The 72089-nt window shown below is 42.9% G+C and overlaps 1 protein-coding gene and 1 pseudogene across 1 annotated transcript; one reads left to right on the forward strand and one right to left on the reverse strand.

The window, feature by feature from the left end:
* Positions 1-16472: 16472 nt before the first annotated feature.
* On the reverse strand, positions 16473-58789 carry LOC118367361 (four and a half LIM domains protein 3-like). Its single transcript, XM_035750744.2, has 6 exons — positions 58494-58789; positions 25342-25526; positions 24037-24211; positions 18650-18819; positions 18223-18409; positions 16473-17879 (listed from the first exon to the last, which is right to left on the reverse strand). The coding sequence occupies exons 1-6, from the start codon at positions 58570-58572 to the stop codon at positions 17722-17724; spliced, it is 954 nt and encodes a 317-aa protein (XP_035606637.1). The 5' UTR covers positions 58573-58789; the 3' UTR covers positions 16473-17721.
* Positions 58790-67592: 8803 nt separating this feature from the next.
* LOC118367362 (probable U3 small nucleolar RNA-associated protein 11) lies at positions 67593-70833 on the forward strand (annotated as a pseudogene).
* Positions 70834-72089: the final 1256 nt, after the last annotated feature.

Raw genomic sequence — 72089 nt, forward strand, 5'->3', positions numbered from 1 at the left:
TGTGTTATTGACTTGTTAATTGTTTACTCCATGTGTAACTCTGTGTTGTCTGTTCACACTGCTATGCTTTATCTTGGCCAGGTCGCAGTTGCACATGAGAACTTGTTCTCAACTAGCCTACCTGGTTAAATAAAGGTGAAATAAATAAAATAAAAAAAATATGAATATTTGGTTGGCTCATAGGTCTTTTTGTGCAATCATGAGTGAGAGTGTCATTCCAGTTGATTAAAATGATATATGACTATGGCCAAACAGTGATGGTGTCTTGTGTAAGACTTCCATATGAACGGTTGACTAAATCAGTCAGTGGTTCTCAATTCTCTTGTCAGGGACCCCCAGCTGTTCAGAGGTAGTTCACTTGACTCAACTTGTCAATTAACACAATATTAACACCCCTATGGGATTTTAACAGTATTATATGGCTGACCAGAATAAGAAACCCTGTACTGTTCTTCAAAATGATCTAGAAATAACCTTTCAGATTGAGAAAGGTTCCTTATAGAACCATTCTCCATAAAGGTTCTATTAAGAACCATACAAAAGAGGTTATAACCTTAGCGGAACCATTTTGTCATGCTATACAGAACCTTTTTTTAATGGTTCTTTATAGAACCTTAGGAAAGGGGTCTTTATAGCACCATACATGTTCCCTTCAGAACCTAATGAGCATGGTTCTTTATTGAACCTTCAAAAAAGGGTTCTATATAGCACCAAAAAGGGTTCCACTATGGTTACAAGCCAAAGAACCCCTATCTGGTACTAATTAGACACATATGTTTTTATTGTGTAGAGCATTGACTTGGAAAATCATGCATACATAGATACATAGTCCCAGATCTGTTTGTGTGGTGTTGTCAACTCGCGTGACAATCACCATAGACGTTGCCAAGACAGTATAAACAGCTCTGAGACCAGGCCATTGCATACTTAGAAGTCTGCATAATGTATGAAATGCAGTGGGATGGGACGGTAACAAAGCAACACGTGTGAACAGTTACTGAAACAGTATTCAAACGTTCTGATGCCATTATCTAAAAGCTCCTATACTTGGTCTGTGAGTAATTGAAACACATTGATTATGGAATCTGAGTATTTGTAATTGTTCCGCCTTCCTCTCATATGTTAAACATTTGCATTCTTCAAGGATGATTTTACTTAATTATTTATTTTACGTTGTGCTTTTTCCTTCGATTCTATAGTTCCCATATGCTTTCAGATCATGTGAGGTTTACTGGACCTTTGGCAGTCACTCACTCCCATAAACATAGAGTTTATTAGTGTGATAGTATTAGGGTGAATAGATGACTCTATCTGTGGGTTTGGCTGTCTGGACCCAAGGCTGTATCCATCCCTGCCTCTGGAAAAACAAGGCCTAGTCTTCCCCACAGAGAGAACTCATTATGGGATAGTCTGTCTGCCTGCATGTCCGTCCGTCTGTCTGAATGTCTGTCTATCCATCTGTCTGTCTGTCTGTCTGTCAATGAATATGACCGTGTTGTTTAGAGGACAATGCTACCACTCGGAATGTAGCCATTTACTGACACAACAAAGTGCCTCTGTCTGGATCCAAGGCTGCATCCATCCATCCCTGCCTCTGGGAAAATAATGCCTGGTCTTCCCCACAGAGAAAACTCATTATGGGGCAGTACGGAAGCTTCCCACACCACAGCCGAGGATCTGCAAGGAAGCCCAACTCCTTGACCTCAGACGGGAGTGAATGGAGAAGACGGGAGCTATCAACATCAGGCACGGCCGGGAATGTCAGTTTGGGGCTAGGGAAGCTTGTGTTTTTCTCCAAACAATTATACACTGACTTACTGTAGCTCCATTTTAATGTATCTGATAGCTCTATTTAAATGTATCTGGTAGCCCTATTTAAATGCATCTGGTAGCTCTATTTAAATGTGTCTGGTAGCTCTATTTAAATGTATCTGGTAGCTATATTTTAATGTTTCTGGTAGCACTATTTAAATGTATCTGGTAGCACTATTTAAATGTATCTGGTAACTCCATTTTAATGTATCTGGTAGCACTATTTTAATGTATCTGGTAGCTCTATTTTAATGTTTCTGATAGCTCCAATTGAATTTCTTTGGTGCTGCGTGTAGAGGTTTAATGAACCATGGAACCCCTATATTAGTACAGGTACCACCATGTTACAAAGCAGATTGTTAATGTTGCTCCATTTGCCGCTCCATCTGTGTATCAATGCTGGTACAGTACACAGACATGTTTGGTGTAGTTACGGACTCTACACTGTGCAACTAAGCCTATCTCTTGTTCCAGTGTACAGAAGCTTTGACTTGTCCTCCTATTGCTGAGGTAACAATTATGATTTCATAAACGGTACATAGTCTGGCAGTACATAGACATGTTTGCTGTAGTTACTGACTCACTATAAAACTTGTCCTCATATCTTTGGTAACAACCACAATTTATTTGGTCACAAACATGCTGTTACTGGTCAGTGGTCGGTGAGGCATGGCTATACAGTTACTGGGAAGAAAGACCTATCGTCTGACACGTTGGGGTCGAGTCACGTCTGCTAAAGACACCCAGGCTAACCCAAAACCTTGAGACAGGCCAGGGGAGAGCCTCTTTGAATGATGAGTAAAACCCTCGGAATGCGTTCCCTGTTTTTACACCCGTAACCATCTCACTCCCGTACAGAGCACGCCTGGCGCCACATTTCACTGAGGCAACACTCCTAAGCTAGCATGATCCTAGATCTGTTTGTGCTGCCTTGCCAACTTCTATGGTCATTGGCATGACATTGACCATAGGAGTGGGCAAGACAGCACAAACAGATCTAGGATCAGGCTCCTCAAAGGTAATCTTTTTATGCTGTTTTGACTTTTTTTCATCTAAACTCTGGTGACAACACCCCGCTGTGTCTCCCAGTCTCCTTTTGTCTCCCAGTAAGCACACAGTACAATTAAGTCACCATTGTGTAGAGGGCGACAACCATATAATCTTGCCTTTCCGCCAGATTGTACTAGCCAATTTCTAAACTGCTTGTTATTGTCTGACATTCACTCATTGAGGACAACACCAGTTCCAGTTCCTCTGTTTTGACAGATCGTTGCTTTGTCACTTTCACTCAACCTTGCATTTAATATTTTTTCTGACCGTTCAACCTTGCATTTGTGATGTAGTACAGTAGTAATGTTGTTCACCTTAACCCAAATATCCCTCTCTCTCTCCTCTCAAATCAATTAAAGAGCTTTATTGGCATGGGAAATATATGTTAACATTTCCAAAGCAAGTGAAATAGATAATAAACTAAAGTTAAATAAACAATAAAAATGAACAGTAAACATTACACTCACACAAGTTGAAAAAGAATAAAGACATTACAAATGTCATAATATGTGCAAATAGTTCAAGCACAAAAGGGAAAATAAATAAACATAAATATGGGTTGCCCTTTTCTTGTGACAACAGTTCACAAATCTTGCTGCTGTGATGGCAGTGATGGCAGCGCCGGACAGGTGGGAGACTCCGGCAGCGCCGGCGTGAAGGGCGACTCCGGCAGCTCCTGACTGACGGGCGGCTTCGGCAGCTCCTGACTGACGGGCGGCTTCGGCAGCTCCTGACTGACGGGCGGCTCCGGCAGCTCCTCACTGACGGGCGGCTTCGGCAGCTCCTGACTGACGGGCGGCTCCGGCAGCTCCTGATTGACCGGCGGCTCCGGCAGCTCCTGACTGACGGGCGGCTCTGGCAGCTCCTGACTGACGGGCGACTCTGGCAGCGCTGGACAGGAGGGAGACTCTGGAAGCGCTGGACAGGAGGGAGACTCTGGAGGGAGAAGACGGAGAGACAGCCTGGTGCGTGGGGCTGCCACAGGAGGCCTGGTGCGTGGAGGAGGCACCGGATGGACCGGACAGTGGAGGCGCACTAGAGGTCTCGAGCACCGAGCCTGCACAACCTGTCCTGGCTGGATACTCCCCATAGCCCAGCAAGTGCGGCGGGGTGGAACAGACCGCACTGGGCTGTGCTGGCGAAGCGGAGTCTGAACATAGCCAAAGCTTTCCTTAAGTTTGTGTCACTCACAGTGGTCAGGTATTCTGCCACGGTGTACTCTCTGTTTATGGCCAAATGGCATTCTAGTTCAGTTTTATTGTTAATTGTTCATTGTTAATTCTTTCCAATGTGTCAAATAATTGTCTTTTTGTTTTCTCATGATTTGGTTGGGTCTAATTGTGTTGCTGTCCTGGGGCTCTGTGGGGTCTGTTGAGTCCCCAGTACCAGCTTGCTTAGGGGACTCTTCTCTAGGTTAATCTCCCTGTAGGTGATGGCTTTGTTATGGAAGGTTTGGGAATCGCTTCATTTTAGGCGGTTGAAAAATGTAATGGCTCATTTCTGGATTTTGATCATTAGCGAATATCGGCCTAATTCTGCTCTGCATGCATTATTTGTTTTTTTTAATAAATACTGTCTCAGCCTCCAGTATTTATGCTGCAGTAGTTTATGTGTTGGGGGGCTAGGGTCAGTTTGTTATATCTGGAGTACTTCTCCTGTCCTATTCGGTGTCCTGTGTGAATCTAAGTGTGCGTTCTCTAATTCTCTCCTTCTCTCTTTCTTTCTTTCTCTCTCTCGGAGGACCTGAGCCCTAGGACCATGCCCCAGGACTACCTGACATGATGACTCCTTATTATTCGATTATGCTGGTCATTTATGAACATTTGAACATCTTGGCCATGTTCTGTTATAATCTCCACCCGGCACAGCCAAAAGAGGACTGGCCACCCCACATAGCCTGGTTCCTCTCTAGGTTTCTTCCTAGGTTTTGGCCTTTCTAGGGAGTTTTTCCTAGCCACTGTGCTTCTACACCTGCATTGCTTGCTGTTTGGGGTTTTAGGCTGGGTTTCTGTACAGCACTTTGAGATATCAGCTGATGTACGAAGGGCTATATAAATAAATTTGATTTGATTTGATATTGTACACAGAGAATATTTTTGCAGAATTCTGCATGCAGAGTCTCAATTTTGTGTTTGTCCCATTTTGTGAATTATTGTTTGGTGAGTCATAAAGTTCTTTAACTGATTCAAGTATTTTTAGCCAGGTCCTAATTGGTATGTTGAATGTTATGTTCCTTGTGATGGCATAGAAGGCCCTTCTTGCCTTGTCCCTCAGCTCGTTCACAGCTTTGTGGAAGTTACCTGTGGTGCTGATGTTTAGGCCGAGATATGTATAGTTTTGTGTGTGCTCTAGGGCAACGGTGTCTAGATGGAATTTATATTTGTGGTCCTGGCAAATGGACCTTATTTGGAGATTTACTGTCAGAGCCCAGGTCTGACAGAATCTGTGCAGAATATCTACGGTTGAAGTCGGAAGTTTACATACACCTTAGCAATTCATTTAAACTCAGTTGTCACAATTCCTGACATTTAATCCTAGTAATAAATCCCTGTCGTAGGTCAGTTAGGATCACCACTTTATTTTAAGAATGTGAAATGTCAGAATAATAGTAGGGAGACTGATCAGCTTTTATTTCTTTCATCACATTACCAGTGGTTCAGAAGTTTACATACACTCAATTAGTATTTGGTAGCATTGCCTTGAAGTTGTTTAACTTGGGTCAAATGTTTCAGGTAGCCTTCCACAAGCTTCCCACAATAATTTGGATGAATTTTGGCCCATTCCTCCTGACAGAGCTAGTGTAACTGAGTCAGGTTTGTAAGCCTCCTTTCTTGCACATGCTTTATCAGTTCTGCCCACAAATGTTCTATAGGATTGAGGTCAGGGCTTTGTGATGACCACTCCAATACCTTGACTTTGTTGTCCTTAAGCCATTTTAAGCCATTTTGCCACAACTTTGCTTGGGGTCATTGTCCATTGTTGGAAGGCCCATTTGCAACCAAGTTTTAACTTCCTGACTAATGTCTTGAGATGTTGCATCAATATATCCAGTGCACCAGTCCCTCCTGCAACAAAGCACCCCAATGATATGATGCTGCCACCCCCATGCTTCACGGTTGGGATGGTGTTCTTCGGCTTGTAAGCCTCCCCCTTTTTCCTCCAAACATAACGATGGTTATTATGGCCAAACAGTTCTATTTTTGTTTCATCAGACCAGAGGACATTTCTCCAAAAAGTACGATATTTGTCCCCATGTGCAGTTGCAAACCGTAGTCTGGCTTTTTTATGGCGGTTTTGGAGCAGTGGCTTCTTCCTTGCTGAGCGGATATAGATACTTTTGTACCTGTTTCCTCCAGCGTCTTCACAAGGTCCTTTGCTGTTGTTCTCGTATTGATTTGCACTTTTTGCACCAAAGTACGTTCATCTCTAGGAGACAGAACGCGTCTCCTTCCTGAGCGGTATGACGGCTGCATGGTCCCATGGTGTTTATACTTGTGTACTTGTAAGGGTTGCGGGACTGGTGTCAGTGAAGTCAGGTGCAGGAGAGCAAAAATAGGTAATAGCTGGAGCAGTTTAATTTCAAAACCAACGGCAATAAAAAAAATAACCTACATGTGTACAAAACTCGACGAGCTCCAGTAACATAATGCACAAACACTTACAAACAAACAATTCCACACAAGGACATGGGGGGTACAGAGGATTAAATACACAATGCTTAATGAGGGAAATGGAAACCAAGTGTGTAGGAAAACAAGACAAAACAAATGGAAAATGAAAAGTGGATCGACGATGGCTAGAAGACCAGTGATGCCGACGCCAAACACCGCCCGAACAAGGAGGGGAAACGACTTCTGTGGAAGTCGTTACAGTACTATTGTTTGTACATATGAATGTGGTACCTTCACTTGTCTGGAAATTGCTCCCAGGGATGAACCAGACTTGTGGAGGTCTACAATTGTTTTCTGATGTCTTGGCTGATTTCTTTTGATTTTCCCATGAAGTCAAGCAAAGAGGCACTGAGTTAGAAGGTAGGCCTTGATATACATCCACAGGTACACCTCCAATTGACTCAAATTATGTCAATTAGCCTATCAGAATCTTATAAAGCCATGACATAATTTTCTGGAATTTTCCAAGCTGTTTAAAGGCACAGTCCATTTAGTGTATGTAAACATCTGACCCACTGGAATTGTGATTCTAAGTGAAATAATCTGTAAAAAAATTGGGAAAAATTACTTGTGTCATGCACAAAGTAAATGTCCTAACCGACTTGCCAAAACTATAGTTAGTTAACAAGATATTTGCACAGCGAATGTTGAGTTCCACATAATTTATTAACAGTGAAACTAATAATGAAACGTGCCGACAATGGCGTGCTGACATACAACTACTCAAAATAAAATATCCCACAAACACAGGTGGGAACAAACACTACTTAAATATGATCCCCATATTTATGCCTCTAATTGGGAATCATACAAATCACCAACATAGAAACATGAAAACTAGAACACCCACATAGAAATAATAAACCCCCAGTCACGCCCTGACCTACTCCACCATAGAACATAAGGACTCTCTATGGTCAGGACATGACAGTGGAGTTGTTGAAAAATGAGTTTTAATGACTCCAACCTAAGTGTATGTAAACTTCCAACTTCAACTGTAGGTGCTGCTGTAGGCCGTCTTTGGTTGGGGACTGAAGCACCAGATCATCAGCAAACAGTAGACATTTAACTTCAGATTCTAGCAGGATGAGGCTGGGTGCTGCAGACTGTTCTAGTGACCTTGCCAATTTGTTGATATATATGTTGAAGAGGGTGGGGCTTATGCTGCATCCTTGTCTCACCCCATGGCCCTGTGGGAAGAAATGTTTGTTTTTTGCCCATTTTAACCACACACTTCTTGTTTGTCTACATGGATTTTTATCATGTTGAATGTTTTCCCCCCAACACCACTTTTCATCAATTTGTATAGCAGACCCTCATGCCAAAAATGATCACTAACAAACCCTGACTTATCATAAAGAGACAGCTTTGAGGTTTTCTTCAAGTCATCTTTTGGCAATCAAACAAAGTTTCTCTCATATGTGCTCAGCTTTTCGCTTTAATATTCCACATCTCAGTTGAACCAATACAGGTTATAATGCTTTTATTGCAAAGTTATTCTTGCATTGGTATTAACACGGCAGGTAGTCTAGTGGTTAGAGCATTGGGCCAGTAACCAAAAGGTTGCTGGATCGACTCCCTGAGCTGACAAGGTAAAAAATATATTGTTCTGCCCCTGAACAAGGCAGTTAACCCACTGTTCCCTGGTAGGCTGTCATTGTAAATAAGAATTTGTTCTTAACCGGCTTGCCTAGTTAAATTAAAACATAATAAAAAGTTGTTAACACTGATGTTATCTTGTTTACTGGTATCGAAACAAGTAGTTGATGACATCATGACATTTACTACAAACTTGTGTGAGCATTTGCTGACTCAAATGCTTGGGTGAAATGGCCCATCCCATTTGTTCTCATAGCTCTGTCTGTTTCTGGATCAGGAATGGCAGGTGGCCTCAGTGCTGCCGGGGGACACAAGTGTGTCAGATCAGATGGTGATGGTGTCATCTCATCACATTCCATGGCCCTTCCCCTAGGCCCAGCATCAGGAGGAGCCATGGCATAGTTTATGGCCTCAATTTTTATGGTTTGTTTCAGGGCACATTACAGACACATTTAGTAACACCATCTCAGTGACTAATCTTTAGGTGTGCTTGTCTAGACATTGTGCAGACTTCACACAGGGCAAAGCAAGGGGTTACTACTGAGAGAAAGGCAGCTGTTTGAGTGGCTGGACAGATTGAGGTTTTCAGATTACATCATCGTCAGTCATCGAGTATCACAGGAGAAATTGACACTGGTACGGTGTCCATATTAGGACAGCCATATGGGTACTGTAGGCATCAACAGACTTCACTATTGACCAACTGGTCCATGAGCAATGAGAAGACAGTAGTTTATGATTGTCCTCCATTTTGGATTTTAGCAACTGGCCATGATCCCATACTTTCCCCCACATGGACTCTTGTTCACAGTGTCAATGTGTAGGCCTTAAAGGTTCACAAGCCAAACACTTAACCACTGTCCTTTGATCATTAGTACTGCCTCAAACAGCCAATGATCTCACAGTCTTCTGTGAAATAGAACAGAAGTTAGAATATACGTTTTTGGCTTAGCAGTTTTGTAGCTAAGACTAATGGCTACAGGCTAATGGCATTACAGCAATCAGGTTTCTGTCTGCTTGGGTAAAGAAATATTGGTGGAAGTTATCTTTAAGAGCTAAAAAGACATTTATGTCTTTATGTGTGAATTCTCGGAACAGACTAAATAAACTAAATGTCTTGACAAGACTGGCTTATCCGTCATGCCTGACTTGAGACTGTCTACCAGAATACTACTTCTCCAATTCCAGTGTTAAGTGCGAATGGTGTGATTTTCATCTCTGAAAATGTCTCCCTTCAAATGAGCCAAAATCATATGCAAAGAATGGCTGCTGTGTAGATGCTGATCTGTGTAATTCCTGTGTGACTTTAATTATGTCCCCTCCTCTTGAGTATAACGCGCTTTGGTTCCTACTTTCTGCTTTTTTTAATCAGTCTTCCATGAAACCACCTGTTTCATCAATGCAGCAGCTTATAAAAGAAAAAGCTGTTTCATTCAATTTGCTGTTGGAGAACTGCTCTCAGAATCTCAAATGTGTCCACCTAGTGGATGATTCATCATGAGAGTGAGATAACGTGTCTATGAGTCAGAACTATTATTCTTCAACAGGTTTCTTAGTAGGTTAATGTTTTCTGCTTATGAATAACGACAATTGTGTTACCCTAGTGTTACACTTACAACAAATCCAAATTGAGGGGGGAGGGGATCTCCTCAAATACTCATTCCATTTCCGTGGTTGAAACACTACAAGTATAGTATGAAGTTTCACTCTGTAATTGTATTTACAAATGCATATTTATAAACTGATAATAAACAATTATTAGTACACTATTCAACCAGTCATTTGGTTTTTCTGCCTCTGTTAACTGGTCCGGTAACCGGCAGTCTTGATCCTCTAGGTCTAGTATAATGAGAATGGGAAAGGCCATGTGGGAACAACATGGAGCCTGTTATCACCCTATACAGCTGGCTTTATGGACCCCACTTCCTGTAAGGCCTGAGGATCACTGGAACTAGTGTCAAATCAGGCCTCCCTCCTACTTTTATGGACTTTATAATAACCCGTTATGCCCTTTATTGTAGGGGAAAGTATTTTGTGCCACGTGCTGGAAGTGCGATGAGCATAATTATTAGTGGGATGAAACTCACATGTGCACCAGACGTGCATTAGCTGGAGATGTGGAGCAATAGACTGCCTTCGTGTAAACCCCCTAGAGTCGATTGATGCACCGGTGCATTGTATGCATCTCAATCCACTGCATCCACCTGTGTCGCACTTTCGCACCTGCGGTGAAAGGTGACAGAGCTAGACCAGTGTTTGTCAGACCAGGAGACATCCCAGGAAAAAAAATTGGTCTTCTCACGAAAACGTCTGTAGCGTCCAAACGGTTTGACGTAAGCACTAATGTGGAAAGGAGAGATTCTCACAAACACGATGGTGTTCTCCGTTCTGCTCTATGACCCCCACAAGTGTCACAGGACTCATCTGAAGTTAACCGGTACCGGTAAAAAAAAAAAATGAATGAAAGTATGAAGGCATTTTGTGCCGAGCCAAAAAAGGGGTGAATGTGAAAAAAATGAATAAGTAAAAAAACATTTCCTGAGCTTTACTATGTCTCTTAGATATACAGTAGGACAAACACTTCCAAACCTTGTTTCTTACGATTTCTTTTTTGACTGTCTTTTTTTGCCATTTATGAATGTGTTATTCAATGCGTTTCTCTGGGCTATATTAGTAAAGGCCTAATTCAATATTTATCAAATACATTTAAAATACAAATTACACCTAATGGGGCCCTAAAATAAAAACTCATCTGCTCCTGCCACACTCTCTAGTGGTCATCTAGTGTCTCCGATCTGCCGCCACTCCCCCAGTGCTCTCTCCCTCTCTCCCTGTGCGTGTGTGATTGTGTGGGCAGAGACAGAGCAGATCCCCACCAGCTGCAACCTATTCCATAATCAAGACCTCTACAAATACTCAGTCCTGCCACTTCCACACTGCCAGATTATAATCTTTGTCCAGCCGTTTGTTCCTGTTGTGCCTGGTTTCCCTTGCCTGACGCTGTTTTCCTCTCCGCTACAGTTCTGCCCGCTCTGACTCTGGACCCTGTCTCCAGTCCGACTTCTCGACAGTCCTCCTACTCTGTCCTGGATTCCCCACTCTACCTTCCCTTGGATTCCCCTCCGGACCTGCTTACCCTGTCCCAACCTCTCTTGCTCCAGCCTCAGCCTCCGCACCTGGTTTCCGGCAACCCGTCTGAGTTTCCCCTGGCCTGCGCTCAATCTCCCCCCCCGTGTTTCAATAAATACCTCGGTACCTCCTCCCAGTCTCCCCATCTGAGTCTGCTCTTGGGTTCACCTGTTCCGTTCCACATGACACTCATAGCTAAATGACCATATTAAATTCATTCCATATGTTAGTTTAGTACCCCCACCAAAGCTTAGAGTTTTAAGAAGGAAAAAAAATCTAGTTTGTTAAAGATAAAATATTTTGGGAGAAATATTCTGGACATTGAGTCAGAGGCATCATATTATTTTCTTAACTGTCATTCCTTTCTCCACATCAGTGGAAATTAAAGATTAGAAATGAACACATTGTCAGGCAGTCTTGAATGACAAAGCTTGTCAGTATGTTTGAGTGAGAAACTAAAGTAATGTCATGACTACTTTGTTATTCTTGCTGGCCTCACAGCCTAAATATGCATTAGTTACCATTTCATTTTTACTCATGGTTGTCCTGTTTGCTTATCGGTCAGTCAAACTGTGTATGTTAAGTCAGATACGGTCTTTTGTCAGAAACTAAGGACTTCTGAGTAGCGTGGATGCGTGTGAGAATAGACTTGTGAAGCCATTTTCTAATGGACATTTTTAATTAAGAAACTAAACCTTGGACGGCAGGGTAGCCTAGTGGTTAGAGTGTTGGACTAGTAACTGAAAGGTTACAAGTTCAAATCCCTGAGCTGACAAATCTGTTGTTCTGCCCCTGAACAGGCAGTTAGGCTGTCATTGAAAATAAGAATTTGTTCTTAACTGACTTGCCTAGTTAAATAAAGGTAGAGCCAAGTGAAAACCCATACTGTAGTTTATCATGCTTATGCAACATCAACTCTCTGCATTATTTGATGTTTGTTCAGAGTTGTTTACTGGGCAAGGATGATTCGGCTTGGAACTCAGAAAGGGATGGCAAACAAATTCAATGAAAGGGAGAGACAGATAAGAGATGTGTTTTTGTGCTCTTCCCAATTCCTGTTTGTGGTAGAAACCTTGAGAGTATGTGGTATTCTCTCATTTGCCAGTTGTGGCTAGATACCAGACATTCATTGTGATTCAATTCCACAATTCTATTTCCAAGAAAACCTTCCTAATTGAACATGTTGGTAATAGGTGCGGTAAAGAAAGATGGCGATTGTTTGCCAGAGGATTGCATTTTCAAGTCGCAGGTGGGGAGCTTAGCCTTTACAGTATACAGATGCCAAACCTGAATTGTGTCAGGTTTGGCATCTGTCAGCTACTGTGAACCATCTAAAAACAACTGTAGACAATATTAGGAAGGCCAAGGTTGTTTGTAAGCATCTGGGTGGTTGCAAAATGGCAATAGTCTATTTTACTGTCTGTTTTTGGATTTATTTAGATTTTATTTGCCTGGAAATTTCAATTGTCCACAACTATCTCAAGTTAGGATCCGGACACTGACCTAAATTCAGCCCGACTTCAACTTGAGGCCCAGTGTGGGATACATTTGATGGTTTCTCTTATAGCACTTGTGACATGGAATTTTGAGATTGTATGTTTTAGCTTGAGAGACACTGCACGAGACTCAACAGACAGTGTGTATTCTTGGGCCACTAAGGGCTCTATTCAATCTGTTCCGCTGAAGTATTACAGATATCGCGATAGAAATGCGAAGGTCATTTCCAAATGAGCCGACATATCAAATCAAAGTGTATTGGTCTAACAATTCACAACAACAACACACAAATCTAAAGTAAAAGAATGGAATAAAGAAATATATAAATATTAGGATGAGCAATATCGGAGTGGCATTGACTAAAATACAGTAGAATACAGTATATACATATGAAATGAATAAAACAGTGTGTAAACATTATTAGTGTTAAACTAGTGTTCCATTATTAAAGTGACCAGTGAATCCAGGTCTATGTACATAGGGCAGCAGCCTCTAAGGTGCAGGGTTGGGTAACCGGGTGGTAGCCAGCTAGTGATGGCTATTTAACAGTCTGACGGCCTTAAGACGCAAGCTGTTTTTCAGTCTCTCGATCTCAGCTTTGATGCACCTGTACTGACCTCGCCTTCTGGATGATAGCGGGGTGAACAGGCAGTGGCTCGGGTGGTTGCTGTCCTTGATGACAGGATGCTCTCAATTGTGCATCTGTAAAAGATTGTGAGGGTCTTAGGAGACAAGCTGAGAACTTCTCCACTGTGGTCCCGTCGATGTGGATAAGGTCATCACTATAGGAAAAGGTATACAATATACGAATACCACACTACTCTGAATCTTTTTTTTATTCCCTACTAGATTGCGTATTTTTTTAAAAATTCCATCCCTGCCACTTTCAGTCAATACAAATATAGTCTAACTTCTTGGAGCCCGAGAGTCTTGTGTAGCCTATACCATGTTTAAGGTCAGCTTCTATATAAACAACTTCATCCCATATCCGTTTCTGAGATGGCTCAGTCATATGGGCTTGCTCTGACCCCTCCGATCAGCCCTCACCTCACTACCCGAATCATCTTCCCATAAATCTGAGGGACCATGTGTGTGCAACTGGCCCTGAGTGAAAGTTACCATGGAGCAGCTCCAGATGTGCTCATCCTCCCTCTTTCACTCCCTCCCTCCAGTCCTCCTCTCCTCCCATGAGCGAAGTTTTCCATTTCCTTTTTTGGTGAAAAAATCTGAAAGGCGGGAGGGAGAGAGAAAGACATTGAACCAATGCCCACAGGAGAGAGTATTTGGCGGTCTGTTTGTTATTGGCCTGTGGGCTTTATCAAGGCGATGAAATGGCCTACTCAGCATAAACACACATACATACACACACACACTGTCGTAGCAAAGACGTGTAGTTACTACACCCTTGTGTTATATACGGAATCAGGCTTAGAGGCTTCCAGTGGTTGGGTTACACTGAACATCGGCCAACAAAGAAGTAGGAATCTGGACATGTACTATACTGCCAGAAAAATATCATTTGAATTACATACATTGACTGTCTAAAGCTAGTTGCACAAACAAGTGCCGAACTGGATGACTTACTGTATACAGTACAAGATCACTAGCACAACATCAACCCACACATTAGGGAAACTCTCAATCCCACTTTCAGCCTTTACCCAACCCCTTCAAATACATACAAACAATGCATTCAGGTGAGAAGTTGTGGGTGGCGGGAATTGCTCATAAATTGTCATTTTTGGGGGGGTGGGTAAATTTAGTTGTACCTAATTCCAACACTTTTTCACTAAAGCATACTTACCAGAGGTCCACTGGCATGTTCTGATAATAAAATAATGTGCATCGGAACTAGATATGGCTTTGGACAGTTAGTTTACATGGCAAGGTGCTGAGTTCCTGACATCTATTGCCACTGGCAGAGTTAGTTCAAATCCCCCATATGGCACACAGAAAAATCTTTGATATGCGGACTCACATTTATTGTAGTATTGTGCTGGGAAGAAATGTGCAATGAAGATGGGCTCAATTCAATCCAACCTGTATTGCAGTATTTACACAGTCCCTCTTTTTCCAATGATCAAATTAACTCACAGATTGGTCTTGGGTACTTCATAAAAACCTAGACCTACTACCCATCTCACATGTAGGCTTTCACTTTTGAGAATTAGAATTGTGTTGGCATGGGATGAACATTGCAAATACAGGCCCATGTGGAATTAGAACTCAAATGCAGGCCCATGTGGAATTAGAACTCACAATCATTGAACTATGAGACGACTTAATTCAGACTGCGCCAACTAGTTGACATGACCACCATTGTCATCTATTTCTTATGATGGCTGTAGCTACAAATATAAACATAATCCTCTTAGCCTACATGTTTTTTAATGTATTCGTATAAACACATACAGTACGTGTATGAAACGGTAAGGAAAAACGTTCAATTTGGCCATATGCGAAAATGTGCCTTACATCCATTTTGAATTTTGTGTAACGTCAGTAGTCTAGTCAAGGAAGCATCATGCAATATATTTGGCACACTCCACTTACCAAGACCATCGCTGTCATCTGGTTTTATATTAAGCTTTGTGGTGGCATTTGTGGTGGCACCATCAACTCATATAGAAAGGGAGTGTATTTCATACCGAATACCTGTCTTGAGATGGTAGAGTTGAACCGCTAAGAGCATAAAGAGCTAGATTCACTACTAAAAGAACAAAATATAACTTTGAGGTGTTTCACTATAACTAAGTCTTAAACATCTGGTTTCCGACTAAGTTTCACTATAACTAAGTCATAAACATCTGGTTTCCGACTAAACTTTTTTATTTTTAAATGAAAGTTACTAAGTTTCAATTAAGATTTCTTTAATAACATTTTATAAACAGGTCATACAAATGTAACAGTATTCATTTTCAACTGATTTGAATCAACTCTTCCATCACACAGGTGTGTTTCTCCATCTTTTTTATAATCATAAAAAGCACATTTGCCAACTCTGACTTGCCAGCATCAAAGCTCAAAATAATGAAATAAAGATTTTTTTTCAATTTCTTTTTCTATAAGTGACAATCTCAACAGCAATAATCAATATACATTTTTAGGCAAACAAGTAATGACCAGATTTGGGTTCAAATACTATTTGAAATCTCCCAAATACTTGTAGCATTTGCCTTAGACTGCCTGAAGTGCAAATGGATGAGGTTTGCAGTTTTGCCACTATTCCATTGGTCCCATTGGGCCAGGCAAGCTCAATCAAGCCCAGATAAAGTATTTGAAATTATTTCAAATAGGATTTGAACCCATGTCTGGTAATGACAAAGACATGCATACCACTTAGTTGATGAAATGCAGCTCAGCTTCTTTGGGACTAGCCCATTCATTATCAAACAACAGCGATAGTAACAGAAAGATTAAATACAAAAAGGAAAGAAAAGGAAATATGCTTAATGAAAAATATCATAGATAAGTGTCAACATGGAAAAAAGTAAACAATAGTTGTTAAAAAAGGCAGAGTGGTTTAGGTGTTGCTCCATATATAAACGCTTGAGTTGCGATTGTATGTTCACAGACTATGGGAACGAGGGGAATATTTTAGCCATAGTGCAAATACATGACAGCATTTCACTTATGCCTTAACTGACTTCATTGGTTTTCTCCAGCACCACCAAGCCATCTTTCTTTTCACGTTCTCTCAATATCTATCCCCCCATCTCTTGGTCATATTCTTTAGTATACTATAAAGGCATTCACTTTCTGGAGCAGTGTTATTATTCTCTTCAAATAATCATGATATGGCTACAGGGTAAGTAACAACTAAAGCATGACAGCAAATACTGCTTTGAAACCTAATTGACATAGGAGAACAGTCATATGCACAAAACTGCAATTATCAGCATTGAATCACTCGAACATACTTCACTTGCATGACATATTTACAATGTAGTAAATATCAGTGTTCTGTAGCTGCTTTACAAAGTGCCGCTTTCATTGATTAGTGGTGATGCGTTCATATAAAAATCTAGCAAGTTTTGCATAGCTGGAAGCATTTCTCTTTGGTTTGATAATACATACCATATAAAGTATGCCATTTTTTTTTAAGGCACATAAACCTTTTTTTCCCCCACATAGTCACGACTTACTGTGGAGAAGGAAAGCCTTGGAGTGGATCTCCCCTCTCCAGGCTAGATAGCAACTACATCAAAATAGTATGATTTCGAACTATGCTCGATGGACTATTTGCATGTTGGTCAGTGTTATCCTCACATATTAAAATGCTACAGCCTCTAATACAGAACATTGGAGTAGCGATAGTGGAATTCAATTCTTCGGTGATTTCGGATCCATGATCCATGACCCCCCGATACCAGTTAATTATTTGATGGCAGATATTACATTTCTTTGGTACATCATTCTTTTGGTTGGGATACCATTGGCAATCCATCAAATGACACCACTAATCATTTTAAAAATTGTCCAGCTAACGTTCAGAACGGTTCAGTTCTGTCCAAAGACAATACTTTTCCCTCTGTTAAACCAAACATAATCCGACCAAAAAGTCACCCCATACATACAGGTGAAGGAAATATAGGTCTATTTGGTCATGAAAACATGCCTCTGCCAAGTTAGATCAACTTTAGTCTAGCTGATTTTTGTCTGTGTCTGTGCTTCAGTAGCCTGATGCTTAGCTCTGGTATTCGACAGCAAGCAGCAGGAAACACAGGGGGAGGATGAGGGATTGAGCTGTGGTCTAGTGAGCAAGGTAGGTGTGTGTGTGTGTGTGTGTGTGTGTGTGTGTGTGTGTGTGTGTGTGTGTGTGTGTGTGTGTGTGTGTGTGTGTGTGTATGACCTGAGAGGCAGTCTGTGTTAACAACCTTGGCAGTGATGAGGGGGGCCCTGGGGTTGAACTAGGCGGGCGTGTGTGAGGAGAGGGGCGATACGGTGTGTGTGTGTGTGTAGTCTATAGATTGCTATTGGTGTTGCAGTCGCGACACAGGATCTGCTCTCCATTGGGGAAGAAGCCTGCCCCCACCAGAGAGACAGAGCACTCTGTGCAGGTGAAGCAGGGTTGGTGCCACTGGCGCTCCTCAAACGAGATGTACTTCCCTCCGCCAAAACCTAGACAAGACAGGAAGGTGTTATTTTAGACATTTAAATTGTTATTTAACAACCAACAAGTAGCCACTGAGGTCTCCTCCCATACATAAACATGTGTAATCAATAGCCACGTTCCAGATTATCTGCAATGCAGTAGCCACGAGTAAAAATAACCAATGATTGAACGCCATGCTATCCATCCTTTTTGAGATTTGGTGCGTGACTGCTATGTAGGCAGCCTGGAACATGGCCAACAGTTACTCAGTAAACCTGCATCCTCAGAAAAAATAAACGTCTATAGCAGCCTTTCTCAACTGTCCCATGCTCCTGGGTCATAATAGCTGTCGGTGACCTTTGACCCTACCTGTGATAGGCTTGCTGCAGGCCTCACACTTCTTAGAGTATAGGCTGCCGAAGCACTTGAGGCAGTAGGGGTTGTCTTCGCGCGAGGTGAAGTGCTGCCCTGCCAGCTGCACCTTGCAGCCCGTACACACAAAGCACTCCTTGTGCCATGGCTCATCCCGATATGTCACACCCCCTTTAGCCAGGGCCTGGAGGGAAGAGAGGGTCAAAGGTCATCCTAGTTAGTCAAAGACCACAACTCAAATTGATAGAATGGAACACACTCAAAAGATGTGATAAAAAAATAAAATAAAAATACCAAATGGATACCCTCTGTTAAGGCTTTTGCCACAACTCCTTAGGTTCCCAGAAAGAGGAAATAAGGAATAAGCAGGGATATAACGCTGCCGAACAAAAAGAGGGAATTTGGGGAAAATTTCCACACAGACCTTTTTGCAGCGGGTGCAGCGCGGGGCGAACTTATCCTCATAGCAGGACACACAGTAGTGTTCATCCTTGTCTGGGATGAAGGACTTAGAGCCGATGGGCTGCTCACAGCTGTGGCAGATAAAACAGCCCTCGTGCCATGTGGAGCCACCATACTCCAACTTCCTCGTGCCTGGGAGTGTAGAGATAGAGAGATCGGAGAGAGATCGGAGAGAAAAATGAAGTGAGAAAGAAGGAGGTATTTATCAATATTGATCAACAGGACCATATTGAAGTAAAAAGCATTAAAAAAACTAAAGAGAAAGTCCAAGTCAGAAGATGCATGGCAGTTGACAGCGATAATAGCAACAGAATGTCCCACTGTTGAAGAAATATTTTGTTGAAGGGAAAATTGAGTGAGAACAAAAAGAAAAGGCCCTGTCAAGAGTGCAAAACACTTCCCCGCCTGGCTGAATATTCCTGGAAACCGACATTACTGTGGCTCAATCCAGACCTGGGTTCAAATATTTTCTGAAACAATGTCACATACTTAAAGATGTGCTTGAGTGAAATTGCCTGTTGCAATGGAACCAATAGAAAAGTCAGAAATGTGCAAACCCCACCCACCTGGTATTCCAGGCAGGCTAAAGCAAATGCTTAAAGTATTTGACAGATTTCAAATAGTATTTGAACCCAGGTCTTGTTCTATCAGATCCATCTAAGTGACCGAGTACTTCTGAGGATTCCATTCAAAATGGCTTAGGGGGTATTCTTGAGGTGATTTAAGTTTGGTTTGGAGTTCTAAGGAAAATGACACCCGAGTTTACCAAGTGAAGCCAACAGGGCAAAACTCCACCCTAGACAAGAAGCCACTACTGACCGCACATCATCAGAATAATAGGTAACACTTTATTTGGATATTCCCAACTCCCAAGTACAATATATAGTGTGTAGATGTTCAATAACTGTCAACAACATTTCAACAAACTACCCACTAACACTAACCTTTAGCCTAACCATTATTCTAACCCTAGATGCTAAAGATACTTTGTTGATGGTGATACTAGCTGTACATCTACAGTACCAGTCAAAAGTTTGGACACGCCTACTCATTCAAGGGTTTTTATTTATTTGTACTATTTTCTACATTGTACAATAATAGTGAAGACATCAAAACTATGAAATAACACATATAGAATCATGTAGTAACCAAAAAAGTGTTAACCAAATCAAAATATATGGAACGCTTTTCCAACAGTCTTAAAGGGGTTCCCACATATGCTGAGCACTTGTTGGCTGCTTTTACATCACTTTGCGGTCCAAGTCATCCCAAACTATCTCGATTAGTTTGAGGTCGGGTGATTGTGGAGGCCAGGTCATCTGATGCAGCACTACATCTTGGTCAAATAGCCCTTACACAGCCTGGAGGTGTGTTTGGTCATTGTCCTGTTGAAAAACAAATCATAGTCCCACTAAGCGCAAACCAGATGGGATGGCGTATCACTGCAGAATGCTGTGGTAGCCATGCTGGTTAAATTTGCCTTGAATTCTAATTAAATCACTGACAGTGTCACCAGCAAAGCACCATCACACCTCCACCCCCATGCGTCATGGTGGGAACCACACATCTGGAGATCATCCGTACAACTACTCTGCGTCTCACAAAAGACACGGCGGTTGGAACCAAAAATCTCAAATTTGGATTTATGAGACCAAAGGACAGATTTCCGCCAGTCTAATGTCCATTTCTCAAGCAAGTCTCTTCTTCTTATTGGTGTCCTTTAGTAGTGTAGTGGCTTCTTTGCAGCAATTTGACCACGAAGGCTGATTCACACAGTCTCCTCTGAACAGTTGATGTTGAGTTGTGTCTGTTACTTGAACTCTGTGAAGCATTTATTTGGGCTGCAATTTCTGAGACTGGAAACTCTAACGAGCTTTTCCTCTGCAGCAGAGGTAACTCTGGGTCTTCCCTTCCTGTGGCTGTCCTCACGAGAGCCAGGTATCATGGCGCTTGATGATGTTTGTGACTGCATGTGAAAAAAGTTCTTAATTTTCTGGGTTGACTGACCTTCATGTCTTAACGTAATGATGGACTGTCATTTCTCTTTGCTTATTTGAGCTGTTCGTGCCATAATATGGACTTGGTCTTTTACCAGATAGCCCTATGTTCTGTATACCAACCCTACCTTGTCACAACACAACTGATTGGCTCAAACGCATTAAAGAAGGAAAGACAATCCACAAATTAACAAGGCACACCTGTTAATTGAAATGCATTCCAGGTGACTACTTCATGAAGCCGGTTGAGAGAATACCAAGAGTGTGTAAAGCTGTCATCAAGGCAAAGGGTGGCTACTTTGAAGTATCTCAAATATAAAATATATTTTGATTTGTTTAACACTTTTTTTGGTTACTACATGATTCCATGTGTTATTTCATAGTTTTGATGTCTTCACTATTATTCTACAAAGTAGAAAATAGTACAAATAAAGAAAAACCCTTGAATGAGTAGGTGTGTACAACTTTTGACTGGTATTGGACTATCCAAATAAATTGTATGTCACATGCATCAAATACAAAAGATGTAGACCTTACAGTGAAATGCTTAAAGACTTAAAGAGCAGCAGTAAAATAACAATAGCGAGGTTATATACAGGGGGTACCTGTACAGAGTCAATGTGCGAGGACACCGATTAATCAAGGTAATTGAGGTAATACAGTTGAATTTGGAAGTTTACATACACCTTAGCCAAATACATTTTAAAACTCAGTTTTTTCACTCGTAATAATTTTGGATAACCTTCCACAAGCTTCCCACAATAAGATGGGTGAATTTTGGCCCATTCCTCCTGACCTCCTTGCTCGCACACACATGGGGCGGCAGGGTAGCCTAGTGGTTAGAGAGTTGGACTAGTAACCGGAAGGTTGCAAGTTCAAACCCCCGAGCTGACAAGGTACAAATCTGTCGTTCTGCCCCTGAACAGGCAGTTAACCCACTGTTCCTAGGCCGTCATTGAAAATAAGAATTTGTTCTTAACTGACTTGCCTAGTTAAATAAAGGTAAGATAAAAATAAACACCTTTTCTATGGGATTGATGTCAGGGCTTTGTGATGGCCACTCCAATACCTTGACTTTGTTGTCCTTAAGCCATTTTGCCACAACTTTAGTAGTATGCTTGGGGTCCTTGTCCATTTGGAAGACCCGGTTTTGGAGCAGTGGGCTTTCAGGTTTTGTCGATATAGGACTCGTTTTACTGTGGATAGAGATACTTTTGTACCCGTTTCCTCCAGCATCTTCACAAGGTCCTTTTCTGCTGTTCTGTTCACTTTTTGCACCAAAGTACGTTCATCTCTTGGAGACAGAATGAGTCTCCTTCCTGAGCGGTATGACGGCTGGTGGGCCCATGGTGTTTATACTTGCGTACGTACTATTGTTTGTACAGATGAACGTGGTACCTTCAGTCGTTTGGAAATTTCTCCCAAGGATGAACCAGACTTGTGGAGGTCTACAATCTTGATGTCAAACAAAGAGGCATTGAGTTTCAAGGTAGGCCTTGAAATACATCCACGGGTACACCTCCAATTGACTCAAATTATGTCCATTAGCCTATCAGAAACTTCTAAAGCCATGACATCATGTTCTGACATTTTCCAAGCTGTTTAAAGGCACAGTCAACTTAGTGTATGTAAACTTCTGACCCACTGGAATTATGATACAGTGAATTATAAGTGAAATATTATGTCTGTAAGCAATTGTTGGAAAAATGACTTGTGTCATGAACGAAGTAGATGTCCTAACCGACTTGCAAAAACTATAGTTTGTTAACAAGAAATGTGTGGAATAGTTGAAATAGGAGTTTTAATGACTCCAACCTAAATGTATGTACACTTCCGACTTCAACAGTATGTACATGTAGGTAGAGTTATTAAAGTGACTATGCATAAATAACAGAGTACCAGCAGCGTAAGGGGGGGCAATGCAAATAGTCTGGGTAGCCATTTGATTAGATGTTCAGGAGTCTTATGGCTTGGGAGTAGAATCTGTTTAGAAGCCTTTTGGAACTAGACTTGGCGCTCCGGTACCGCTTGCCGTGCGGTAGCAGAGAGAACAGTCTATGACTAGGGTGGCTAGAGTATGACAAGTTTTTACAAATATACATAGACCGTCACGCCTGGTCTTACCAGAGGCTACTGTTCTATCCTGCCGATACGGTGTATAACCCATTCAGATGTATGTTATTCATGTCACCGTTCAGCCACGACTTGGTGAAACATAAGATACTACAGTTTTTAATGTCCCGTTGGTAGGATATACGTGCTTTTAGTTCAGCCACTTTATTATCCAGCGATTGTACGTTGGCCAATAGTACCGATGGCAAAGGCAGATTAGCCACTCGTTGCCCGGATCCTCACAAGGCACCCCGATCTCCTTTCTGCGAAACCTCCGTCTCTTTCTCCTGCGAATGACGGGGATGAGGGCCTGTTCGGGTGTTTGGAGTAAATCCCTCTCGTCCGATTCATTAAAGAAAAATGATTTTTCCAAATAAAGTGAGACCAAAGAATAATATACTATACCCAATCTGGTTGGCACTAAAACATGTCATTATTTTCCAGGAAACATGATAGGTTTGTCTTTGCCATCATTACTGAACGAGGGTTCCCGGATATCCAACACCATCAATGCATACTGAATACAGTAATGGGAATTTTTGTCTAAAGTAAAAGAAAAGTAACCACAACAACAACAAAAGACCACCTTCCACCACACTCTTCCTGGAATCACTTGCCGTTTTACGACTTTTCGTTTTGGCTGATAGATACAGCGGTGCTGAAATAGTTTGCGGGCTTATCTCGTTATCGTCAGATACCTGGCCGCTCTCCAAGGCACTGGGATTTGGCTCAGAGACAGCAAGTAAGGAAAACTGGTCAATTACTCCCCGGCCGCCCCGGCCGCGCTGACTCGCTAACTCTTTCTTTGTCTCTCTGACATTTGCTCTCTCTTTCTCTGGCTAAGTGCAAATGTTTTGTTGTCAAAGATTTTTCTCTAGATCCCAAGCTTTTACAACAACGCCCATGTGCTTTTTCATGTTCAGTAGCTTATATATTCAGACCATCTTAAACACTCAGTTGCAGAAATTATGAACAGGGTGACGCGAGGACTACATTTCCAAGGATGTGGGGGAGATCATGGTTAGTCTTGTGTCGCCGATGTTAAATATATATGCTAGGAGTTAGTGTGTTCATGTCACTGGAGGCTGGTGTCACTTTAAAAATTGGAGGACGGGCTCGTTGTAATGGCTGGAAAGGAATGAATGGAAAAGTTCCATTCCATTACACCCACAATGAGCAATCTTTCCCTCCACCAGCCTCCAGTGTTACATGCAGAGTGTTTCCATGCCTCCCCCAGTACCTGGCATGACAGTCTTGTCACAGGCCACACACTTGGACGAGAACTCGTTGCAGTAGCAGTCGTTGCACAGCAGGGCCTCGTCCTGGCTGGTGAAGGGCTCGTCCGCCAGCGAGCGGTCACAGCGGAAACAACGGAAACAGTGCTCGTGGTAGTGCCGGTCCTCGTAGAACAGCTCCTGGAGATACAACAAGGGCAACAGTCGAGATCATAATCAAAGCTACCATCCACAACCGTTGTGCCATTGAGCAAGCCACTTAACCCCTAAACTGCACTGGTTACCGTCGCAAGATTGACAATAAAGTACAATTCTATTCTTCCATCAAAGACAATTTATAGACAAATTCCTAGGACTTCCTGGAAAGGAGTGTACAGTAATGTAGGCCACACAATGTAATGGATGTTATGTAGAAGTTATTGGCCACACATGTACATTGAATACAATTGAATTGGTGACCTGTTCCAAATTGACAAATGATCAAGTATTGTAAATTATCTGAAAAGAGTGCATTATACATCTAATTTAAAGTGTTTCCGGATCTGTAATGAAAACAACTCTGGGTGACTCCCAGGTCATCCTGACACTGCAAGTACCTGGAGAACTCAAACTGACACTGGGGTTTCTGGTTATGAACAGAGGGAATAGGGGAGAGGTGATGGGTAAGAGAGGAGACGGGAAAGAGGAGAGATGGGAGAGAGAATGTGCGAGTGTGAGTTCCAGACAGGGAAGAGCAACAGTTTGTGTGGTCGAAGACAAACACAGGCTTTACTGTGTGTTCGCCGCTTTTGAGGGTGTCGATGATAACTCATTGGCCTCCTGTGTGTGTCAGTGTGTGTGTGTGTGTGTGTGTGTGTGTGTGTGTGTGTGTGTGTGTATTCTAGCCAAGCACGCACCCTCAATGCTTATCCCACCGCATACACTCCCTCTTCTTACTGTAGCAAATCATCAATTTCACGTGTTTGTGTTTTCCATTAAGGAAATATTAAAACCGCATTCATTGTGGGAAACAAGGAGACATTTTCCTCACACAACATTTCATGGTCTGACATGGCATGGCTGGCTAGTTGAGCTTGGTTGGAAAACCTCTGTAATGGCATGTTAAATTTGCCTAGACCTTGCCCTGCCACATTCAGACCATGAAAGACAACTGCCTCATTTAGCATACAGAATGCAGAATTATCGAGATTACGACCCCTAACTACCACTCATTACCATGTAACAACAGTTTGCAGTGTTAAAATAACTCAACTAGAATTGCATGCCCTCATGAACATGACCCACTAGTGGAGCCAAAATGAAAGTCTTACCCTGGCGTCATGGCCGATTAGCTCCTTGCACTCGTCGCAGGTGTTGGCGAACAGGCTGTCGTAACAGGGGATGCAGTAGGGGCTGTCCCCCTCTCCCCCGTCTGCCTGGATGTACTTGCGTCCGTACAGGGACTCCTTGCAGTTGTCGCAATCGAACCGGTCGCTCATCGTCACTTGTTCCATCCCTGCAACAGAGAAGCAGGATCGGCATGAACATGAGCCTTTCAAATGAACCCCTAGTGCTTAGGGAAGGCGAGCGGCAAGGAGGCGGGGAGAGGGGGACATGCAGGGTGGAGAGAGGGAGTTGGAGAAAGGAGAGACCGTACCCATCAGTGGACTTAACGTTAACACCTGTATTGTTTTTGTTTGTTAAACGTGTCATTTGGAAGCATTTTTCTGGCTGTTTCACTTTCTACCGTTCACCTTTAACTGCATTGAAGTTTAACTAAACCTTTAACACTCAATGGAGCGAGAGAGACGGAGAGAAAGAGGAGACAGAGGGAACAGGAGATGGAGGGAGACATTCATGAGAGGTAGTTCAAAGCGGCTATTAACTTTTTTTTGCTGTGTGATGATCGTGAGATGCACACACAGAAACAGACAACGGAGTTGCACAGAGCCATCACTCTGGGCTTTGCTTGCACTCCTCCGTAACACTATCAACCCCTCTGAATCTACAGTCTGTGAGATTAAAGGAATGAAATGGTAAATGCATACATTTATGTTGGGAAGAGATGGAGATCTGCGTGGACCACCAACTGAGACAGTGGTGAAGACCGACTACCCTCATGTCAAACTCATCACAGTTGACTCTTGTGAAAACAAAAATCCAGGATAGGCCGGCCTGCCCGCCCACAAAATATGGACACCCTTTCAAATGAGTGGATGCAGCTATTTCAGACACACCCGTTGCTGACAGGTGTATATAATCGAGCATACAGACATGCAATCTCCATAGACAAACATTGGCAGTGGAATGGCCTTACTGGGCCTCCTGAGTGGTGCAGCGGTCAAAGGCTGGAGTCCCATAGGGCGGCGCACAATTGGCCCAGTGTCGTCCGGGTTAGGGGAGGGTTTGGCCAGGGGGACTTTACTTGGCTCATCGCGCCCTAGCGACTCCTTGTGGCAGGCCGGGCTGACTTCGGTCATCAGTTGAACAGTGTTTCCTCCGACACATTGGTGCGGCTGGCTTCTGGGTTAAGCGGATGTGTGTGAAGAAGCGCAGTTTGACAAGTCATGTTTTGGATGACACAGGACTCGACCTTCGCCTCTCCCGAGACCGCTGGGGGGGGGGGTTGTAACGATGAGACAAGTCCGTAATTGGGGAGAAAAGGGGTTTAAAATAAATAGAATGTCCTTACTGAAGAGCTCAGTGACTTTCAACGTGGCACCGTCATAGGATGACATCTTTCCAACAAGTCAGTTTGTCAAATTTCTGCCCTGGTAGAGCTGCCTCGGTCAACTGTAAGTGTTATTATTGTGAAATGGAAACGTCTAGGAGCAACAACGGCTCAACCACAAAGTGGTAGGCCAACACAAGCTCAGTGCCGAGTGCTGAAGCGCGTAGCTTCACTCGGTTGCAACACTCACTCCCGACTTACAAACTGTCTCTGGAAGCAACGTCAATACAATAACTGTTCGTCGGTAGCTTGAAATGGATTTCCATAGCCGAGCAGCCGCACACAAGCCCAAAATCACCATGCGCAATGCCAAGCGTCAGCTGGAGTGGTGTAAAGCTCGCCGCCATTGGACTTTGGCGCAGTGGAAATGCGTACTCTGGAGTGATAAATCATGCTTCACCATCTGTCAGTCCGACGAACGACTCGGGTTTGGCGGATGCCAGGAGAACGCTACCGACTCCATGCATAGTGCCAAATGTAAAGGTTGGTGGAGGAGGAATAATGGTCTGGGGCTGTTTTTCATGGTTCGGTCTAGGCCCCTTAGTTCCAGTGAAGGGACATCTTAATGCTACCGCATACAATGGCATTCTAGATTATTCGGTGGTTCCAACTTAATAGCAACAAACGGTGGGAACAACTCCATATTAATGCCCATGATTTTGGAATGAGATGTTCGACGAGCAGGTATCCACATACTATTGGTGATGTAGTGTATATTCCCTAACATATACTGTAATGTTATATTTATACTTTGTTTTTACAGGAAAAGCAGTTTAATGGCTTACTAGATCTTAGCTGAAGTACACAAAATTGTTTGCGCATTATGGCAATGGTATCTGGCTGCCAAAACACTACAGCGTCGCTGAAGGAAAGCCCTGTGGTAAGTGATACAGCACTCTGGCAAAGCAAGCAGCCGGGTATCCATTTACAGCCGCCCAGAAATAATAATAATAATGTCTGATAAAATAATGAATCAAGACTTTAGAGGTCTAGTGCTGCCTGTGTTCTCACACACACACACACACACACACACACACACACACACACACACACACACACACACACACACACACACACACACACACACACACACACACACACACACACACACACACACACACACACACACACACCTGGATCAAAGACAACATCAGACCTCAACTGTTTCAGCTCTCGGTGGGGGGCAATTCCACTGTTCAAGTAAATGTGTTTGTGGAAATTGTTAAAAGTAGTCCTTGTGCATAGAGTTGTAAGATTTGTTGATCTTTGCAATCATTGGTTTTTGTTTGACATACATTTTAAAATAACCAACATTCTGTTGATGTGGAATTGCCCCGAGACAAAGGCTGTTAAATGAGTCGGGTTATGGAGTCGAGATAAAAATGTATTCACCTGCTCCTAATGTTCATAAATAACCCACTGATGTGTTCTCTCTGAAATGACACCCCTTTGCCGATTTTGGAGAGGCTCTTTCAACCCCCTCTCCTTCCCCTTCAATAAACAGAACCATAAATTAGGGAGCGTTACTGTTGGGGATTCTTGCTGCCTCTTGTTCACATCACAAGCCTACCACATCTCTACAACCAATGAGGCAACTGATACCTATCCCCCGAGGACCTGAGAGACTCAGCCATTATTCACTTCATAGTCATTCAACTTGGGGCTCTCGCATCACTCACAACCATCTTGGATTAACCCCGAACGCCGTTGATTGGATGGAATGTGATCTCGCAGCCCCGCGGTTCAATACTTTCTTCAGCGTACCAAAGTAAATGCTAGATAGCTTCATGCCAATGGCTTGTCTACGCATATGACACAAGTCTAAGATGTAGCCTGCGCCATCAAACCAAAAACATATCAGCCACACCAGGTATGCGCTAGCCTTGCTTTCCAAACATGTGCATACTCATACGGTACTGAAAGTAGAGGTTAGCCTGTGTTCTGACATCATCCTTCATCTAAAATAAAATAGAGGATCTGTTAATTGCCCTTTCCCTGTTCTTTGGTATCAGTAGCTTGCAAACAAGTCATTCAAAGTATGGCCAGAAAGTACTTATGTTTGATGTAAGCACTAGTTCTGTGAAGGCTGGACCAATATTGCATCGGAGATGTCTAAACAACCGAGGATACAAGCTTTCGGGTACCTGGAATGAATCATCCAGGGCATTCTGGAGCCCACTTGTTTCCCCCTTGCATGGCCCATCCAGGCAGCTTTGGCCCAACATCCAAACCACAAGTCTATTTATGGCCCCTCGGGAGACGAGGGGTTGAGCTACAATGACCCGCCTGCAAGCAATCAGTTAAGATTAGGTAGCAGCCAGTGGCTCCAAAGGGCTCCAAACTCCGGATGGGAACTTTACACTTGTCGATATTCCACAGCCCGATACATAAATACATATTATGGTAGGACAGAACGGGTTGTTTTGACTTTACGTCTTGTAGTATTGAAAACGCAAGAGTAACAATCCGTGAGGGGCGAGCGGACAGCCCTGACGGGTAAATGAACTCCGGATGCCACAGGACCCGGCTCTCACAGCGAGAGAGCATGACGTCAGTGTACGACCCTGGGGCTCCACAAGTGATTCAATCCAGAAAGCAAAGCAAGACAACCCCCCTTTCAATCACCACCACCCCCTAAAAAGATGGTGAGGGGGCTGCTGTTTGCGCAGATGACGACGGGGGGAGGAGGTTGTAGGGGGTGGAAGTGGTACTCAGTGAACTACAATCTAGACTATTTCTCACAGTGTATCCCAGATTCCCGGAAGGAGTCCATATTCTCTGAGCTTTGGGGCGCAGTGACTAAGAAAAACCACTTTCTGCTCATAACATTCCCAAACACTAGAGTAGTGAGTGAGAGTCCCCTGACAGAGACTCCTAGGAAAGCACTACCTCCCCCACCAAGGACAACAATTATGCTTATGCTGTCATATCTTACAGTAAGGTTACTTATACTCCACTGGTAATACATTCTGGTAGACTACAGACACTCCCTTTTGCAACTGAAAGACATTTAGCTCAATGGAAACACATCCAGATGCTGCAAATGCTATATTCTGTAGGTAAAACGAAGTGGCTTCTCACAACTGCCTTTTCCTTTGACTTTCTTAACTCTTTCTAGGCCGTTGTTTGGAGTTGAAGTCTCTCATTCTCAACCAGAACATCCGGTGAGATAGCTAGAGGACGCCAAGGTCGGTCTAGTCTAGTCATCACAACCCCCCTCCCCTCCCCCCTCCCCGATAGACAAATTGGTGGGCTGATTGGAGACCCAACAGAGCGAGGTTAATCCGTAGAGATAGAACCCTAGCAATGAAATGTGATTCTCTCTATGCAATAGAGATAAAGCAATCTGCCTCTATTGTTTTATCTGTATGGGTCTATGCAAGTTGTTTACTCATTGCTGCCAACTCAGTCAGCACTATACGCCGTTTGATCAGGCTCTGACTCAGGATGTGCGCCAGAGATGGGTTAGTTAGGGCTCCCTCACACCAAACCAAGTCCTCGGTCCGGTTTCACTGACAGCCCGCTAATCCCCTGCCCAAACTTTGCTCGCGCTTCGGTTCACTCCAAAACAAACCGTCCGTTGCACTCCGCGCTGGGAACAGTCCCTAGCACTCTTCCCCTGTCCCAACGCCCAATGAGAGTATCTGCTTGTAAAACGTCTGTTTGGCTACGGTCAGAGTTGCCAGACAAAGCAGTAGACAGTGTGCTTACATCAACAGATGAGAGAGAGAGAGACGGTCCCCGGCTGTCGAGGAGACTGTAGCGAGTCCCACTAAGTATGCTACACAAGCAAATGATTACATAACCATCTAATGTTTCACAATTATAAAAACACTGGCATACCATTGCCGAGACAAGTTGTGAAGGAATATGGTATGAGGAACATGAGCAGAGAAAGTTTTTCTAAAAAGGATTTGAAAGTGTGGATATAAGGGTGATATTTACGAGACAACCAAATAAACCAAGTGCATTACAGGCCTATCTATAGCCGGAGTGCACACTACTAACATGTGTGCCTCTTATCGGATACACATGCATGTCTTAGGGGCTGAAAAATGTGACTCTATAGCTACTCTACTTGTGCCATTTCTCAACATTTCATCTATAATCATGTGTTGAGAATTAGTCTGCCGTAGTGGATCAGAGTGTCGGTGAGTAAGTGTTAGGCTGCTGGAGCTGAGCCGGTGTAAACATGGCAAGGAGAGCCCTTGACGTACTAGACAGCGACGTCGCCCTGTGTACTTTGCCCAACAGGTGTTCTGTGTAGAGTTCAAGCTCGTGCTTGTCTGTGTGTACTCTATGATTAAGCGCACACACACACACACACACACACACACACACACACACACACACACACACACACACACACACACACACACACACACACACACACACACACACACACACACACACACACACACACACACACACACACACACACACACACACACACACACACACACACACACAATCAATGCTGCTGTATCTTTCAGTCTCCTTTCCAAAGTGTGGAAAGGAGACTCAAACAAGGTCAACAAAAACCTTGCTATTATTACCGACTACAACCGTTTTAACTTCGACAAGAATGTGTGCTCCCGGTTTCAAAATGCCACTTATATTTTACTGACTTGGGAATGAGACTGGTTGTTGTTGTTCGTATACTAAGAAAAGGACATATACGAAGAAAAGGACATGAATGGCCTTAAATGGACATCTTAAAGTGTGAGAAAAGAAAAAGGATAGACTACCAGAATATGGGGAGCGGTTGCGTGTTAGACATGAGCTAACCAATGGTCTCCTTAGGGATATTACCTCTCTAACCACTCAGCGCTCTGCAGTAGGTCAGGCAAGTCTGATGCGCACGGAGTACTTCCGTACAGTCTATGACCACTCCTCAGTTCGTCTGAGTCTATCCAATAGTTCTCCTATATCACAACATCTCAAAGACATGGGAAGAGTAGAGGGGAAACAAAGATGGCTTCCTATTGCAGCCCAAAGGAATATAGTTTACACACATTGAACTAACCATTGATGTATATAAAAACATCAATGCATATACACATACATTACCAAAAGTATGTGGACGCCTGCTCGTCAAACATCTAATTCTAAAATCATGAGCATTAATATGGAGTTGGTCCCCCCTTTGCTACTATAACAGCCTCCACTCTTCTGGGAAGAGATTCCACTAGATGGTGAAACATTGCTGTGGGGACTTGCTTCAATTCAGCCACAAGAGCACTAGTGAGATCAGGTAATAAGTTCTGGCTCGCAGTTGGCGTTCCAGTTCATCCCAAAGGTGTTCGATGGGGTTTGAGGTCAGGGCTCTGTGCAGGCCAGTCAAGTTCTTCCACACCGATGTTGACAAACCATCTCTGTATGGACCTAATTATTTACACAGGGTCATGCTGAAACAGGACTGTTCCCCAAACTGTTGCCACAAAGTTGGAAGCACAGAAATGTCTATAAGTCATTGTATGCTGTAGGGTTAAGATTTCCCTTCACTGGAACTAAGGGGACTAGACCGAACCATGAAAAACAGCCCCTGACAATTATTCCCCCTTCAAACTTTAGTTGGCACTACGCATTCGGGCAGGCAGCGTTCTCCTGGTATTCACCAAACCAAGATTTGTCCGTCGGACTGCCAGATGATGAAGCGGACTGCCAGAGGACTCCAGAGAATGCATTTCCACTGCTCCAGAGTACAATGGCGGCAAGCTTTATACACCACTCCAGCCGACACTTGGCATTGCGCATGGTGATCTTAGGCTTGTGTGCGGCTGCTCGGCCATGCTGAATTTATCAAATCCACTAATTTGAAGGGGTGTCCGCATCATTTTGGTCATGTAGTGTATCAGTTAATATTAACCTGCTTAGTATTTTTTATTTATTAAAACATGACAATTGTTGCATTAGCTAAACTGGGTAGAATGGGGAATATGAGAGGGACAGAGACAAAAAGGCAAAGACAGAGTGAGGGGAAATGAAGAAGAAACCAAATGGAATAGATAGAAAGAGCAAAGAAGAGGGTGACATTTAGAGGGAAATCCAATCTTGGCGTTGGATCTGAAACCTATGGCACGTCATAAATCAGAGCAGAGGAAAAGTGAAACGTTGGGTTTGGATAAACACATACCACCACATTGTGTTCCTCAGTTCTACTGTCTGGATGTCTTCCAGACAGAGTAAAGCTCCTTGGCTGGCTTTGAGACGGGTAGAAAATACAGCGCTGGACACTTCACTATATCATTTAAGGCCCGGTTGAGCATATCGAGAAAAGTTCATTTGTGTCACAGCCCAATTGCAATATGGCCATTTCAGAACTTCGCCAAAACGGGGAACCTCGCCCCGGTCTTATTTACTCAATGCATCATGCCGTGTCAGCCAGATAAGACTTTCCATTTGGTGACAAATGCTAAATGTCAAATGGCGTGAATTACACAACAATATTTTAAATGGTCCAGAACCTGTTTGTTCTAGACTGTCATTACAATCCCTTGACTCATAAACTGGAATGCAAGGCAAGGTCAGAGTCCTTTGGGATTTAAACACTTGATCATTCTCAAGAACTACACTCTCCATAGAGAAAACTATGAGGCCAAGATGGCTGGACATTTGCCTGGCCACTTCGGTTAACATCAGGACATCAACGGGGCTGTCAGGTTCAACTGCCTATTTAGGCTTTTGGGGACAGAATGATCTAGCTACTGTTAGTCGTGCTAGATAAGTGGTGCCTTCAGAAAGTATTCACATGCCATTACATTTTCCACATTGTGTTGTGTTCGTCGGATTTTAAAATTCATTAAAAAAAACTGAAATGTCTTGAGTCAATAAGTATTCAACCCCCGTTATGGCAAGGCTAAATAAGTTCAGGGGTAAAAATGCTTAAGTCACATAATAAGATGCATGGACTCACTCTGTGTGCAATAACAGTGTTTAACAAGATTTTTGAATGGCTACCTCATCTCTGTATCCCACACATACAGATAATTGTAAGGTCCCTCAGTCGAGCAGTGAATTTCAAAAACACACAAACCACAAAGACCAGGGAGGTTTTCCAATGCCTCGCAAAGAAAGCCACCTATTGGTAGATGGTTAACATTAAAAGCTAACATTGAATATCCCTTTCGGCATGGTAAAATTATTACACTTTGGATGGTGTATCAATACGCCCGATCACAACAACGATACAGGTGTCTTTCCTAACTCAGTTGTCGGAGAGGAAGGAAACCGCTCAGAGATTTCATCATGAGGCCAATGGTGACTTTGAAACAGTTACAGATCAATGGCTATGGTAGGAAGAAAACGAGGATGGATCAACAACATTGTAGTTACTCCACAATTCTAACCTAATTGACAGTGAAAAGAAGAATCCTGTACATTATAATATATATATATTAATATATAATATAATATATTAATATATATATAATAACTATATATATATAATAAATATATATATATATATATAATATAAATATATATATAAACATGCATCCTGTTTGCAATAAGGCACTAAAGTAATACTGCAAAAAATGTGGCAAAGCAATTAACAGTTTGTATTCAGGACACATTAGAGAGTACCACTCTCTCTATTTTTTACTATAGTGGTGGCTGCATCATGTCATGGGTATGTTTGTAACCTTTAAGGACTGGGGAGTTTTTCAGAATAAACGGAATGGAGCTAAACACAGGCAAAATCCTAGAGGAAAACCTGATTCCGTCTGCGTTCCACCAGACACTGGGATATGAATTCCCCTGGGAGATTAATTCACAATGAACAAGGCCAAATCTACACTGGAGTTGCTTACCAAGACAGTAAATGTTCTTGAGTGGCCGAGTTACAGTTTTGACGTAAATCTACTTGAAAATCTATGGCAAGACCTAAAAATGGTTATCTAGCCATGATCAACAACAAACTTGACAGAGCTTGAAGAATTCACTTTTTTTTTTAATTGGGGAAATGTTGCACAATCCAGGTGTGGAAAGCTTTTAGAGACTTACCCAAAAGTGCATCTACAAAACTCTTGATTCAGCGGTGTAAATACTAACGCAAATTTGATCATGTATTTCCTTTTTAAAAAATTTGAAGAAAAGAAATATTCACTTTGTCATTATGGCGTATTGTGTGTAAATTGGCAAGAGAAAAAAAATACTATTTAATCAATTTTGAATTTAGGCTGTAACAACAAAATGTGGAATGAGTCAAGGGGTGTGAATACTTTCTGAAGACACTAACTCGGCCTATGCAAGTCACTTGACAAGAGAGAAGAGGCACGATGAGGCAACACAAAGTCAAACTAGGGGGACACATGTGCAACATCTGTTTGTACTTTTGAGTTGTGAACTGCTCTTGCTGGCATTCGCAGTATCAGATAAAGACACTACAGTAACTATGAGGAAGGGGTGAGCCAATGAAGTCAGACGAAGCAGAGGGAAATTGCTCATGAAAACGAGATAACGCCAGGCTTACAAACAGTCACTATAACAACCCAATGTACAGACGCAGACCACAAAGATGCTTCCGGCTTCTAACTGAAGAATGACCATCCACATGGGGATGACACAGAACCTAGCTAGGTGCTTTCCAATAGTACCCAACATAAAAAAAAAACGAGGAGGACAAAAGGCACTCACTCTTCATGATTAAAATGCCTTTATTGAGGTGGCAAGTTCAATGGAACAATATCTTAAACTGATGCGTTTCGGTAGGTCAAACCTTCGTCAAACCAACATTTCCTTAAGTGTGGTTGGAACAGGCCAACTCCGCCCCAGCACTCCATAGCGTCCACGGGTCGGGATGCTTGCATAGCCATTGCGCAATCTGTGGCCGCCGCTGTTTACGCTTCCAGCCTCGGAGTGGAGCCACAGATCGGCTCCAGCGGAAGAGTTGACACTTCTACATATTTTCTCCCCCACTTTCAGACGAGAACAACCTGGCCCACCCACCCACCCACATCCTTATTTCTCACACATTTCATAAGGCTACAATCAGTAGGCCCCATCTAAACACTACTACTGTGGCCATTGCGATTCTCCGTGATCCCTAAAATAACACCACCGAGATGCTTTGTCTCGGCTGACCATGTTTCATACTATCAAGCAGACTCAAGCCATACTGTGCTGGCTCAGATATGTTCTTCTTCTTCTTCTCATATTGTCCTTCCCACATGGTTTCAGCAACTACGCTGGAAGCGTAAACAGGCAGACCCAGTACAGCTCAGCTTTGTTTTGCTCAGTAGCGAGAAAGGGGTACACTGTTCCCATGCGAGAGGGTTTGACTTCACCAAAAGAGGGCTGGGCAGAGGACCAGACACAGGAGGCCTAACCGGTCATTGTCCCTGAGCATTTAAACACAGCCTGGTGTGGTGGTGGGAGGACACCGAGGGCTCCGATGAGGGGGAGTGTCGTAAACATAAAGGAGGCCAAATGACTACCTGTGGCAGGGCCTTTGTAATTTGTCTCTTCTCTTAGCTTTTAATGAGCGAGCAGGTGTAGAGGAGAGATGTGATTTAGAGATTTGAAGAGAGGCAGAGGAAACCCGGGAAAAGACAGGCTTATGTGGGACACAAACCTCCGCTAGAACGTTAGCAGGGTTTACTTTGCGCAGTGAGTAGATGGATATATACTTACTGGCCCCGAAGGGGGCTTAACATTGAACAGCAGTTTCATGGTGATTTAAAGCATCTTATGGAGAATGTCAGTAAACCACAGGAAAGGAGGTAACGCAGCCCTCATCAGTAATTGCTGTAGGCCTATTACGGACTTCTGTAAATGCCAAACAAAGTACATTGTGATAAAAGCACATTCTTACTTGCCAAGAGAGGACACGCTCATTGTGAGGAAAGAATGAATAGCTACTCTCAGAAGTAAAGCAGTCCGAAATGCAACTTTCATATATCCCCTCCCCCCTCTGCGAACTGTCTATCCAAGCTTACCATAACGCTCCCCCAACACCAAGCAATAACAGAAAAATTATTCTAAATCCTACGGTGCTTTTTCAACCAACCATGAAGGACAGCTTTAGATTCTGGAAAATGTATCTGGATGTATTTTTATATATCACTGTATGGATGGTCAAAAGACTACATTTTTGGACCACATTTGTCTTCCTTTGAAGAGAAAGAGAGAAAAAAAACACTGCCATACATTACAATTTCACATCTGGTTTAGATTTGGGGGAAGTATGCAGTCAACTCCAGCATGCCAAAGGAGGTTTTGGACAGTCACTGACTGGAGAATGCAGGAAGGTCTGCCTTTACTTTCTCTGCAGCGCTGGTATTCGCCGGTAAATGTGAAGAGGGCAGAGGCAAAAACGGAGAGAGCGAGAAAGAGAAAGCGAGAGGTACAGGAAGTGACAAAGACAGGTAGCAAGCGGGGAGATATATCAGCCTAGACCTGAGTGGGGAAAAACTAGTTGATGGAAAGATAATGACAAGACTGTCAGCATTGCAAGGGGAATACAGGAAGTGAAGGAATGCAGAGACTAAAGAGCTGAGAGAAAAGGCTATATAGAGATCATTTTCAACCAAATGATAAAATGCTAGTCATGCTAAAAAAAAAGAAAGAGTATGAAGTTAAACAAGAGAATATACTTAAACGCTAAGGCGAGAGAGAGAGAGAGAGAAATGTCTGAAAAAAAGGAGCAAGCATGTAGTTCTCAGTTAGGGCCCTAGTGGACATTGGTAGGGAGTGTATTATATGGAGTGGGGTGAGTACTGTTCAGAGGCCAAAATGACCCTGATTCCCAGGAGTAGCCTTGCTCCCCCGTTTCTGACTGACCAGCAGCACCGTGAAGATTTATTACCAAACATGGCCATCCCATCATTCTCGTCACTGTCCTGTCCTCCCCCTGGCTGGGCTGCCTGTCATCATCTGCACTCCAATCCAGGGGATAGTCCAGGACATCTCTTTCATCTCTTTGAAAGCAGAACCCTACAGACACTGGCAGAGTGAGGGGAAGTGTTTGGCTCAATATCATCCTCTGAGGCGTCATTGGAGCAAGGTGTAAATGCGGACATGAAGATACCATGGGATTGCTTGAATGTCTGTCGAAGGATGTAGTTCTTTTTTGGTGTGGCAAATTTTATTAATGCTTGCAACAGAACAAAAACACGCCGCCCTCGCTTGATCCTTGGAAAAAGTATTGCATTTCTCCCACCTAAAAGGAGAATGGTGCTACTAGAGCGGTACGACCAGAATATTTAGTTTTAGTGGGTCAATACACTCTGGATCCCTTTCAGAGTGATTCAGCAGCAGGTCAGCCTAGCTGGTCTCTGGGGAGGATGGTGTTTGCACATATCTTCAGAAGGGGAAACGGAGGGAGTCCTCCTATGCAATATCTTCACTGGCGTGGTGACAATTTCATCTCTGCCGGTGTTTTACATCTCGACCTCCCTCCCCGCTCTCCTCGTTTGTACCTACAGCCAGACACAACAACCTTCCCAGTCACAACAACCTCCCCAGTCACCAGACACAAGGCTGTTATATCTGGAGCCAGAAACAAAAAAACACAAAATCTGTCAGATATTTTTGAACTGTGGCGCTTTATTGACACTTGGATATTGGTACGGAAATTGTGATTTTCTCATTTGGAGGGGAGTGATCCAGTCATAGAAATGGTCACACATGTTATGCTGTAGTACAGGCGTCTCCAACAGGTCGAACGCTGGTAGCTCGCAGCCCACTTATCATTAGCTCGCAAAACAATTCTGAAAGTGCATGTGTTCCAGCACAAACTGTCCGAAACAAATCTCACAAGTATCAGACACCTCAAGCTCTAACCAATCAAATCCACATTGACATGATCCTACTCCTAGTTAGCCAGAATTGGCTTAAAAAGCCAAACGTAACATATCTGCAAATTAAGTTCCATCAATATTGCCTCTGTATGTCTGTGTGCTGCGCACGTTTGTCTCTCATTCACTTCTTGTAACAAGTTTGTGATAATGAGAAGTGTCTTCTGGATAGAAAAACACTTACCCTAAAACATTCTCAATTAAATGTTAACTGCAAAGTAGGCTTACCTGGCAGAATAATATAATGATTATTTATATAAAATTGGGTGGGACTTTGACTTAAAAACTCTGTCGTGGCGGCAGGGTAGCCTCGTGGTTAGAGCGTTGGACTAGTAACTGAAAGGTTGCAAGTTCGAATCCCCGAGCTGAAAAGGTTCAAATCTGTCGTTCTGCCCCTGAACAGGCAGTTCCTAGGCCGTCATTGAAAATAAGAATTTGTTCTCAACTGACTTGCCTAGTAAAATAAAGGTAAAATAAAAAATCATATATATATGCAGTGGTCTAAAGTTCTTAAGTAAAAAATACAGTACTACTTAAGTTCATTTTTGGGGTAACTATACTTTACCATTTACATTGGACTACTTTTACTTCACTACATTCCTAAAGAAAATGTACTTTTTATTCCATACATTATCCTTGTCACCCAAAAGTACTTGTTACATTTTGAATGCTTAACAGGACAGGAAACTGGTCCAATTCACACACTTATCAAGAGAACATCCCTGGTCATCTCAACTGCCTTTGATCTGGCGGACTCACTAAACCCAAATGCTTCGTTTGTAAATTATCTGAGCATTGAAGTGTGCCCCAGGCTATCCGTAAAAAAAAAAGAATAATAATATTCAACTACGACAATTGTGATGTCTGGTTTGCTTAAATTAACATATGAAATTACTTATACTTTTGATACTGAAGTATATTGAAAACCAAATACTTTTAGACTTCTACTCAAGTAGTATTTTACTGAGTGACTTTCACTTGAGTCATAAGGTATCTTTACTTTCTTTCAAGTATGACAATTGGGTACTTTTCCCACCACTGGATATATGCAGCAGTAAAAACATCCCTAGACCAGCACATTCCTCTTTCACAAAATGCACAAGTAAAGGGGTATTACACAAAAAAATCTGTTTGTTTTTCAGCCCCCAAATTTTATTCTGATGCAATTTAAGCATTAACATGGACTTAGAGAAAACAATGACATTGGATGTTCTATGAATACTTGTAATTTTGAGTGAAAAACTGAAGAAAATCCCAAACCAGGAAAAATAAAATGGAGAAACACAGAATGTGAAATGACAAAATACTGCCTATTTGAAAGCTATGAAAGAATTAATGAGCTGCTTGCGACATGCTTCGAAATTTAAAAGTAGCTAGAAAATGTTGGACCCCTGCTGAAGTAGGACTGGTTTCAAGGCTCTCTTGTGTTGTCTGAGATTCCCAAAGATTGGAAAGCAGCTGCGATCATCCCCCTCTTCAAAAGGGGGGGGGGGGGACTCTTGACCCAAACTGCTACAGACCTATATCTATCCTACCCTGCCTTTCTAAGGTCTTCAAAAGCCAAGTCAACAAACAGATTACCGACCATTTCGAATCCCACCGGACCTTCTCCGCTATGCAATCTGGTTTCAGAGCTGGTCATAGGTGCACCTCAGCCATGCTGAAGGTCCTAAACGATATCGTAACCGCCATCGATAAGAAACAATACTGTGCAGCCGTATTCATTGACCAGGCCAAGGCTTTCGACTCTGTCAATCACCACATCCTCATCGGCAGACTCGATAGCATTGGTTTCTCAAATGAATGCCTCGCCTGGTTCACCAACTACTTCTCTGATAGAGTTCAGTGTGTCAAATTAGAGGGCATGTTGTCCGGTCCTCTGGCAGTCTATGGGGGTCCCACAGGGTTCAATTCTTGGGCCGACTCTTCTCTGTATACATCAATGAGGTCGCTCTTGCTGCTGGTGAGTGTCTGATAAACCTCTACGCAGACTACACCATTCGGAATACTTCCTGCCCGTCTTTGGACACTGTGTTAACAACCCTCCAGACGAGCTTCAATGCCATACAACTCTCCTTCCGTGGCCTCAAATTGCTCTTAAATACAAGTAAAACTAAACGCATGCTTTTCAACCGATCGCTGCCTGCACCTGCCCGCCCGTCCAGCATCACTACTCTGGATGGTTCTGACTTAGAATATGTGGACAACTACAAATACCTGGGTGTCTGGTTAGACTGTAAACTCTCCTTCCAGACTCGCATCAAACATCTCCAATCCAAAGTTACATCTAGAATCGGCTTCCTGTTTCGCAACAAAGCATCCTTCAATCATGCTGCCAAACATACCCTCGTAAAACTGACCACCCTACCGATCCTCGATTTCGGCGATGTCATTTACAAAATAGCCTCCAATACCCTACTCAATAAATTGGATGCAGTCTATCACAGTGCCATTCGTTTTGTCACCAAAGCCCCATATACTACCCACCACTGCGACCTGTACGCTTTCGTTGGCTGGCCCTCGCTTCATACTCGTCGCTAAACCCACTGGCTCCAGGTCATCTACAAGACCCTGCAAGACCCTTTGTTTGTTTTACTCCATGTGTAACTCTGTGTTGTTGTATGTGTCAAACTGCTTTACTTTATCTTGGCCAGGACGCAATTGTAAATGAGAACTTGTTCTCAACTTACCTACCTGGTTAAATAAAAGGTGAAATACATTTTTTTTTGTATTCAAAATAGCTGAGATAGGACACCGGTAACTTGATATACAGAACAAAGGCATTTTTCAGAGCCCGGTCCATCATGCAGAGACAGTGGTGAAAGATCCATGCTGCCTCTTATCCTTCCTTTCCAGAGCAGTGGATTTCCTTTCGTCTGTAACGGACAATGCAAATTCCATCCTTCCTGGTTTCTACGGATCTGACCTGAATGACACTTCACATTCTATATTTGCTTACCAAAATGGTAATCTGTGTTGTTCCCTTAACCTTTGACACAAAGTTGGCTTGTCAAATGCTGCACAGACCATTTAGCATGACAAGAGTAAGCACAATGTTCATGAATACATCAGCAAGTTATTTTGACATCATCCCCTACCTCCCCACCGCCTTTTATAGGTCCATTTCCAACCCACAGGGACCAAAAACCAAGGCTAGACCATGCGGCACAGAGCCAAAATGGCTCCTGTAAACTGGCCATTCCCAGGGGGTCGCCTGATTCTGCCGACTCAGCATCAAGGAGCTGGTGTAGAGTTTCAGAGCCCGCACAGTCAGCAATTTGAGCACCCTTTGATGGCGACGCACAATTGCTGCTCGCCACAACTGCAAGCAATTATTCCACAAACACACATGGCCACTCATGATTGCTATGGTGGCACCTGATCCTTGGGTTAAGATGCCAGATTTTTGGTCAATGTGGCGGCAGTGTAGCCTAGTGGTTAGAGTGTTGGACTAGTAACCGGAAGGTTGCGAGTTCAAACCCCCGAGCCGACAAGGTACAAGTCTGTCATTCTGCCCCTGAACAGGCAGTTAACCCACTGTTCCCAGGCCGTCATTGAAAATAAGAATGTGTTCTTAACTGACTTGCCTGGTTAAATAAAGGTAAAAAAAAACATTGTTTTTTTAAAAAATGGTCTCTTTCCCTATTTCTTGCTCTCTCCATTTCAAACCTACATAGGGACTATCTGGAGGCTTTGTGGCTTGCAGGTATAGGTTGCAGGTATAGGCATCTGTCCTATTGGAAGTGTTGCATATCGGTCCTAGTAAATCTAATTTTATTTGTCACATACACATGGTTAGCAGATGCTTGCAGATGCTTGTGCTTCTAGTTCCGACAATGCAGTAGTAACCAACGAGTAATCTAACCTAACAACTGCTACCTTATACACAAACACAAGTGTAAAGGGATAAAGAATATGTACATAAAGATATATGAATGAGTGATGGTACAGAACGGCATAGGCAAGATGCAGTAGATGGTATCGAGTACAGTATATACCACCTGGGGGTGAGAGTAGTAAGTACACTTGTAATGAGTACTAAAGTTGACCTCATCTACCCAAGCTATGTTCTCTGCAACTCAAAAGAGTAAGTTGCAGTCACCAAAAACCATCCCTTTCTCTCTCTCGCTCCATAACCTTGAAAAGATGGGTTTATTTGTGGGGAAAAAACATCACGTATGTCTAGAAAATGCTGAGGGAACCTGCCAAATGGGAAACGACTGGGATGAATCACCGTTATAAGTCATTTCCAGTAATATGCAGAGGCCCTTTTTTTCTTCACAGAGTAAGGTCTCCTTGGAGACGTGTAAACAGTGCCCTCATTCCCTGGCACCATAAAACGTTTGGCAGTGAAGTGTTCCCTTGCTTCTTGTCCTCCCGGAGTTCACTGAGGGCAGCAACCAGCGTTCTGGAGGTGATGCTGTGGCAATGCGAAATATGTTGACTCTCTCACTCAATGTAGTGCATGATACATTTTTTTTCACTCTCAGGGGATACTGTACATGACTTGTGGGCTGACTTCATTACTTTTGCCCCGATAAAACCACATTATGTCTTTGGCGGAGGAGCTGGCAGCTGGTGCCCAAAATAAAAATTAATATACAAAACTGATGCAACGCTGGAAAAGTTGGCCAAAAGCCTCCAGAACCGGAAGATCAGGTCAATCCATGTCAGTACAGTAAGGGACAGTGTAACAGAAGCATATTAAAAGCAGCGTACTAAATATCTACAGTACAAAAATAGAATAATAGACCTAATAACTGGGTGTGATAATGGTGGAGCGACAGGCGCAACAGGCAGGCATTTCTATGTCGAGAGTACCACCCCCCCCCCATCTCAAATTGAAATTTTCCACTCATAAAAACGTAACGACCATTTCTTTAATTCCGGAATTTGTAGGAGGCGCCAGAAGTGGGTTCCTTTCCTGCTGGACGGCGACCCCTATGACTAGCATGGGGTCAACGACAACACGGGGGCCAGTTGCTCCTTCCTGTCCCTCCAAACAGAGATCGCTCTGGGATATCTCACAGATCCAAACCCCAGTACACACGAGTACTATATGTGCACACAAACACACCGACAAAGGCATGCACACACGGTCACAAAGAAAAACAGACATGTACTGTATGAACACGCCTGACACAGAGACAAGCAAGTAGACAAAGAAACACACACACAGGCCACTGTGCACACATACAAACATATACAGCACATGCAAAAGTTCACATACACAACTTCTTTACACTGAAAAGGTAAATGGGAAGATCGAGGGCTCAAAGACAAAAATACAAAAATCGGGGGACAATGGGTGACTTGTGCAGGAAGACCAGACACGGCAAGCAGCTGTATACACACACCAGCAGTTTGTTTAAACTGAGTCCCAAATGGCAACCTATTCTCTATAGTTCACTCTTTGGTCAAACGTAGGGCACCATATATAGGGAACAGGGATGAAAACAAAGTCTCTTTTTTTGGGGACTTCCCATTGAGTGTAATTATTGCTTATATTCACAATTCCGACTCTTCCACTCATAATTGAACCCGATAAGATCAAACAACTTGATATATTTAGGAAATGAGCTCTAAAAACAAAGTGGGCAGATCCTGGTCAGTCATCAAAGCACACTGAGTGGATAACCAGTCCAGACAGAGAGTGGACCAGACTGGGATAAGAAGCACTAGGGTTTAATAGGCATAATCCTGCCAAATTACCCTCCTCACTGGTATAAGAGACCAATGAAAGCTGTGCTCATTGAAACACTGAAGCTGTCATAACAGGGAAAAGTGACAAGTTTTACACACACCGGCCATGGGGGGGGGATAAAAAAATAAAAACATCTCAGCATTAGGCCACTAGGGAATAATGATACAAAACTTACACAACCACACAGTTACTAAACATCCTTCCAGAGTCCGGCATGAGGGAAGAAAGAGGAAAGACTGCTGGCTTGTGCTGAAACACGCCTCTCCTGACCCAATTTTATGATCCCCAGCAGACCCATCAAAAATGACCACCTCCTTTATCTCTCCCCCCCCCCCTTCTCTCATTTTCTTTGACCTTCACATAGGACCCAGGAGAAGAGAATGTCACGTGTCTGTTGAGAGAAGACTGCGTTGCTCATTTTGGCGTCAGAGGTCAAATGCATGCTGATGAATTGCCACAAAATCAGGAAGTGCATTTGTGAGTGGTGCAGCCAGTGGGGGTCAGCGACCCACGGGTCATTTTTCCCCCTCTCCGTACCGTGAGGAGAACGCTCCGGCTCACACACACACACCGGCTGGAATGTGCACACTTCAAAAGGTGTCCACAAATCAAGCTGCCATGCCAAGGACTCCACTCCGTGCCCCTCCGCTACTCTTCCCCTTACCTCTCCATCTCTCTGTCCTTCTCCAACCTGAGAACCTGGACTACGTTCATAGTTGTGCATGAAAGATGGTAGCTCATGGGCCCAGAGATGAAACTCCTTATTCTATAAGGTGCACTATCTGCTGGACTTTGCAATGCAGGCACATTCTCCATGCTCATTCACTCTGGTCGCACACTTCTTCTGCCTCCACTGCTGAGGAAAAGGAGTCAGAACTTGTAGTAGCCAGGTTCAAGGGCAGGTCATTGCTTCCTTGTCATAGAATATATTTGGGGAGTGGCAGGTTGTTATAAGTAGATGCTCAGTAGACACCTTTTAATTATCATAATCATTATCAAAACTAGCAGATATACCTTGGTGCGAATGGACAGGGAGTTTTTCTTGGACTTGACTATTGTAGTGTTCAATAGCGCTTGAAGGAGAGCCCAATCTAAGAAATCCAGTCTCAACTTTACCAGAGGAGAGCCACAATCCGTCACGCTCTCTTATCTCGCTGTGTCACATGGGATCTCTTTATCATGCAGCCATGCAAAACACCATTCGTCTTCTCCGCCTAATTCACTCCAAAGTGATAAACTGCAAAGTCCACCCAGCACTTTGGTTAAATAAAGAGACACCGTAAGCAAGCACAGGTGTTTCGGTAAACACAGATAGTGGAGTTGAATTATGTCGAGTCCCAATCAGACATGTCTTATCTCTCTCAATCTATCATCCACAATCTCCACCGCTCTTTCTCAACTCCCTCTTTTACTCTGGTCCTATACATGTCTCTTCTTTAGGAGACCGTAGGCTATAGGAAACAGTATAGGCGAAATCTCAAGACTAGGACTTTAAGAACAGATTAACAGAGTAGGAAGTAGTGTTGACATGATACCAGTACCAGGTTGGTATCACGATACGCGATAACATGACAATATTTGATACCATTTCAACAATATGTTTTTATTATTTCGTTATGTTTTGAGGTACTACGGTAGTCTATTGATGTTAGCATCAATTGTGAGCTAACAAGGAAAGTTAGCCTACAAAGCTGGAAGCTACCGATATCTTTCATTGTAAAGTGTTCTAGCCTGTAATGAACTTGTTTTGCGAACAGTAATTAACAGTTTCAACATTTCTACATGCCGTGTTGCATTATTCAAGTGTGTTCACTTCTGGGCAGCCTAAGTGTGGAGCTAACATGATGTAGCCAAGACTCCCAGTAAGTGCAGTGGTTCCTCAGGACAGGCTAGAGCTAGCAATGAGTAGTGGAGCAGGAACGGTGCGCTCACGCTATGAGGGGACATCGGCTGCGCCGTAGGACAGACTTGATCCTCTCCCAATCAGTAGACGACGTGAGATTTCACAGAAGTACCGAAAGTAACAAGTTCTAGTACCGAACCGTTTTTCATGTTCTAATACGAAAAAGTCCAGAAGTTTCAGTATACCGTGCAACACTAGTAAGAACAGGAAAATGACTTTAGCAGTGAAACGGGAAAAGACAGAAACCTGGCAGACAGACTGAAAGTGTGTAGGCAAAGGCACCAGGTTTAGTCACGGCTCTGACTAAACCTGTAGTGTGTAGGCAAAGGCACCAGGTTTAGTCACGGCTCTGACTAAACCTGTAGTGTGTAGGCAAAGGCACCAGGTTTAGCCACTGCTCTGACTAAACCTGGAGTCTCCATCGATCAACTAAAAGTACATGTTTGTCACACAAGGTGTAAATTAACGAGATCTACTGCACAGCCCTGATTAGTGGGATGCTAGCTTGCACAGCATCACAGTCAACCACAGATGGTGACATAAAAGGCCACCCCACGGCACTCTACAGTAAACACCATTCAATCTGGCTACACTATAAAAGGTTAAAAAGCTGGCACCCACACACACACACACACACAAAACAAGAACGTGTAGGACCACACATATACAGCATACACAAATTATCTCTGCGTTCAACAGAGAAGTATGACGTGGTCTGACCGATGATCCTTATCATCTATATGCAGACTTAGGAAGACCGAAAGCCCTCTAACATAGTGCCACTGGGCACAGATGTCAGTTCAATGTCTAGCTTTGATTTTACATTTGGTTGAGTTGTAAACTTTTGTGAATTCAAGTGTCACCATGTCATTGGATTTAGATATTATTTATTTTAAATGGGTGAAAGAAGATGAAACACCCATACATTGACGACTTGTTTCAAAATCCAATCACTTTTCCATGTTGATTCAACGACATCACATTGATGTTTTGGGGGGTTGAAATGTGGAAACCACGTTGATTCAACCAGCTTTTGACCAGTGGGGTGCCACTGTTTTCGGCGATCACAAAATTTGAATACGGGTTTCCATCTACCAGCTTCTTCAAGGAAGCGGCGGGAGGGGGGGGTGAAATATTTTCGGGGTTTAGTCATGGTGTTGGTGTCATTGGCCCTAAGCTGTACTGCTTTCCAAGCAGTCTGGCGCTCTCCCGTTCTACTCATTGATTTCATTTCCTTTGCACTTGCTTTGGATGTGGTTGTTTGATGCCTAGGTCTCCTACTCCACTTGAAGTGCAAAAATTGCTAAAGTATATCAAAAAGTAGAGAACAAACAACTAATAATGTTTGCCAGACGTTGCTCGAGAGGAATGGGGGAATGCGTTGAGAATGTGTAGCTTTGACTCCGTCTCAGTGGAGAGAAGAGAGGTAATCTGGCAACCCCCGTTAAATTAGTCTGAATGGAGATGGCAACGTGCATGGATGGTGAAATCCATAGATTAGGACCCAATGACTTCATTTCAATTCATTTGATTTCCTAATATGAGCCGAAACGCGGGAAAATGTTTGAAATTGTTGCATGTTGCGTTTATATTTTTGTTAAATAGAATTATAATTATTAAGTAACTGGTTCCACAGACTTTTAAAACATTTTTTTTTTAAGTTAAGATGCCCAAATAATAGGTGAATGAACACGAGACAAGTTGAGCAAACACATTTAATGTTGACAGAATGTGTCTGACTTCTCAAATTGGTGCCAAGTTTGGGCCAACTAGAAAAGGTTCAATTCAACTAACACTGATAGAAAAGTTCAGTAAAGTAAAAAAGGCTGTTACTTAATAATAATTAGTTGAAACTATATATATATTTTTTTACAGTGTATATTCAACGATCCACAAACATCCTGAGCTTTAATCCACCCTTTGGTTCTACGAGACCTATCAAACAAACAGATTACGCTGTTTGGAGTACATTAGTCCTATGATCTCATAGAGCCAACTGTTTAACAAAAGACCTTAAAAGTAAAAAGGTAAACAGTTTAATCAAGCGTGTCTGATAAAATTACAATGTTCTCTTCCGCTCTGCTGAATTAAAAAGGTAGACGCCGCTAAATTACGTCGCCATGTGCAGCACTGCAGATAGAAATGAGAGATGCAAGACTTGCAGAAATGTACCCACTACGCTGTTTATTTTCTGCATCTACGCCATATTACTGAGTCTACCTTTAACATGCAGAAAAAAAGGGAGTGGAATATCTCCGGCCTAGTGCCTAACACAAGCCATTCATTAAAAGCGAGAGTCAATAGCATTAGTATGGACTGAACGCCATCTAAACAGCAGTAATCTCAGATTAAGACAAGCTGTGACAGGCCACTGACAGATGTGCCTTCGAGCATTAACAGTGTTCCTCTTGGGCCACTCCTCTCTCCATCTCCTCTCTGCAGCCCTTCATTCAACATCCCTGGCAGTGGCTCGCCATTGCTCGTCCTGTCGTAAATCACCTCCGTCTTCCTCTCCTCATCAACCAGGAGCTGGTGTTCTTTTATATCCAAGCCAAGGACACTTTCTCCCATTTATGGGTCCTGCAAGTACAAGGCATTGTGATGGGAACAGCCTCCCCCCTCCAACTCTGCCTTTGACTCTTGCACATTAGCGCCGTCATGTACCCATGGTGCTGCCAAGTAAACACTCCCCTAGGTTTATGTTGGACTTGGGCAACTTATCATATCCACTTCGATTTATGGTCCACGGAGTGACATGCGCTCACACCTTTATCGGAATGTGTGAATGTGGCAGGTCGGTCTGGCCTAGTCTAAGCCTGCCTCCTCTGGAGAGAGAACCCGACTGTCTATTCGACGACGGAGATGGGAAGAGAAAAGAGGGAGCGCGGGAGAAAAGGAGAGAAGCGGCTACTGAAGATACCCGGATAAGGAGTCACATTCTTGATGGCCCACCAGTTCCATCAGGCGGAGCTAGGATTTGCCTGTGTTTACTCAGAGAGGGGAACACACTCACTCGCAGCTGTGCTCCAAATAAACAAAATAGCCATATGAATTTAACAGAGGAGAAAACACATATCTAATCTGTACAAGTAACATCCATGCAAGACGGGTCCGTCCAGGGTCGGCTAGGGTGAGCCAATCCATAACTTGGGTTGAGGAATTTGCGCACGTAAACACATCACACAGCGTCTTCAGAAAAGACGATGCGATGAGTAACAACTTATGGTACAGGGTTCAGTATCTGAACAAAAAGGGGTCCACTCCACATACATCCAAACACACACACACACACACACACACACACACACACACCTCCGATTATTCCACATCTGTGGTGATGTCACAGTCATTTGGTTTCATTTCTTGCAGATGTGGTGGGAGGCAATCAAGCCTAATATACCGGCCTTGGCACTTAGCTCAGTGTGTGAGCGCGCGAGTGCTGGGGCGAGGTGGGTAGCCGAGCCATATGAAAGACAAAGCCACTGCAGTGGTGTTGATGGCATGTTGGAACAAACAAGGATTGCTACGCCAGGACATCACTGTTATGAGAAAGCCTTGTGAGCATGCTGTGGTGGTGGAAAGATGTCAGGCCCTCTAATGCTCTCTGCTTGTATCGTTAGCATTAGCAACAGTGCTGGGCCTGGTTCAGGGCTGTTGAGAATCACTCTGTGGTGGGGATCAGAGCAAGCCACAATGCCTCAAAGTGATGGCCAATTAGGCCATGTGCTTGGTGAGTGAGAGCAACCCAAAAAAGGAGAAGACAAAAATCCATGACACTCCAGATGTAGAATGACTTCTGTCACATACATTAAGGGAGGTGTAAATCTAGCAGAGAATAAGAATACTGAAAGACGACAAGAGAAACAACATGTTTATCACGGGCGGGTGATCCTTCAGGACAGTCTGTCCCACAGATGTGGGTTTTTTGGCAGCCGCCTTTAAGTTCACGGAGCAGAAGCGTCTTGGGTCTTGAAAGACGCTATACATAACCCATGTATTACTACCATTAGAAGAAAGCAAATAGAAAAAGGTTTGGGCTGATGCGTTTGATTGATCAATGGATTTCTCGCAAAAACGTCACCCTTCCTCCTCATTGTTATTCATTTCATTGTTGTCAGCCAGTAGGTTTCTGGCAGGTCACGGTCCTCGAAATAAATGCTTTTGGGAGTTGACAAAGTAACAGGGGACAGCTACGAAAGGGACTTTTAAGTTACTGCATGGCGAATATATCTATGTAACATATACACACCCACGTCAATGGAGGACATAGGGCTGCAGAGTAAACAGTTGCAAAGAGGCACACACGGGGTCTCTCTCAGGTGTGTTGCAAGACAAAATTACACACCCTACCACGCTGTATAGATTATTGGATGACATTTACACCCCCCTCTGTTAATCATATAGGCCCATCCTATGATTTACAGCTTGATGTGACTTTGCTTGTTGGTTTTGGAGGCATGTTTGCTGTAGGAAAAATATATAAATACATATATATTCATGGCCTCCATTTATTGGAAAATGGGGAATGAGAGTGATGTTTATAACTGACTAGGCACTGTGGTGTGCCCTGCCAGTGTTCTAGGGCACATTATCTAACAGTGTTGCAAGTTTAGGCGAGGGGGATCGTCATGCATGCCAGAAGATGAAATCAACCATCAGACTGCCTAAGCCATCCTGAACACTGTCCTCACGTTGTTTCACAACAGTTCAACTGAGATGGCAGGTTACCACACTACAGACGTGCCATTAAAATGATGAACAATTTCGAACAGGATAACATTAAATCACGAGGGAAGGTGTTGATACTATCTAGACAGTCCATCTCAGTCTCACGTCAGGACTAGGGCCATGTGTTTTGCGCAGTCATGTGATATGCCCAGATTTTGTTTGTTTGTGGGTCACATGGTCCAGCATCATCCTCAGCCAATTGCTTTCATGTCTAATTCTTATTTTTGGACGAGGCTTAAAATACAGGATAAAGTCACATGATTGTTTTGTGGAAGGAGGGGACTAATTATGATTACACGCCTTTCAATATCTCAATAGCTATACTTCTCATAGTCTTGCAGTAGACTCTCATTCCCCACCTAAACATCTGCTTCGTCACGAGAACTATGGAGCTGGAGCTGACGTCATGCAGTTCCAACCGCAGCTCGGAGAGTGGACAGGGCTTTCTCACAAAATGTTATTGGAATAGCCAAACTCTTTAACAACATGCATTGGACAAGATCGGGTAGAGATGAAGGATTACTTGATGTCCATTCATATGAAGTCAAAATAAACATTTATGATAGAAAGAGGTGAGGGGAGAAGTGAACAACAACACATGGAAGAGAACGACATATGGCATAAATAACCTTTATAGCAGAGAGAGAGAGACGAGAGAGGAGAAGAGACAGCAGAACAGGGAGCACCTACGCTGCCTCCCGCAGAGGGTCAAACTCTCAGGATCGTATTGCAGTCATTTACCAACAAAGCAGCCGCTGGAGGAAGCCGTGCCCCCTCACAATAACACTGCAGCACCTGGACACCCACCCCCACTCACGCAGGAAACATGAGGTCAGCCCCCCCCTTTCACAGACAGGCCAAACACACTCCAGCTGCCTGCCACGCAGCCCCACACTCAATTGAAGGGTGCCTGGTTAGTGGCTAGTCTGGCTACCAGAGGAAGGCAGGAGGAAAAGGGAAATGGGGTTTGAGGATATAGGATACAGAAAGAAAAACCTGCTTTGTAGGTAATGCTTGACATGTCCATTTCAGGACCACTTGTATGCTCAATACCTTTATTAGGTTTGTTTTCTCTTCTGTAAAACTAGTTATTTTCCTATTGCCTCGGTAGCTTAACCAATATCTCACAGACCACAATAACAATTCCACTGAGAGTGTTTGAGAGTCAGCAAATAGACAGCAAGCAGACCGCAAAAAGGAACAACGACTGGAACCTTCCTCAACAGAGTTGGAGAAACAATTCAACATTGTAGTCTTTAGCGACCTGCAAGCACTTGACTGTGGGTTGTCCGTCATCATTGTACTATGGGCTAGAAACCGTCAGCCCCCAAACCCACCCACTAGCAATTCACTACACCCGCAATAATGTCTGCAAAATATGTGTATGTGACCAATACATTTGATTACAAGTCATTATGGTCCCACTGAAGTTTAAACATGACACCACTCCAAAACAAAGCACTACTAACCTTCAGCAAAACAGAGACCTCCAAAGAATGTGACCGTGGTCGCTTAAAATGCCATAGAGAGAAAAGAAGAGCGAGAGAGAGGCAAAACACATTATATACTCCATAAGCTGGGTCACGGCAGGAATGCCAGACACTACATATTGCATAAAGGATGTTGGTTTTATTGCCCTCTGAAAAAAAAAGTGACTGTAAAACCAACAGACTGGCCTTGTTGGCACAGCAGGACACTACAGATCACACAGCTCTTCATAGGAGGAAGTTGAGTTTATTTTTTATTCAACCTTTATTTAACTAGACATGTCAGTCAAGAACAAATTCTTATTTATAATCACGGCCTACCGGGGAACAGTGGATTAACTGCCTTGTTCAGGGGCAGAACGACAGATGTTTACCTCAGGGATTCGATCCAGTAACCGAAAACACTCTAACCACTAGGCTACCTGCCACCCCAGTTGTGGTGTACAAGTGAGAGGAAGAGCGGTTTTATTTCAATGTTGATGGCTTTGAGCTGAACTACCACTGTCCATATAGGGTCAGAAATGATTGACACCCTTGATAAAGATGAGCAATATGTTTCTAAAATAAATCATTCAAATAATGAGCTATATTGCATGCAAAAAAATGGTTTCTTTTACACGGATAAAATAGCTCAAAGAAAGAGATTTTGTTTAACAAGTAATCCTTTTTTAAATCAAAATGATTGACACCGACATTGATTAGTGATGTGCAGTTCGCAAACAATTCCTTATTTTTGAATACGCACTCCTTCGGCTCAGTGGCCGTGCTCCGACCAACAGCTGTCTGTCATATATGTGCGCAGGGAAAAAGATTGTCGCATAAAGAAGAAAATACATGGGCCTCCTGAGTGTCGCGACAGACCCGGGTTCGATCCCATGCGGTGTAACAACCGGCCGTGACCGAGAGTCCCATGGGGCGGCGCACAATTGACCCAGCGTTGTCTGGGTTAGGGGGGGCTTTACTTGGCTCATCGAGCTCTAGCAACTCCTTGTGGCGGGCTGGGCGCCTGCAGGCTGACTTCGGTCATCAGTTGAACGGTGTTTCCTCCGACACATTGGTGCAGCTGGGTTCCATGTTAAGCGGGCGCATGTAAAGAAGTGCGGTTTGGCAGGTCATGTTACGGCGGACGCATGACTCGACCTTTGCCTCTCCCAAGCCTGTTGGGGAGCTGCAGTGATGAGACGAGATCGTAATTGGATCGCAACGGGATATCACAAATTAGGGGAGAAAAGGGGGGTGAAATACACACAAAAAAAGTAATACATTTATAGAACTGATAATTGATCACATGGTGGAAAAATGTATGCAATTAATTTATTATGGAATGTTATGATGGACACAGATTTGCAGAACCAAAACATACACACAGCCTTTGCGCAACAAATTCGAACTCGAGAACGAATCGTTGGGGTGCTGCAGTTCACGAACGATATGGTGCCAATCACCCTCACGGCAGTCAAGCAATGCATTCTGCCAAGAGTTGTTCAAAAGCATCAACAAATTATCTTATTTGTATGCCTAGCAATCAACAAATAACTGTGCTTTAAACAATGTCACAAATGACAACTCCAATATACCCCTTATCATGACTCAGAATCATGACTCTTTCGAGTTCAGTTCATCGTTCACCGGTAGGGGGTCCTACAAGTCTGGGCATTACTGACTCAAATGAACAAAAATGAGTCAAAAATATGTTCTTTTGACTGAAGGAGTCGAAAAGAGCTGAGTCAGTAAAAAGAGACGAACTTGCAATCACTACTAAAGACTCTTATAAATAAAGTAGTCAAAGGTTTTGTATTCGGTCCCATTTTCGTAGCATGCAATGATTACATCAAGCTTGTGGCTACAAACTTGTTGGATGCATTTGCAGTTTGTTTTCGTTTTGGTGCCCAAGAGAAATGAATAGTAAATCATGTATTGTGTTATTTTGGAGTTACAAAATCAGTCAAATCTTACGCCTGATTCTGTTAGTGTTCCACCACAAATTCTTCGGCCACCCCCCCTTCATGTTTCTGTTTTCCCCTGCTTTTTCAGGTTTGGTTGTTATAGGTCCACAACCATGCTTAAACCACAGCAGGAGACCAGTTTTGAGGTCTGGAAAAATCTAAAAGACACTGTGGGTGTAGTTACCCTTTAATTTAACTGTGCACCATCCTGAGACCATTTGGTTAGTGATGTTACTGTAACGCTCATGATGCGGTTGCGGATTTCGCAAAACAAAATGGCCACTGGATTGATACAAACAATCATATCATTCTGCCAAGTAGGCATAGGCTACTTTGTAGTTAACATTTAATTGAGAAGGTTTTTGGGAACCTTTCCATCTACCAGAAGAGGTTGTCCAACATTAGCATCATGGCTAATGGCTACACAAAGTGGTAGACAAATGTGCAAATTCAGACAAGGGGATTCCTGTGCCGTTGCCGCTTCAGAAAGTTGACGGGAAAATATGAATTACTGATGCATTTTCTTCAGGTCTTATGATAATCTTTGGCATATTAACACATTTTCTAATACGTTCATTCAATACACTTAGTTGATATCCTATGTTCAATAAATGTTTTAATATTGTTGAGTTGCGTTTTAATGTCTTGATTCTGTGATTCCGTCCGTGTTCTCCGCAGCACTGAATTAATAAGGCCCTAGAGGGGGTCAAAGATCATATCCCCATATTGGTAACGGTGAGAGGTAAGCATGTCTTTGGGGGTATGATCTTTGACCTTCTGACTTTCATAAGTGACAATGTGATGCTACGGAAAAATGAAGAGCATCAATGTAGAAAGTAATCTAATTCCCATCCAATCTAATTTCATAAATCAAATGTAATTTAATATAGATCAACGAGTACTATTATTTATATCCATGTTTATGAAACAAGCTTTGTATTTGATCTGTTGAATCTAAGGTTTTTGCGTAAGATTTAGTGGTAAGACACTTACTTCCGTCCTCGTTTATGAATCAAGCTTATTTTCTTATTTAAAATAATTTATGAAGACATACACTACAATACCAAAAGGTATGTGGACACATGCTCTTCAAACATCTCATTCCGAAACCATGGGCATTAATATGGAGCTGACCCCCCTTTTTCTGCTATTACAGCCTCCACTCTTCTGGGAAGGCTTTCCACTAGAATTTGGAACATTGCTGGGGGTGGACTTGCTTCCATTCAACCTTAAGATCATTAGTGAGGTTGGGCATTGATGTTGGGCGATTCGGCCTGGCTCGCAATCAGCATTCCAATTTATCCAAAAGGTGTTTGATGGGTTTAGGTCAGGGCTCTGTGTAGGCCAGTAAAGTTCTTCCACACCAATCTCAACAAACCATTTCTGCATGGACCTCGCTTTGTGAACGGAGGCATTGTCATGCTGAAACCGGAAAGGGCCTTCCCCAAACTGTTGCCACAAAGTTGGAAGTACAGAATCATCTAGAATGTCGTTGTATGCTGTAGCCTTAAGATTTCCCTTCATTGGAACTAAGCGGCCAAGCCCGAACCATGAAAAACAGCCGCAGACCATTACTCCCCTCCCACTTAACTTTACAGTAAACATCTGCATTGCGACAGGTAGCGTACTTCTGGTAGATGGTGAAGTGTGATTCATCACTCCAGAGAACGTGTTTCGACAGCTCCTGAGTCCAATGTGGGCGAGCTTCACACCACTCCAGCTGACGCTTGGCATTGCGCATGGTGATCTTAGGCTAGTGTGAGGCTGCTCGACCATGGAAACCCATTTCATGAAGCTCCCGACGAACAGTTATTGTGCTGGCTTTGCTTCCAGAGGCAGTGTGGAACTCTGTAGTGAGTGTTACAACTGAGGACAGGCGATTCTTATGCATTAAGCGCTTCAGCACTCGGTGGTCCCGTTCTGTGAGCTTGTATGGCCTACCACTTCGCGGCTGAGCCATTGTTGCACCTAGAATAGCAGCACTTACAGTTGACCGGGGCTGCACTAGTAGGGCAGAAATTTGACAAACTGACTTGTTGGAAAGGGGGCATTCTACGACAGCGCCACATTGAAAGTCAATGAGCTCTACAGTAAGGCCATTCTACAGCCAATGTTTGTCTATGGAGATTGCATGGCTGTGTGCTCGATTTTATACACCTGTCAGCAATGGGTGTGGCTGAAATAGCAGAATCCACTAATTTGAAGGGGTGTCCACATACTTTTGTATATATAGTGTAATTGGAATGGTGCCGCGATTTATAAATTAGATTGGGCATCTGTTATACTGTACCAACACACCCAGAAGAGGGGCTCCTTTAAAGAACACTGTAGTTTGTCAGACTTCTGACATTTTAGTGAGAGAGGTTAAGGGTGCGTTCCTCAGCTAAGGCGAGGTGACGCAACAACCAATGGGGGAACTTTGCTGGTTCACGCTCGGTTCATAGCCAAACTTAGGTTGGTCCCTAAGTGTACCTAGGGGCCAACCTAAATGATGCCGCCGATGGAATTAGAGTCACCACCCTCTTTCAATCCGTAGATGGATATTGAGAATAAAAATACATACGAAGAAAACAATATATACACGGGACAAGACAAAACAGACGTCCGACTGCTACACCATCTTGGAACCGAGACATTAGCCCAAACAAAGCACACCCTATTTTAAAGTTGATACATACGCATCCAGGTATACTTATGTTTGTGAGTCAACTTATTTGAATGACATTATTTTATATGTTATTAACAGTGTGCTCCACTTGAAGTAGAAATTGAAAATAAAATTATTACTTGAAACAAAACTACAAGAAGTGTGTTAACTGCTAAACAACTGCAATAATGGTTGCTTTGGTTGTCAACAGCCTTGTGGCTATTGTAGTCTTTTGAGTGTAGAAAAACAGGGATCTCTAAAGATGTCCCAGGTGGGGCAGGAGGCAGGAAGCATGGAAGGGAGAACCAACTGCACAGGCAGGCACCTTACCTAGTCAGTCTGGAACCCACAGTAAGCGTGGTAACACAGCTATTTTAAGGGTATGATTTATCTTCCCTTTCTCGCCCAATGTAACATGTGTGAAACGGCAACAGATGAGACAGCAACATTCCCAGGTTTTCCTGCTTATTCCATACTGATTCCAGATGTTTTCTAACCAGGATTTCAGGAAAACCAGGGAATTTGGGGAAAGTTCAACCCTAAATATGGCTAGCATTTACAGTACTATGCAACTATGAAAATTCACATAACTCAAAACACAGCAACATACCCATCCCAAACACATGGCCACATCCCATTTCTTCTTGCCACTGAGAACTGCTCAGCCTTGGGGACTGACCACCGAGTCAATGAGGAGGGAACTACTCAGCTACCTACCTGCATCAGTGCCAGGATGCCCCAGGCATGCTAGTCTTGATGACAGCTAGTCTTGATGTCTGTCACCTTTCCTACTATACTTATAAAAGGAGATGCTTGTAGTCGTTTAGGTGGGAGCTATTGACCGGTTGTTGCTTTAGAAATGTGAAAAGTATACACTTCGTATTGAAATTGACATATCATTAGTCAAAAGATCCCATTCTATGAGGCTCTTATGCTTGACACGTGAAAACAAAAGCGTACATGCTGTTATGGCATTACTTAATAACTCCCTTTGTTGCATTGCCCAGCAGAAAGCTAACATTTAAGTATAGTCTAGTCTCTAGTCTCTCTATTTCCAGTTGTTCTCAGGTTACTTAGTGCCAGTAGTATAATATGAACAAAACTGCTACAAAGTAGGCCATTTCTAAATTGTCTGATGATCCTTTTTTCCTGTCCTGACATGGATTATACGCATTACTGTATCTATCATTCATTCATTCATAATCCCGGAGCACTACTGAATTTATTTTCATTAGCCTCACCTTGCAAATTAAAAGTTCAAAACTGAAAAATTCAAATTAAAAGTATTTACTTCAATAAATGCACATTAGGCCTACATTACTGACGTCATAAAATGCGTAATGAATGGGATTCGAAATAGCACAAACGAATGATTAAAAAGAAAGAATGCACATGGATTCATTGATGAAAACCAAAGAATAAGAAACGTGTGTGTGGGCCAACTCTAGATTTTACGTAGGTCTACCCAAGAATAGTGGCGATAGGATGGAGAAAAGTTTGCAATTAATTATTGAAGGTAGAATGGGTGATTGCGCTTACCCGACGTTATATCTGCTGTTGAATGCACCTTTGCGATTTGACAATCGAAGCCCACCTCTCGCGCTGTGTCACCAGACATTCAAATGATGAGAATTGCAGCCGGTATACCGGTCGCTACTCCAGTGGGCAGATTATTATACTGTACAACTTTTCCCGTTCCTTTTCCACTGCAGCCTACTCAGACCTCTAACTGTACAATGCTGAAGAGTGACAGAGTTCACCTACTGTCTATGAGGAAGTTAGTGTTGAGTCACAAGACCCCGCCCCGATATTGGAGAAAAATCTCCTCCTTCTGACTTCGAACCCTCGGACTGTGCTGCGCTTTGGTCATGTACTGTGGGCCAGGGATGGGAAATGGCGGCCTCCCAAAATAAATCGGGGAGAGTAAGAATAGTAGAATACACAAGGTGCAATTCCTAAATTTGGTTATGCCTTAGCAGTTTTTCTATTGTTATGTCAGTCACTGACAGTCACTCAAGTAGCCCATAGTCTAGACAGCTATCCAAACGTGTATTAATAACGGTTGAATTGCTGACCAGGACCCCCATTGATCTGCTTTGTCACTCTCACTCAGATATATTAAATGTGGGTACACAGAGCCGCTGCTGCCCTGGTCATGTAGATGTTTTGTGGCCCCCACCCGCATCAAGGTTGCCCATCCATTATGTAGGCCATATTATAGTAGCCCTTCCTCAGTAGGGCCTACTCTCCCCGCATTGGCCTAGTTTACATCAAATTTGAACTCCAGACTGTTTGCTCCAATGTCACCTGACACCGCATGAATAGACATGTAGTGTTGATGGATTTGCCTACATTTGCATACATATATAATTTAGGCAACTGTTGAGCGAAGAAGTTGATTGACATTGATAAAGTTGTTTTTGCTGATAACAAAATATATTCACACCTTACACAGATGCAAGTTCTCCCAAAAATAACTTCATGTAAATGGTGATTTGATTGAAATCTAGGCTTGAGCTGATATCATTATTTTGCTAGACACACATGACAAGTAGGTGGGGATAACAGACAACAGGTAGGCCTGGGTTATACACAACACTGACAATCAAACTTGCACAACAAATATGGACAATAAGCCTACTGCTGTATTGTGTTGGTGTTATGGACTTGAATTGCCGTAGCGTAGTGTTCATCCAATGTTGTCAACAAGTGCATAATGGGCCCTGGGGGATTGGTATTGCTTTCATATCCTTTGGTCATTCTTTCATTACGTTTTCTGTTGTTGTAAATGTATTGATAGATTTTACACGTGTTAAACTGAAACGTATATGTGTGGATGTATTTTTGTGACCAGTATCAGTACTTTCTCTTATTTTCCCAAAACTGCACAGCTGTTCTTTCTCTTAACTCAGGCATGATCTATCTGGCGCACTTTGCCCCAATATGGGTAATTATCTCACTTCCTGTTTCGCTTCGTCTTCTGTTCTCCTCTTTTTCTCATTTGTCTCATCTTGACGATATGAGTCAACAAGAGGGAGCGTTCTCAATATAAATGTCAACAGCTGTACAGTATGTCCTTGGGTTAGAAATGAAATACTCACCTTAAATACTCACCTGAGTAGAAGTGCTGCTCTAGGATCAGTTTGGCCTTTTAGATAATAATGAATACGATTATAAGGACATGAAGGTACCTGATCCTAAGATCAGCACGTCTAGAAGCTTTTTCTATACAGTCCCTAGAACAGTGGAGAGGTTAATCCAAGTGTTATAGAACATGATGTTCACACATGCATCCCCCTACACCATGGTATTGTTCTGGTCTGAACAGGCGTGTTTTGATCGTCAAATTTTATTTAGACTACACGGAGACAAGTGCCTAGGCTAGTACTAGCAGATCACCATTTCGTGTGGTTCTGCACTCAGCCCAAACCCCCTTTACATAACTAGGCATAAGTGCCAACTGGGTGCCAACAGTACCAGTTCACTGAGGACAAGAAAAAGATGGACGTGATAAAATAAATCTATGTTTTCAAATAATAATAAAAAAAGGAATAAGGAAATAGTTTTGAGCACTGCTTTGATTATTCTTAAAAGCAACTTTTAAAAGAAAGGGTTTTGAGTGCTGCCTCGAAATCATCAAAGTACATAAATGGAGAACAAGATTGTGTAGTTGGGAAAAGTAACTGGGTGGATATGGTCTTGACATTGAAGCAAGAGTGTGTATGATTGTGGACTTCAGGAAAAAGAGGACTGAGCATGTCCCCATTCTCATCGACGGGGCTGCAGTGGAGCAGGTTGAGAGCTTCAAGTTCCTTGGTGTCCACATCACCAACCAACTAACATGGTCCAAGCACACCATGACAGTTACGAAGCGGGAACGACAAAACCTATTCCCGCTCAAGTGACTGAAAAGATTTGGCATGGGTCCTCAGATCCGCAAAAGGTTCAACAGCTGCACCATCGAGAGCATCCTGACTGGTTGCATCACTGCCTGGTATGGCAACTGCTCAGGCCTCCGACCGCAAGGCACTACAGAGGGTAGTGTGAACGGCCCAGTACATCACTTGGGCCACGCTTCCTGCCATCCAGGACCTCTATACCAGGTGGTGTCAGAGAAAGGCAATGAAAATTGTCAAAGAACCCAGCCACCCTAGTCATAGACTGTTCTCTCTGCTACCACATGGCAAGCGGTACCGTAGCGCCAAGTCTAGGTCCAAGAGGCTTCTAAACAGCTTCTACCTCCCAACCCATAAGACTTCTGAACATCTAGTCAAATGTCAACCCAGACTATTCACATTGCTCCCCCTTCCTCCCCTCTCCACACCACTGCCACTCTCTATTGTAATCTATGCATAGTCACTTTAATTAACACTACCTACATGTACATACTACCTCAACTAACCGGTGCCCCGCACATTGACTCTGTACCGGCACCCCCCTGTATATATTGTTATTTTTTACTGCTCCTCTTTAATTACTTGTTACTGTTATTTCTTATTCTTATCCGTATGTTTTGGAACTGCACTGTCGGTTAGGGGCTCGTAAGCATTTCACTGTAAAGTCTACACCTGTTGTATTCGGCGCATGTGACTAATACAATTAGATTAGATTTAATTATGTTACTGTTAGATTCAGTGTAATATATTTAATGTGGTAAAGAAGACACGCATGTGATGTAAACCATATCAGAAATCCTATTCATATTTTGCAACCTGCGTCATGGGTTGCAAAACTTTATGGAGAGAACTATTGTGTCTCATTTCTTAAAGGGATGAGGGTTGACAAACAAGGATTCTTCACGTTTCCTACGACATGTGAGAGTCCTCAGTCTCCACGGTTCAAAGGCAAGACAATTGGAAGAGTGTGGTCTCTGATACTGTCAGGACCTCTCAACACCTCATTCCCCTAATTATAAAATCTTATTTAACACATCAGTCCTGCACAACAAATTAGAGAATAGAAGCCGCTCTATTCACACAGGGAAAAAGTGATCTTCTTTCTAGAGATGTTGAGATCCATATAATACCCCAACAGTGAACAACTCTCTGTCTCAATTTTGGAAAACAAGCACAGAGGTTAATTGAAGCCCTATGACTAGAGATATAAGTATGATACATTTCCTGGTGGCGGGGGGGGGGTTGCCAGTGCTGATGGGAAAAATATAAAATATGGAGTAAGTTTGCAATCGGAGGCTGGCATTTGTCTCAGGTACCACCAATTGTACCGCCATTGTGCCCTTGAGCAAGGTAGTATCCCCCAAACTGCTCCAGGGATGTTGCTTTGACCCCGTTCTGCACCCAGCCTGTCGTGTTTGTGTGTGTGGGGGGTGTCGGGTTGAGAACCGTCACAGCAAAAATAACACGAGTGCCAATTTTCCAGTACTGTCAGGACACATTTTGACCTTTGATGTAGATTTAATGTCTTAGATTCAATTTAGAATCAGATTTGGATGCGGTTCGAAATGCCGACCTGGTATGACCTGTTATGAGTTTAGCCAGGTGACTGTCATGTAATGTGCCAAATAAAACGTCACGAAAAATAAAATGTTCATTTCTGAAGGGTGTTGTCGCATCTGCCAAGCGAGTTAGCCATAATGGGTCACCATAGGCTAGAGTAGTGCTTGTCCAAAAATTAAATGTAGGGCTATGCATACCTAGCAGACAATAAGAGAACCCCAGGCCTAGAGCTCACAGCAAGCCTGAGATGAACTGTCTTAATTAACCTCAGGATTGCAGACATATTTTGGAGACTTACAACATCCACCACCCACTCTACCTCACTCTGAGGCTCCATAATAAAACAGGTAATCCACTAACATAGACCACAACCTCAAGCAGAGCAATTCAGCAGCAGACTTAACAGTTAATTGTAGACGATTTACGTTTTATAGGAATTTTGCGGTCGGAGAGGGAATCACGTCCAGGGGTGCACTCTTTGTTGCTGGCTCTCCAGGAACAGAGGGGGAGAAGGGGAGAAAAGACAGGAAGAATGCTACGTCTCGCACTATTATGTCTTGGAGGCTGGGTCTACTCGTAGAAACGTAATGTAATTGCACTGGGAAAATACTGTGGTCTTGGTTGGGGGACTAAAATGTTAAACTCCTAACCTGGTCCCAGGTCTGTTTGGGTTGTTTGGCCACCAATGACCATAGGAGCCCGCAAAACAGCACAAACAGATCTGGAACCACACTAAGGAACTCCTTTCAATGACCTTTCTGACGGGGTCGGCCTGCTGTAAAAAAGGCCCTGCAATGGTCAGGGCCAGCAGAAACAGGACCAGAGTCCTGTTTCAGCATGCTTATGTCACTGCTGTTATGTTTACAGGGTCATATTAAAAACCAAACAGGACATAGATCTGCCACCATAACGGTATTCCGAAATCCCTGACACTTGGCGAATGCTCTTATCCTCCCACTCTAGGATCGACTTATTATGACTCACAATCTTCATTCTACTATTTACCCCTTACAATAAGTCCTGATTAGTCGGAATCTACGCAGACATTATTTAACCCGTAAATCCTGAAGTGCTGTCTGTGTTTTGGTAATTAGACTCATGTTAGTGGGCTAGTATATCACAGCGGCCCCGAGGCGGACCCCTAACAGTAGGGTCATTAGAGATGAAAATGAAAAACAAGTGGGTGACATAATGTGGAAACACTGAACCAATTCAGAGGTTTCTTCATCACCCGCAGAATATTCTGCTCGCTAGGCAAATCTTATACATATTAAACACATTTTCTGTGGTCATTGGGGACAGAGCACAGAGAGTGCGACCCAGAAGAAAAATGGTTTGTGGAATAGTGCAATATCCCTCTTCCTTCTTGAGCTTTTTCCACAACATTCCCAAAGCGAGAGTTTACGTGAGATTAGGGATTAGGGACCTGGGGCAACTGTGGCTTTGCCTGGTCTCTCCTTGGATTACTGTATCAGGAAGTGGAGCGAGAGAGAGCGGTGTTCCCCAAGGAGGTGTTGTGACCCCCTTATCCTCTCCATGGAATGCTGTGGTCATGAAACCACGTCACTGAGGAGAAGAGCATGCTTTCGTTGCACGTGACAGTATATGGAATGTATGAAAAATAACTATTTTTGTGCGAGAGAGATGGGGAGTGTGTCATTTCCGACATGGTTCTGGTTCATGCACTTGGCCCCACATGTTTTGACATAAAGTACCAGTCAAAAGTTTGGACAAACCTACTCATTCAAGGGTTTTTCTTTATTTGTACTATTTTCTACATTGAAGAATAATAGTGAAGACACCAAAACGATCAAATAACACATATGGAATCATGTAGTAACCAAATAAGTGTTAAACAAATCAAAATATATTTTATGTTTGAGATTCTTCAAGTAGTCACACTTTGTCTTGATGACAGCTTTGCACACTCTTGGCATTCTCTCAACCGGCTTCATGAGGTAGTCACCTGGAATGCATTTTAATTAACAGGTGTGCCTTAAATGTTAATTTGTGGAATTTATTTTGAGCCAATCACTGGTGTTGTGTGTGACAAGGTAGGGGTAATATACAGAAGATAGCCCTATTTGGTAAAAGACCAAGTCCATATTACAGCAAGAACAGCTCAAATAAGGAAAGAAAAATGACAGTCCATCATTACTTTAAGACATGAAAGTCAGTCAATCCGGAAAAGGACCACCACAGGAAAGGAAGACCCAGAGTTACCTCTGCTGCAGAAGATACGTTCATTAGAGTTAACTGCACCTCAGATTGCAGCCCACATAAATGCTTCACAGAGTTCAAGTAACAGACACATCTCAAAATCAACTGTTCAGAGGAGACTGCATAAATCAGGCCTTAATGGTTGAATTTCTGCAAAGAAATCATTACTAAAATACAACTATCAAGAAGAGACTTGTTTGAGCCAAGAGACACGAGCAATCAACATTAGACCGGTGGAAATCTGTCCTTTGGTCTGATGAGTCCAAATTTGAGATTTTTGGTCTTTGTGAGACGCAGAGTAGGTGAACGGATGATCTCCGCATGTGTGGTTCCCACCATGATGCATGGAGGAGGAGGTGCAATGGTGTGGGGGTGCTTTGCTGGTGACACTGTCAGTGATTTATTTAGAATTCAAGGCACACTTAACCAGCATGTGTAATGGTTTTCCTGTGGTGAAGGAGAGGCGGACCAAAATGCAGCGTGGTTTCTATTCATGGTACTTTAATAAAGCAACTACACAGGAACAAACTAACAAAACAAGAAACGTGAAAACCTAAACAGCCCTATCTGGTGCAAACACAGAGACAGGAACAATCACCCACAAACACACAGTGAAACCCAGGCCGCCTAAGTATGATTCTCAATCAGAGACAACTAATGACACCTGCCTCTGATGGAGAACCATACTAGGCCGAAACATAGAAATACCCAAATCATAGAAAAACAAACATAGACTGCCCACCCCAACTCACGCCCTGACCATACTAAATAATGACAAAACAAAGGAAATAACGGTCAGAACGTGACAGCATGGCTACCACAGCATTCTGCAGCGATATGCCATCCCATCTGGTTTAGCTTAGTGGGACTATCATTTGTTTTTCAACAGGACAATGACCCAACACACCTCCAGGATGTGTAAGGACTACTTGACCAAGAAGGAGAATGATGGTGCTGCATCAGATTACCTGGCCTCCACAATCACCCGACCTCGACCCAATTGAGATTGTTTGGGATGAGTTGGACGAAAAGGCAGCCAACAAGTGCTCAGCATATGTGGGATCTCCTTCAAGAGTGTTGGAAAAGCATTCCTCATGAAGCTGGTTGAGAGAATGCCAAGAGTGTGCAAAGATGTCAGTAATATTATTCCACAATGTAGGAATAGTAAAAATAAAGAAACACACTTGAATGAGTAGGTGTGGCCAAACTTTTGACTGGTACTGTATATTACCTATTTTCCCATGTTTCCCACATCATAAACAGAAACATGGCCAGGGGAACATGAGAGTAAAAATGAGAGGAGACAGATCCACTCAGGTGTCCATCAACAAAGGCATGTGTCACTGATGTTTATCACTGAGGTTATTTGAAACCATTAACTTGGATATGAACCATAATAGGGGTCTGGTCCCCAGCAGGAAACATAAAGAACTCATGTTGGAAAAACACAAACATATTATATGTTAGTGTTAAACAACTTCTTTGGCAAAGGCAGGCCTTCATTACAGTGACCAAAGTAATTTGGAGCATCAAAACTGCTGCCAAGTCATATAAACTGACTAGTGCAGTGATCTGGGTTTGTTGTGGATCTCTTCCTTGTTCCAAGCCTGGCATTGTGCAGCATGAGACAGAACAGACCAGACAGGACAATCCCAGTGTTGGATGCTTTAAAAGTCCATATAAAGCTAACGTGGTGATGTGTGCTTAGTGTCTCTGTAGCAGGATGTTGGCATCTGCCTTGGTCTGCTTGAAGAAATATTGCCAAAATGTATATTTTAAAGCCACAGTAAAACATTTTATGTAAAACTTTCAACACAATAAAACGTTAAGGATTTACTTGGCTGAATGGCTTATTTGGTTGTCTTATCACTGATTTTTATTTGATTATCTTAACAACAACGGAGGTTAAAGCTACTTTTTAAATTCACCCTGAAAATTGACATTAATAACAATATACACGCATAATAGCATTATAATACTGTATATATTTTAAACCCCTCAGTTTAGTCTGCATATTTTGGTGAATTCTAGAATGTAGGCCTTAGGACCAAGGGGTCCGTTATATCTTCTCTGTTAGGACATTCAGCACCAGAAAGGCGACACTTACAGGAGCCTGACTCATCACCATACCCATACCCATATCACATAGTACCTTCAACATCAGGGCAGGAGTGCCTGGGTAATTGTCAAAATGTGTGCAACATTGTCACCTGCTGTTTAATTGCGAATATTGCAACAACCACATCTGATAATGTCAACAAAAGTTTGATGGTGTGTATTTTGTTGATATGAATAATGACACTAACGGAAATTCTAAACATATATTAATATTTCGTCATCACTAATTTCACCCACCATAACATCAAGAGAGCTCACCATGATATCATCATGGTTTGATTTGTGCTACATATGGTAGCCGGCAGAGAGAAGAACTAGCGAATCTTCTTAAGTGAAAAGTGAGGTAGCGCTTCCTGTATACCCACGTGTTTTACTAAGGAAGAATTTTGAGACATTTGCATCTTGGCTTTGTAGTTGATTTTTTATTTATTTTTTACTTTGAAAATTGTCAATATGTCATCGTTTAGAAAGGCATTGAAGTCCTAACAAAAAAATCACAAAGAAAGATCCCAGGTAAGGATGAGAGTAAAAATAAAAAAAAAACATTTTTAAGGATGAGAGTTGTTACGTTAGCTTTCCAGGAAGCAATGTTATTGTTATTTGTTCAGCTGGTGTGATTGGTGGTTGTTGACATGTAGCATTATGTTGCTAACGGCATTGTGCATTTGGTTCCTGTTGCCTACTGTAATAACTAACGTTAACTAATTTATCTGTTTCATTTTGTGCCACAGCCTGGTTTTCGAAAACATCTGGGACATCTTGAAAAGAAGGATTACAAACTTCGTGCAGAGAAAATCAATCTAATTCATGGATATTCTATTAACACTTATTCACGGGTGGGTATAATTTGTGGAACGTTCCAACAGGAATCTGTTCCAAAAACTTCGTAAAGTACAAGGTTGCTAACAAACAGCGCGTACGACGTAGCACGATCAATTCATCTAGCTAACTAGCTGCCGAATAGGCATCAACTCACCACGTAGTTTATTCTTAATGTTTGTCCATAGGCTACCAGAGTGAGGACAGACATTTTTCGGAATGAACGTGGTGAGTGAAAAAAATAATGAAATAGCCCGCTCCTTACCCGGTATCTTATTCGGCCGCTATACTACTTTCTATGTGTTGCTTGTTGGCAACTTTGTTATTTACTAAGTTTTTGGAACAGATTCCTGATGGAACGTTCCCACAAATTATACCCACCCCTTATTCACCTTTGCTGAACTGTCACATGTGCTACACAGCTAACTATGTGTGGTCCATGTACAGATTTGATTTGGTTGCTGATCTTATACCCTTTTGTTTGGACATTTTCAGTGACTACCACAAGAAACCTAACACCCTTGCTGCTTTGCGTTAAAAAAAAAGCCTTGGACAAGAACCCTGATGAGTTCTATTTCAAGATGGTCAGCTCTCAGCTTAAGGTAAGTCATCATGTTGGTCTGGTCCCAGGTCTGTGCTGTCTTGTCAACTCCTCTGGTCATTGTCAAGCTAAACACAGTGGAGTAAGACCGCACAGGTCTGGGACCAGGTTATAGAAGAGTAGCCAGGTTCCCAGATCGTTTTGTGCACTTGCCAACTCTATTGCTCATTGTCAAGCGTGATAATCAGTTGGCATAAACAGACTGACACTCGGGCTAATACAAAAGCTAGCCTATATATGTTCATTTCATGTTTTACCATGTCCATATGTCCGCTTTGCTTTCATCCAAAACATGATATATTAATGGTTGTGCCATTTCTGCAGTCTGATAATAAAATCCCCTCTCATCTCTGATCCTCTTGTGTTTTGAAAGGACGGAGTGCATGTGTCGAATAAGGCTAAAGGAACAGAGGAGGAGAATACAGAGGAAGTTGATGAGGACGCAGGATATCAGTTACGTGGAGATGAAGAGAGTGGCTGAGGGCAAGGTAAGCTCTCACTGTGGTGCCCTGTAAACTGGAATAAACGGTTCCTTATGTTCTTGAATGACCTCATTTCCTTTTAGCTGTATGAATAGATACATGGATGGGCTGTGAATATGTACAGTGTGAAATTGTGAGGGGAATGTATGCCAGTCGGCACCTTTTAAGAGCCTGTGAAAAGCAATTGAACAACAATTTATCCTGTGGGGTGCAACGTGCAGACTGTTGCTTTCATGTACTCACTCAGTTCAGTCACTGAAGTTGTCAATTGTGGTATACAGTGGTGTAAGTGCAGGCTTAAGTGTTTTGAATTGCCTTCAGAAAATTGAGAGGTTGAAATTGGAAATCCATCTCCTGGACGCTGACGGCAAACAGAAAAACGGGCACGCCCTCTACGTGGGCGCGAAGCGAAAAGGTAGAGGAATACAAACACCAATGTATACACACACTGCGCAGTGTTATTTTGTAGTATTGCATTGGATATGTCATACAGAAGGCCATTAACTCCCACTTTTGTCATACATACAGACATTCTTGTACACCAAGGAATTAGGGCCCATATTCATAAAGCGTCTAAGAATAGGAGAGCCGATCTAGGATCAGGTCCCCCTGTCCTTGTAATGTAATTCATTACAATGTAAAAAAGCAAAACTGATCCTAGATCAGCACTCTCAATCTGAGACACTTTATGAATAGTTAAAGGAAAAATGTCTGATCCAGCGGCTGTATCTCTGCCTACTTGAATGGCAAATAGCTCAGATACACATGAAAACATGAAATGACCCCGGGAATCGATAAAACATCGCTCAGAGATGCACAAATATGTTAGAACGTTCAAAATGGGTGAATCTTTCTTTTAACTGAAGACTGTTTCTAGACCATCTGAAACTGACAGAGCCCTGATTTCTCCTGGTTTTGTGTCCCACTACAGTAGCAGACTTTGACCTGGCCAGCCACCTGGATAACAGCCCCTGAACTGGTGGACAGAGTGTACAACTGGCCCACCCTCCATACGCCAGAGAGCAAGACCATCCACAGGGCGCCGTGGAGCCTCTCAGTATAAAGGTCAGTCAGGACTATCCCTGTATAGCCTGACAGCCACACTGTTCCTCAGCAATGGGTACATTTGTTTTTTAGCTCACCCAGGGCACCGGGGTGGGTAGAGTTTGCACATTTTAGACCATTCCAGTCTTTTATTTAAGGCCTTTGTTAGCATAAATGATGATGTTGTGTGGTTATTCAACTCTCTACAGTGTATTTCTCTGTTACATGTATTGATGTTTTTGTTTGTTGTCCTCTCTGCAGAAGTTGGCCAGACAGGAAGCACCAGTATAATATCTTGTCCCAGCGGATTGACCGGGAGAAGAAGATGTTTGTCATTGGTCAGAAGATCCAGACCCGCAAAGACCTACACATGAGTAGGGGATGACTACAAGCCATAGAAGCTTAATGAGTCGTAATGCTTAAGACTGTGGTTGGGGAAGATATGGATTTCCCCATGATAATTGTATTGATGGGTTTTTTCTAGGTGTGTCACATGTTAGCAAAGCCAAAGGTACATTTCCCCCCTCTGGTGGACAAGTTGTGCTTAATTCTAGGCTTTTCAATAGGGTTCTGTTCTGATTCATCTGATTTCTATCCACTGTCCCAAAGGGTGCATCTACTTCTAGAAAGAACAGCCTGCTTGTTAACTATATAGGAGGTTTCTTTGATCCTCGTTGTGCTTGTGTGTGCCTCCCACAGAATACGATGACACACTAAACAGTAGAATGTTCAACAGTATTACCATCTCTATGGTGTCTCCTCTCTGTCCAGGATAAGAACGAGAAGGTGAAGGTGAGCAAAGAGACGGTCAATGCCTCTGCCGTCTACGAGTTTGAAGCTAAGAGGAAGCGATGAGAAAGGTAAACCTCTTTGAACAGGAAACGCATCATCAACCAGACAGTTCTGTGGCCTGTTATACAATCACCAGTCGGTCTCCATCGGACAGTAATGTGAACTTTGGTTTTCCTATTGCAATTCATGTGGATATGGACTAGTGAAATAGTCAGGGACTACCCTCTCAATTGTTGTTGGAGGCATAGATTGATCTCTATGGTTGCAGCAATGCAGAGTTTTTGTACATATTTAGTTTTTGTACATATTTATCAAAGGATATAAGTTAGACAAATAAATTGTTTTGAGACCAATTTCTAAGCCTCAATCTTGTATATGTCTATGCCAAATGTCTTTTTTATAGGTTCATATGAGCATTTATCAATCTCATGCTGTTCAGTTATACTACCAGTAGATGGCACTAGTGTACTTCATCAATGTACAGGTAACTGCCAAAATAATGGAAACACTTGAGTAAATATAAAGGATACAAAGTATATCGAAAGCTGGTGCTTACACACAGGTGTGGTTCCTGATTTTTATTAAGCAATTAACATCCCATCATTCTTAAGGTCGTGTATAGAAATACTTGGCACGCCATTATTCTGGGCATTATTTTGGCTACCATGGCTATGCCGCCATAGGATGACAATGCCCCCGTGCACAAGTGGTCCCTGAATGGTTTGAAGAACATGAACACTATGTAACCCATATGCCATGGCCGTCTGTCACCCGTTCTCAACCCAATTGAACACTAATGGGAGATTCTGTAGCGGCACCTGAGACGGTGCTCTACACTACCATCACCAAAACACAAAATTATAGACATTTTTGTTGAAGAATGGTGTCGCATCCCTCCAATAGAATTCCAGGCTCTTGTAGAATCTATGACGGGGTGTACTGAAGCTGTTTGAGTTGATTTTATTTTTACAGGGACAGTGCACATTAATCAACGTTTCAGTAAAAGTGCCAGTTTTAGCCAGCCGGCTAATTTTCAACCGCAGTCCCTAGGCAGGTTATTAAAAACAATTACAATATAGACAATAGCAACATAGGACAAGCAAGACATAGCATACAGACAGAGCAACATAGAACAAAAAGCAGCAAGACAAAATTCTTAAAAGCAGCAGTGTTTCCACGCCTCACAAGTTACAGACATGGAAAGCGGCAACGCACAGCTAGAGACCATATTCACAAATCTGATTGACCTTTAGCCATGTCTTCAAGCATTTTGTGAAAGTGTGATATGTGGTGCAGTTATGTGTGTCAGATGGCAGTGTATTCCAGACATGGTAAGCTCTCACAGAGAAAACGGATTTACTAAAGGTGCTATTCCTTAAGGGAACTATACATTCACCTCTCATGGCAGACCTTGTGGATCTGCTGTCATATGTTTGGGTTTTCTGTTTAACAAAAATACTGAGTGGAAGGGGAGCCAGGCCATTTAGGATCTTGAATACAATACATGCATCGGTGTATTGCACAAGATTTTCCCAACTCAGGAGCTCATGCTTTCTGAGGATGTAACAGTGATTATGGCTATAGGGCTTCCTATCAAGCACTT

The sequence above is a fragment of the Oncorhynchus keta genome, chromosome 34 (assembly GCF_023373465.1).
Source record: "Oncorhynchus keta strain PuntledgeMale-10-30-2019 chromosome 34, Oket_V2, whole genome shotgun sequence".
Lineage (NCBI taxonomy): Eukaryota > Metazoa > Chordata > Actinopteri > Salmoniformes > Salmonidae > Oncorhynchus > Oncorhynchus keta.

Excerpts from the sequence above, each read along its gene's own strand:
- LOC118367361 (XM_035750744.2), bottom strand. The coding sequence starts at position 58,572 with ATGTCTGGTGACACAGCGCGAGAGGTGGGCTTCGATTGTCAAATCGCA. Across the intron at positions 25,527-58,493 it reads AACAGCAGATATAACGTCGG|GGATGGAACAAGTGACGATG; the intron begins GTAAGCGCAATC and ends TCTCTGTTGCAG. Across the intron at positions 17,880-18,222 it reads CTGCAGCAAGCCTATCACAG|GTTTTGGCGGAGGGAAGTAC; the intron begins GTAGGGTCAAAG and ends TGTCTTGTCTAG.